Here is a 59,786-nt window from a genome sequence, read left to right as displayed (position 1 = left end):
AAAAGTGCCTACATTTCCCAAGTTACTAATCGCAACCCCTTACCTATGCATAGAACCTCATTATTTACTGCTAGGGGTCAGTGTTGGTCAGAGCAGCTGCCCGCAAAGTCAAAGTTATTTTGCCCACAAAACAGGGAGGAGGTGTGGTAGGGAAACAGGAGAATATACAACTCTTGTCCCTCAGTTCTAGGGATTCTTTGAGAACTTGGGTTTTCTATCTTCTACCTGACTTGAATTCAACCAACACTTATTAATCACTCACTAAAAGGCCTGCCTAGAGTACAAATAATGGGCACAATCTGCAGTGCCCCTGCAGCATTGCCTACTTCCCCTGAGGAAAAAGAGAAAGAAAAGGGGAAAACTAATGATAATGAGCATCCTTGCCATTCACTGAGAACCCCTTCTATACATAAATATTTACTCACTATATATAAGGCACTGTATTAGGCTGCTGGGGTTCAATGATGAAAAAAACATGCCTGCCTTCAAGCTTCTATGTGTACCAGTCAAAATAAATTATTGTTCAGGGCTGAGCATTTATAGACTGAATGTTCTTACCCCAATAGTAGAGAGCTTCCCTCTGTCTCTGTGTCTCTCTCTCTGTTTCTGTCTCTGTCTGTCTGTCTGTCTGTCTCTGTCTGTCTCTGTCTCTGTCTCTCTGTCTCTATCTCTGTCTGTCTCTCTCTCTGTCTCTGTCTCTCTGTCTCTGTCTCTCTGTCTCTCTGTCTCTGTCTCTCTCTCTCTCTCTCTCTCTCTCTCTCTCTCTCTCTCTCTCTCTCTCTTTCTTTCTCTCTCTCTCTCTGTTTCCTATGAGCTTCTAAGGAAAACCTCTATCTTGTGTGATGTCTAATGTTGTTTGTAGCTTCTGCTACCTTGGAAGATTTCTAAGGGGGAAAACACAGCCAGCCATAAAGCTTGTTGTATAAAAACCTACAGAAAAGGAATGTAGAATGCTGGGGAAGATGAACACTTGAAACACCTCTCCCAGCTTTCTGTGATCTGATGAGAAACTCTCCATCCTAGTAAGAGACTTACTTCCAACCCTGATCAGGTTGGGGTTCTAGAGATAAAAAAGACAAGCAAAGAAGGACACACTTTTTCTTGATTTGTAGAAATTTATGGCGTTATAAACTAATGAGAGATTACATTTGTAACTGAAATGTAATCTATTCATTGCAAATTTCCAAATTATGATTTGAAGATTTTTGTAAATGACAGAACATTTTAAGAGAAAATGAGAATATGGGATTGCCATCATGAATTCTTGGAAGTGAGAGAAGTGAAAGCAGTAGGATCTAGAATATGAGGTCCTGGCAGCTGATAACCTTTGAGAAAACTGAGATTTGGCTGATAACATTTGTGATTATAACTTCAAATGTAATTTGATTTTTCCCTCAGAGTAAAGTATACTGTGTCCCATTTATTTATCTATCTATCTATCCATTTATTTATTTATTTATTCTTTTGGTCCCATTTAAAGTAAGGTGTATTCTCCCATTAATTGTGAGGTTTGACCCTGTATAAGTAGACCAGATATTAATGGACAATAAACTTGATATTTGGCATTAAGGTGATATGCTTAGATACAGCATGAATAAGAATGAAAAGCATAATTACCCTATACAATCTTTTGAATGACAAATTGAAAGATGGATGAAGCAATTTAATGTGTAAGATGATTTAGATAATAAGCATTCAACTGAACTGATGTTATTTGGCTGGCAAAGTTTTATGCTATGTTTAAAAATCCATGACATTGTTTGTGTTATTGTTAGACTTCTCATTTTTCTTATATTATAATTTTGGGGAAATCATTGTATAAGAAATGCTGTAATTTGAAAATTAATATCCAGAAGTGTCACAATTGTATCACTGGAAAATTAATTCCTCTTTTTAGAGAGACTATTGTCATTATGGTTTTATAAAAAACTTTTAAGTATTTAATTGAATATATTTTGCTTAAAATGAATAATAGGAATTATTTAAGAGTTTGGGAAAGTACTGCAGACTTTGTAAATGTCTATGAAGTTCTTTTGAGAAGGCCAAGGTCTTTTGGCCTTTTTTCAGTCCCCTGGATCTTCAAACTCAGCAAGGTCATAAATCTTATTAACTCTGTGAGAAAAGCTGGTGAAGTTCTAAAGTAAAGAAATGGTTTGACTGAAAACTAGGTTGTCTCATAACTAAAGTAAAGGGACATACAAGCTTATTTTATAAAGAGTGATTTTTATCCAATGGATTGTTTGGCCATTCCTTGTGAAAATTATCAAAGTACACCTGGGATAATATGTATTATAGCCAACTTAGTATCAACAGATCCCAGATTTAAAGATTTCATTTTGGCCTTAGGGATTAATATTCAATACGTTCAGATATGGATATGTGTCAGATTTACATTGGTAAGTATGTTTTTCTGGGGTTTTGAGTGAACCATCATGTATTCGCTGCATTTGTGTAATCACAGAATAAAATTATTTTCTTAATTTCTAGTGATTTATTTCTGCTCCAAGATGAATTTGAACTAGAAAGGATGAACAAGATAAGGTTTGTATGTGTTTATTGTTAACTTCCATTGAGACAACATGAGAATAATAGCGAGTATCTAGCACTAAGATTTGAGAAAAACATCTCTTGGTTCTGTTAATTTGAAACTGAGTATTGATTTCAGTTCTGATTGTCTGAATTATCTATTACCCAACAATTCATTTTTTTAATTAAGTTTTCAACATTCATTTCCACAAAATTTTGAGTTCCCATTTTTCTTCTCATCTCTCTCCTGCCCGGACCCCCAAACACCTTGCATTCTGATTACTCCTTCCCTCAATGTACCCTCCCTTCTATCACTCCCCACCCTTCCCTTATCCCCATCTTCTCTCTTTTCTTGTAGGGCAAGATAAATTTCTATACCCCATTACCTGTATTTCTTATTTCTCGGTTATATGCAATAAAAATTCTCAACATTCATAGCTAATACTTTGAATTCCAACTTCTCTTCCTCCTTCCTTCCCTCCCCAACTCCACTGAGAAGGCAAGCAATTCAATACCAACTAAATAGGTGTCATTTTGCAAAAGACTTCCATGATAATCATGTTGTGTAATACTAACTGTATTGCCCTCTATCCTACTCTATCCCCCCTTATTTTTTTCCCCTCATTTGACCTTGTCCCTTCCTGAAAGTGTCTATTTCTAGTTACTCCCTTCTCCCATTTACCTTCCCTTCTATCATTCCCCTCATCCCACTTGTCTCCTCCTCCTCTACTTTCCTGTGGTGTAAGATAGATTTTCATATCAAATTTAATGAGCATGTTATTCCCTCCTTCAGCCATATGTGGAGACAGTAGCTTCACTTTTCCCCTCTCCCCTTCTCCCTTTTCTCCTCCATTGAACAAGATTTTTCTTATCTCTTTTATGAGTTATAGCCTGCCCCTTTCCATTTCTCCCTTTCTCCTCCCAGGATTTTCCTCCCTCACCCTTTAATTTTTATTTTATTTTATTTTTTTTTGGTGTGGATATCATCTCTTCTTATTCAACACAACCTGTACTCTCTGTCTATATATGTGTGTGTGTGTGTGTGTGTGTGTGTGTGTGTGTGTGTGCATGCGTGTATGTACAATCCCTCTACCTATCCAAATACCGAGAAAAAATTCAAGAGTTATAAATATCTTCTTTCCATGTAGTAATATGAACAGTTCAGCTTTAGAAAGTCTTTTATGATTTTTCTTTCCCCTTTACCTTTTCATGCTTCTCTTGATTCTTGCCTTGGAAAGTCAAATTTTCTATACAGTTCTGGTCTTTTCCTCAATATGAATACTTCAAAGTCCTCTATATCATTGAATGACCATTTATTCCCTTGAAGTATTTCAGATTGGCTGGGTAGGTGATTCTTGTTTTCAATCCCAGTTCCTTTGACCTCTGAAAAATCCCATTCCAAGTCCTTCGATCCCTTAATGTTGAAGCTGCCAGATCCTGTGTCATCCTGATTGAATTTCCACAATATTCAAATTGTTTCTTTCTAGCTGCTTGTAGTATTTTCTCCTTGATCTGGGAACTCTGAAATTTGATCACAATATTCCTAAGAGTTTCTCTGTTTGGGTCTCTTTCAGGAGGTGATGGGTGGATTCCTTCAATATTTATTTTGCCCTATGGTTCTAGAATATCAGAGCAATTTTCTTTGATAGTTTCATGGAAGATAATGTCTAGGCTCTTTTTTTGAGCATGGCTTTCAGGTAGTCCCATGATTTTAAAATTGTTTCTCCTGGATCTATTTTGCAGGTCAGTTGTTTTTCCAATGAGATGTTTCACATTATCTTCTATTTCTTCAGACTTTTGGTTTTCTTTTTTAACTGCTTGGTTTATCTCATAGTCATTCATTTCCCTGAAATCAATTCTCTCTTTCAATGAATTATTTTCTTCAGTGAGCTTTTGAATCTTCTCCTCCATTTGGCTAATTCTGCTTTTTAAAGCCTCCTTCTCCTCATTGGCTTTTTGGACCTCTTTTTGCAATTGAGTTACCTTCTTTCTAAAGGTGTTATTTTCCTCAGCATTTTTTTGGTTCTTCTTTAGTAAGCTGCTAACCCGTTTTTCAAGCTCTTCAATTGCCTGAGCTCACTTTAAGTTACCTTTGGAGGCCCTGGAGGCAGGGATCTTGAGATCCTCTGACAGTATGCCTTGTTCTTCCTCATCTGAAAGGATGGGGGAGACACCTGTTCACCAAGAAAGTAACCTTCTATGGTCTTATTTTTTTTCCCTGTTTTGGGTATTTTCCCATCCAGTTACTTGACTTCTGAGTTTTCTCTCCATACCCATCTCACCTCCAGTTCCACCAAGGCAGCAGTGGGGGCTGAGATTCAGATGAGCTGCTCCAAACCCTCAGAGGCTTTATGGGGGGAGCAGGGCCCCTATTTAATGTGAGATTAAGATCACCTGCTCAGGTAGGGGCAGGGATGCAACACAGTGCTCAGTTCCCTCAGGGGCTTTACTATGAGACCTTCAACAATAGACATGGGCTGCTGCCTGCCTTGGTAGCCCCTGTCCATCTGCTGCTGCCTCAACTGCTGTCACCTGAGGAGGCCACCCTGCTCCCTTCCCAGCCAGTCACAAAGACCCTCTCACTGACCTTTAGAGCCTGTGCGTTGAGGGATCTGTGCTACTGCTGGAGATTCTGCCTCTGAAGCCTGCTCGGATCTGCTCCTATTGGTGCCACGTAGCCAAGGCTGGGCTGGGCTCTGTTCTGCATCCAGGTGTGACAGACCTTTCCCCATCAGTTTTTCTACTCACTTTGGGCTGGAAATCTCCTCTACTCCATTCTTCTGTGGCTTCTCCTGCCCTTGAATTTGTTGAGAGTTCTTCTTTACAGGTGTTTTATGGGCCATGGGGTAAAAGCCAGTGTATGTGCATCTTTCTACTCTGCCATCTTGGATTCGCCCCCCAAACAGATTAATTTAATCAAAGTGATTTTCTTCTGCCATCTGACACATTAAAGGAAGGAGAGATCTGGTTGGATAATATGGGAGGAGACTGAATTTTGGAGTATAAAGAAATCAAAAGGAGAGCCACAGATGGGGTGGCCAAAGAGGGAGACTTTACATAGTTAACACATGGTATGAGTGCCTTGAACAACAGTTAGAAATGGGAAAAAAATGGACATTTTGCTGACAATGAGCTAAGTCAGGGAAGCTATTTGACCTCCCTTTTTGTCTTTCTCTTTGTCTCTGTCTTTGTGTCTCTCAGTCTCTTTCTGTCTCTATTGGTGTGCCTGTCTGTTCCTGTTCCTCTCTCTTCTGGCCTGCAGAAAATGAAGCTATTGGTCCTGACTTGCCATGAGTATATGTGGTTACATTTAATTTGAACCAGCACTGTAAGGGTCATGCAAAATGATCTTCACTAGGTCTCTGGCTATGAACTATGTCAGACTCTGATATATGCAAACTTCTAGCTCTCAAAAACAGAAATTTAAAAATATAACATTAGCAGAAAAGAGACAGCCTAGTTGTAATGGCTAGAGGGCTAGCCCAAGCAAACCTCAAAGACAGAAAGACCTGATTTTAAGCCCTGAATCTCACATACACAGGGTATATCACCCTGAGTAAGCCACTTAAGCTCTCAGTGACACAGGCAACTCTCGAAGACAAAGTTACAAAACAGGTGAAGATTTAAATTGGTAGAGGGAGTTGTTTTAAAAGAAGTTCCTCATATCAGTGAAATCACACGATGGGTCCAAGAAAAAATTTTTTAACTAGGTGGATATGCAGCTGATTGCATTATTTCATCAAATTATGTTTTTTAATATTATAATATTTGGTCAAATCAGAATTTTAAACCTGGAAAACACTTTTCAGATTATCTAGTCTTAAACCTTCATTTTACAGATAAGGAGACTGAGGCCTAAAATGGTTCAATGACTTGCCTCCAAAGTCAGTTAACTTCCCCAGGGTCACAAAGGTAGCCAATGCCTACACATCTTTACAGCCAATGTAGACAGACAATGAATTGGACCTCAAATTGAATGGGGGAAGAGAGGTAAACTGGATTGCATTTGGAAAGCTGTACAGTATTTTTAATAATCTCAAGCTTATCTCTAGCACTAAACTTTCTTTTGAGCACAAATAGTGTTCTGGTAACCGCAGAATCTATGAATCTTGGATCAGTACAACAATCACTGAACTCCAAACACCAAGAATCAATAGAAGGTAGGTGGTGGACATTTCTTCACCTCCCTGGCTTACTTTAAACTCAGTTCTTATCTCACCTTCTATAGGAGGTTCATCATCCCCCAGTGCCTGCTTACAGATAACTTTCCATTTGCAAGTGTCAATATCTTCTATGTGCATAGTTCTTTATTTGCATGTGGTCTCTCTCAGAATCCTGAATGGCAGAAACTATTTATTGTCTTTCTTTCTATTGACAGCACTTAGCACACAGTGAGCACCTAATAAATGCTTGCTAACTGAATAACCTCAGACACTTAGGAGCTGGGTGACCCTGGGTAACTCAATCCCTATTTGCTTCAGTTTCCTCATCTGGAAAAGGAAACAATAACAGTACCTACCTCCCAGGGTTGTTGTGAGGATCAGATGAAGTAATGTGTGTTCGTCCTTCATTGCTGAAGAAGACCATGCCATCAGAGAAATGGTGACATGACTTACACTTGACTTTGCTTTGAAGGAGGGAGGGCTGTATAGGTCACCAGCCTCACTTCTTCTCCAGAGCCATCTGAATCCAGTGACCAGATATTCATCAGGATGACTGCAGATGACCCAGGATGAGGCAACTGGGGTTAAGTGACTTGCCCAAGATCACAAAGCTAGTGAGTGTCAAGTGTCTGAGGTGAGATTTGAACTCAGGTCCTCCTGACTCCTGCACTGGTGCTCTACCCACTGCACCACCTAGCTACCCCAGATGTGACAATACAAAGTGCCTGGCACCATGCCTGACATAGTATCCTCTATATAAATGTCAGTTGTTGTTACTATCACTACTAGTACTATTTCTAGGTATAAGCACACTTCAGTCATAAGCTTTCCTTTTTGTGTCAGGCCAATTACTTCCTCAGAAGGGAAGGGGAGGACCAGGGAATTTCCAATGGTAGGGTCCAGAAGGGATAAATATTGTCAAGAAAATGCCTGACTAGTCAAGGAGGAAGGCTGGTCATGTGATGAAAGTAAGGGAAACCAGGGGAGCAGCTTGGCACTTACAAAATGTAAGTACATCTGTAGAATGGGTAGATTTTCTGTGCCGGATCTGTGCGAGAACATATGTGAGATTCCCACAGGATGAGGAACTATATATGGACTGTGAACAGTACTGAGAGAAGGAATGGTCCACTGATGAGATCACAGATCCAAAGAAGTTCTATTTCCAGGACGATTGCCTCCAAATGAGGAGGTGTGACTTCCTCAAGGAAGAACTCTTGGGTGTCATTTTAAACCTATCCCTAAAGATGTGAGCCTAATATTAGCACAGCAGATAGACTTGGAGTAAGGAAGATCTGAGTTCAAATCCTGCCTCAGACACCATCTATGGGATTCCAGAGAGGTTGTGGTAGATTTCTGTCCATTGTCAGAACACTCCAAGGTAAAAACAACTACTGGTTAGGCAGAGAAAATAGATCTAAATTTGTGTACCTAGAAAAATAAGGAAAACAGCAGAGGAGGGGAAGAGGGGAGGGGAGAGGTTGTTGTTATTGTGTTGGTCCTTTGTTTTTGAAAAAGACCATGATATCAGAAAAATGGTGACATGATTTGCACTTGACTTTGTTTTGAGTGAGGCCGGGCTGTGCAGGTCACCAGCCGCACTTTCTCCTTCTAAGTCGTCTGGATCCAGTAACCAGATATTCATCAGGATGACCAGAGATGGCCCTGCAGGGGAGAGGGGGAGAGGAGGGGAGCAGAGGAGGGGCCAATCTACTCCCTAATATATCGTTTGGTAAGTGTTCTTAAGTTCTTTCACCTTTATAAACTTTGTCTACCCTAACTCAATTGAAAAATGCCAAGTGACTAGACGGGCATCTCCTTGTCTTTTTACCTTAGTGTAGTGGAAAGACTCATTTTTTGAGTCAAGGTTTGTGTGCTGTTCTCCATTCTCCCCTTCTTAAAGCCTCAGTTTCCTCTTCTGTAAAAATAAAGGGGTTGAAGCAGATTACATTAGGCTGCCTTTGGTTCTAAATCCTAGTATTCTGTGAGCAACCTTTAAGTCTTGGTATCTACATTTTCCCAATGCAAGCTGTGTTTTTGCAGTCTCACCCAGGGGGTTCAAGCCAGATCCCTCCACCCAGCTCTCTGGGAGGCCCGGGCTTACAAGTCTGGGCCCCACCCCTCACTGCCTCTTTCCCGCACCTGCGCTAGACTCCGCTACTCCCTGGGCTCAGAGCCTTGGCCCCACCCTTGGCCCGCCCTCGTTTAGCTAGGGACTAGGAGCCCTGGCTGCTCACTCCTTGCCAAAGAGGAATTCCCAGAGACCAGAGACAGCGCCTCTGTGGACGCTCTGCTCCTCTTTCCATCCCGGGCGCTCAGCGTAAGCTACCTCCAAACCTTGCTGCTGTCCTGGGACGGTGCGCGTCATGAGCCCCGTGTCCCCCAGTGCCCCCCGGGCGCTGGTGCTTCTCGGACTCTTGTCACTGCGGCTGTTGTGCCTATCCGCAGAGCCGGGTGAGTGGAGGCTTGGGGCCACCCTGGCCACCGGGCAGAACCGCTTACTGTCCTTGGGCAAGGGAGAGAGGGTTGGAAGTGAGTTCGTCGTCATGGCAACCAAGAGGGACTTGGGGATAGAAGGCGTATAGAGTATTTAAAATGTGTGTGACAGTGGAGGTTTCCTTTGGACACTGTCTCTAAAGTATCTCGCCAGGGTGGCTAGGTTTTAGAGACGAGGGGTGGGCTAGGTTTTGATTAATAGAAACTCATTTCTATGGAATTTTGGAGTTGGCAAAGTGCTTTCCCCACATTAACCCTATGAGACAGGTAGTGCAATTATTATCACCTCCACTTTACAGATGGGGAAACTGAGGCTTAGAGAGGTTTAAGTGAATTGCCGACAGGCTCCTGACTCCAACACCCCGAGACACCAAGCTGCCTCAATGGGTTAATAAGGAAAACGCTTTTTGACGTAGTTCCAGATTGTTCTCCAGAATTCTTGGGCCACTTCACAACTGCACCAACAGTTCATTAATGTACCTGGCTATTTGCAACATTTTTCTCCTTGAGCTTGGAGCTCTGGACTTTGGTTATAATGTTTCTGGGTATTTTCATTTTCGGATCTCTTTCAGGAAGGGGTGCATTCTTGCCATTTCTATTTTACCCTCTGAATTGAGGGCAGGTTTTCCTAATAATTTCTTAAAATATGATGTTTAGGGTCTTTTTGTATCATGGCTTTTGGACAGTCGAATAATTTTTAAATTATCTTTCCTTGATCTATTTTCCAAGTCAGTTGCTTCTCTGATGAGATGTTTTACATTTTCTTCTATCTTTTCATTCTTTTGACTTTGTTTTATTGTTTCTTAAAGTCTCATTGAGCAAAAATCTGTTTTGCCTCTAGCCACTGATTGCTTTGATCTGCCCTCCCTCTTATCATCCCTTCCTTTGTCTTGGTCTCTTCCTCTCTTACTTCCCTGTTGGGTAAATAGATTTCTGTGCTCAACTGTTTGCAAGCATCCAGAAAGTAACCATTCAAATACTACAGAGACACAGTCATGATCAAAACATTTAGCAGCTCCCACAGTAAAGGAACAGATGGATGGACAGATAAATGGAATTTGTCTATAATATTCCTAGGAGTTTTCATTTTGGGGTCTCCTTCAAGAGGTGATAGGTGAATTCCTTCCATTTCTATTTAGGTATGTGTCTGCTGTGTTAGCCTCTCCTTGCTAGGTTGAGAAACTCTTGTCACCAAGTTGGCTACAGGATAATGCATTCCTTGGAAAATATTATTTATTTTTTTAATTACTTTTTTAAAAAATGCTACAATGATCCTCATTTATTTTTTTTTCTTCTTTTGGGGAAGGATCCCTATGACATGCCCTTTTCCTTCCCTAATTATGCACCCCCCCAAAGAAAAACAGCCTTCTAAGAAATAATCCTAATGAAACAAAGCAGACACAAATTGGTGGTCTTAAAATGTGTATCTCAATCTTTACCTCAAGTCCCCCAACTCTGTTTCAGGTAGTGGGTAACTTTTTACTATTGATTCTTTAGCATCACAAGTCACATGGGGCCCACAAAACTCCTGCCCAAGCTGGATTAAAATGTACTAGGAAAAATATTTAACAAAATAAATGAAAATGCAATAAAATATAGATAGTGTTAATTTGTGGTTATCTAAGCTAATATGCAACCCACAGCAAGGATCATTATGTCTGTTTAAGTGACCCCTTATTTGATTTGAGTTTGAAATCACTGCTCTTCAGTAGTGGTTGGCCATTGTCCTGATCAGAGTTCTTAAGTCTTTCCAGACTGTTTTTTCTTTACAAAACTCTTTACAAGTTATATAAACTGTTTTGGTTTTGCTTATTTCATTTAGCATCAGTCAATCAGTAAGTCAATATTAAGAATTTACTGTGTGCTAGACACCAAGCTAAGGCCTGGGTATACCAAAAATGTGGGAGTGAGCAAAAACACTCTGCTCTCAAGGAGGGAATAAGGGAGAGAAACCATGAAAATATCTAAATACATACATCAGTTCTATAGAGGGGGTATGAAGGTCAGCTGAAAGAAGAAAACATCACTTACATACAAGTCTTCCCATGTTTCTCTGAATACATCCCTTCTTTCATCATTTCATTATTTCTCATATCTTATGACTTTTTCAGCCATTCCCTTATTGGTGGGTGCCCTTTTCTTTTCAATTCTTTGCACAGCACAACAAAAAAAAGTGCTGCTATAAATATTTTTGTAAATATGGATCCCTTTTTCTCTTTATTTGATATCTTTTGGTATATACACATAATAGTGACATTACTGAATGAAAGAGCACGGTTTTTTTTCAAGGGATTTGAAAATTTCTTTCCAGAGTGGCTAGACCAATTAATTCAATAGCTCCATCAATACTGAAATAGTAGTATGCCTATCTTCTCATTGCCCCTCCAACAACTGTCATTTTTAATCATATTTGCCAATCTGAAAGGAGTAAAGTAAAATCTCAGAGTTATTTTAATTTGCATTTCTCCATCACTGGTTTAGTATTCTCTGTGTGTGTGTGTATTTTAAATATAACTTGATCATTTGATTTCTTTTTTTGAGAACTGCCTGATTATATCTTTCAACCTTATCTATAAGAAAATAGCTCTCATCTTATTTATATATTGTAATCACTTCCTTTTTCATCTTGGCTATCATACCTTTATCAGAGTAGCTTGCAACAAAGACTTTTTCTCTGTTAACTCTTTCCTTTTTCATTTGAAGTGCATTGGTTCTGTTTGAATCAAAACTTTTAAATTTTCTATAAGCTTTAATTGCTCATTTTCTTTTGTGATTTTCTCTATCCCATATTTGATAGTGAATTCTTCCCCTGTTCATAGTTGTAAAAGACATTTCTTTCCTTACTCTTAAAAGATGTATCCATGTGGTGCTTGTTGTGGTATATAATGTGAAAAGTTGATCTAAATCTAATTTCTGCTATAATACATTCCATTTTCCCATCATTTCTTCTCACATCATAAGCCCTTCCCCCATCTTTAAATTTAATATTATAGTACTACATTCCTATGCTCATGGATATTTTATAAGTACTCTGTTCTACTGATAGACTTTTAATTTAACTGATACCAAATGGTTTGAGTAATTGCTTATTTTTGTAGTTTCAGTTCTGGGACTATTAAACACCTTCCTACTTTTTTTTCATTATTCCTCTTCCAGTTCTTGACTTTTGTTACTTCAGATGAATTTTGCTATTGTTTTATTCTAGATAAACAGCAATTTTTTTGCAGTTTGATATAATACTATGTTAATAAATTAACTTTTTATTATATCATACTTATTATACACACATGAACTAATTATAGACAATATTTCTTCAATTATTGATTAAGTAACACTTTCTTAGTAATTTGTTTTCCAGTTTCTCAAATGCTGGATAATTGAGTTCCACTGTTTCTGATTCTCCCTTGTATAGTCACTTCCATTGATCTACTACCCTATTTTTTTTTTAACAAATTCCAGTTTTTATGTGTGTTTCACATGAGCAATCAGTTGTGGTGTTTTAGTTTCTTATTCAACCTGTCACTCTTTTTTTTGGTTCTATTGGATGGTTTAATCCTTTCACATTTAGAGTTGTGAGAGTTAGGTTTGTATTTTTCTCCATTTGTCTCTAAATTTTTTTTTTCAAATTATGATTTTTCCACCTCTTCCTCTATAAAGAGAGTACTTTGCCTCTTCAGTTATTTTTTAGCATAATCTGTTTTAAGGCAACCATATTTCTACATGGTTTCTTCCTGTCATACTCAAGCTTCCCTGCCCTTTCCTATTTGTTACCCCTTTCCCTAGTTGAAGAGTTTTGCTTGACTTGGTTCCTTCTTCTTTCTTCCTTTGACTTAGTTATCTAGTCTTTTTTCTCCCAGTTAAGTAGTCAAGAATTCCCCTTCTTTTTCTCCCCCTCAACATGTTTTTATTTGTTTTCAATTTTCATTTTCTGTGCCTTTTTCTCAAAAGGATTTTCTTTCCTTTTTCCCTCCATTATTCATCTTCCTTTTCTGTTTACCCTAGACATTTTCCCCATGATTCATGCCCCTTATACTGGTCAATTCTTTTTCCTTGTCTCCTCTTCCCTTTACGTACTCAACCATTCTGCAATTTACTGCCAGTAATAACACTGATTTCTATAGATGGGATGTTGTGAGGTTTACTCCATGATATTTCTGCTTGAACTTCTGCTTTCACTAGTGATTCCATGCATACTTTTAGAAAGAAATTTCATAATTCTCTCTCTGTTATCTTTTATTATACTATTGATTATGGTATTTATTTACAAATTCCTGCATTTCTGTTGTCTGGGGTATTTAAAAAGCAGATGGTTTGTTCAAGTCTAGGCAGGTAGGTGCCACACTCGATCAAACACTGGAATCAGGAAGACTTCAAATCTACCCTCAGATATTTATTAGCTTTGTGATCCTAGATAAGTCACTTAACCTCTGTTTCCCTAGTTTCCTCAACTCTCCAAAGGCTTGGTGAAAAAAGAGAATGTGTCTGACTTCAGAGATGGGCCTCTTCTAAACAGTTTCTATTTTATTGCCTTGTTGATCTTGCTCACCGGTTTTTTTTTTCCTGATGTGCCTCACTTATAAATACCAGTTCCTACAGGTAACAGCAAGGACAGAAGTATCACCTCATGGCAGAAATTTTCTATTAACCTTACTGTGCAGGCCATTATCCATGGCCTTTACCATATTCATTCTGCCTCTCTCTTCCTCAACTGTAAAATGAAGATAATAATAATACATATTTCTTAGGGTTGTTATAAGGATGAAATGAGATACTATTTGCAAAGTGTTTAGCACAGTGCCTGGCGAACAGTAGGCACTTAATAAATGCCTCTTTCCTTCCTTCCTTAATTGTAGGAATACTTTAAACATCCTCTTTGTATTGAATGTTCATTTTTTTTCACCAATGTTTAGTTTGTTTTTGCACTAATGTTTCAAGTTGGTCACCTTGGGTTTCATCTACAGCACCTTTGCTCTTTGGAATTCATTCTTCCATTCTCTCTTGAAGCTTGTTCTGGGTACAGAAGAGTCAGTTTTATGTTATTTGAATTTCTATTATATTGTCAGTCTTTCTCTTGGTAGCTTGCAGAATTTGTTGTTTGTCATTGTAATTTTTCAGTTCAACTAGTGTGTGTTTGCTGCATGGGAATATTTTTTCCTTGGAGGCAACTGGTAGAGTCCTTCAATTAGAACTTTATTTTCTGTTTTCAGAAGTTTCAGGTAGTTTTCTTGTATTCTTTCTGGCATTACAGTTTCCAGATGTTTTAACTCCTCACATTCTTCAAGGAGACCTATAATGCTTACTTTGACTCTATGCATCCTGTCTTTGATATCAACATGTTTTACTTGTATGGACAACATGTTTGCTTTTAATGTCATTCTTTTTGCTTCTCTTCTTCCAACTTATCCTTCACTCCAATGTATTTGTATTTTCAACCAGTTCTAATTTTTGTTCCTTTGGTGAGGTTTGCCACTATGGTTTCAAGTATTTCTATTCTACTGATTATTTCTGCTACGCAGGCCATAAATTCTCCTTCTACATTTCTTAGTTTCTCTTTTAAACGATTAAGGAACGTCTTGCTGTGTTTCTATGCTCTTTTGGTTCTCTGCAGAGTCCTTGTTCTCATTAGGGGTTGATTCATTTCCTTTGTCTTGCAATATTTATTCAAAGATGTCTGGAATCTTTTACCTAATCTGGATGCCGTATTCCCTTTGGTTATTAACATCTTCCCTATTGGCTTATCCACTATTGCTCAATGTCTTCAACTGAGTTTTCATCTACCTCACATCTCTGATCATTTCAATCTTTTCCCCTTTTATTCTCCTATTGCTTTCTTTCTGCCTCTTCCCCTTTTGCTTGTGATTTTCTTGGGGCCTGGACCTCAAAGTTGGCTCAGTCTCCTCCAAAACCAAAGAATTCGCATTTCAATGGCTTCAGTCTCTGCCCCAAGTCAGTCAGTCAATAAACATTTATTAAGTGTCAATCACTGTGCTACATCCTAGGGATGCAAATAAAGGCAAAAGAGAGTCTCCTTCCCTCAAGGAGCTTACAGTCTTATGGGGGAAACAACATGTAAAAAACTATGTAGAAACAAACCATCTACAAGCTAGACTCATTATCATTAAGAGTGCGAAGGCTATGAAGAACTAAAAAGGAAGGATTCCAAAAGGCTTCATGTCAAAGGTAGGGTTTTAGAGGGAACTTGAAGGAAATCAAGGAAGTCAGATGACTTTTAGAGGAACAGAACTGACCCCAGATGGATTCCAGTCCACTTTCCCTGAGGCTTAGTGGAGTATGTACAGTAGTACATACTACACATGCTGGAGCCTTGCCCCGGTGATCTCTGTTCCTTAGTTCTTCAGCTGAATTCTGTTCCAGGACAAAGCACTGCCATTCTGAAGTCCCAGTCAGAGCCATTTTCTAGGGCCCCAGCAGGTGGCAGAGGAGAGAATTTAATCCCATTGGAAGCCCATGGGTCATCTTAGCCTGGTCCTGCTAGAGCATGGCAACCAAGGAAGGAGAGAGTGCTGAGCCTTGTCTGCTGTTAGTTCATTGGATTTTTACCCCTTTGGGGTTCTAGGTGTCTTCTTCATCTATTCCATAGAATTCATACATTCGAGAGGTTTGAGAGATTGCAGGGATTGGAAAAAGTGTCTAGTCCTCTATCCTGTGGGTCACATAATCCAGAATTATCCTTTAAGCCTAATGTAGTTTTCCTACTTGTCTCTTTTAATCATGTCTATCTTTACTGTTGCCTTGAGATCATTATTCTTCTACCTGTTTTTTTTTTTAGTTCACCTGAAGCATAATAACTTTTTTTTTAGTCTTTTATTTTAACTGTGAGAACATTTATGTTTCAAGTAAGTTTTTTATAAACAACATATTATTGGGTTCTGCTTTCTAATCCATTCTTCTATTCTCTTCCTTTGTATGGGTGAGTTCTTTCTATTCACATTCATGGTTATGACTATTAATTATGAATTTCCTTCCAACTTATCCTCTTATACTTCCCCCATTTTTGTCCCTTGCTCCTCCCCCCCCCCCCCTTTTTTTTTAACAAGGGAGAGGACAGTAGTGAAAGAGGAGTATGGTAATGACCTATAATAGGAACAATCTGTTTTTGTTTATCACCCTTTCTCTCTTCCCCTTGGCCAAAGCCCTTTCTCTGGTCTTTACCTCTTCTTTTTTCCATTTTCGTCCATACATAGCCTCTGAAGCTAAAGGATTTTCTTTTTGCTTTTGACTCTTTCCTCTTCAATATTATCTTTCCTCTTAAAACCCCTCCTTTCTTTTCCCTGTTCCTGTCTATTTTCCTATTAAGTTCAATGTGTTTCTGTATTAAGCTCTTCAAGATGGTATTCACATGTATGTGTTCATGGCTCCTTTCTTTAGCTCAGATAAGTGAGGTTTGTGTGGTACCCACTTCTCCCACCCCTTCTGTGTCTGTATGTATAATCTTCTCCTTGCAATCTATTTGTGAGAAATAGAAAAGTTCACTCCCAAGATCACTCCCTTCCTCCTCTCTTCTTTCCTATTATATTCCCTGTCAGGTGTCTTATGCCAGACTACATAGCTTCTGAGGGTGTGTAGTCCTGGGATAGTTGAAGGAACTTATTCTTTGGATTTCTTGGTCACTGTTCAATCTGGTACTCTTTATATATTATAACTAGAATAAAAGTAGGAGAGTTGAATTTTTGTGTGACTTACCATACCACCATCTTAGCCAGACGTCATTATATCTTTGATGTAGTCAGACATCCAGTACTCCAATTCCATTAGGTATCTGTCAGAGTTAATAGAGGGAATGCTACTGACTTTGATACAATCTGTAATAGAACAGGGACTCTTAGGGACTTGCTTTAATGAATACATAAGAATTATTGATAATTAACATATCAATTGGATTTTTGTATAAGTTGTTTCTTAAGTGCTCAAAAGTTTGTTTTTTGCCCCCTCTATATATGTAAGAATAGGAGGAAAGCATTAAATATATCATCTATAATCTTTTTTTTTTCTATTCACTTGCTTGGTAAAATTTTACCACAAAAAGAGCAAAAGCAGACCTTCATCTAGCCAAATGATAACACATTCTAAATTTGGAAGATTCGAATTAATACAGTTAGTATTTGGACACTATTTAAGGCTCTGTAAGGATTAATTCATGGAATCCTGTTGACCCTGACAGAATCCATTGTAGCTTGATAATCTCTGATGGCTCATTTTAATAAATCTGTAAGAAAGTTTTATCAGTAGTATATCAATTTTATATATCAGTAGATATACAGACTAGAGCACTCCAACAAATTTTATCTTTTAAATAGCAATGTTTGCATTTTATAAACTACTTCTTCTTTTTTCATTTGATACAGAAAAAATTTCTACAAAGCACTTAATAATAATTATGCAGTTTCATTTTTATATGCTCTTTTGTTAAAATGGCAGAATTTTGGAGATGAGTTTCTTTAAATTTTGCATCAAAAGGGAAAAATCTAAGCCTTGAATAAACAGCACAATTCTCTTCCTGCATATAAGGTATTAGTGTCACCTAAGGGCCTAAAGAGGAAATGTTCTTGACTTTATGCGTATCTTTATAGGGAAATGTCCGGGTGAGAAAAGTCTAGAAATGGGATACTAATGTCCATTGAATACTGTCCATGTAAGTTGTATCCATGGCATGTATAAGTATATACATAACCAACTCGAGGAGCAGCTTGTATATGTGGCTAGATTCTTGCCCACCCCTTTGCAAGGGAGATTGATTCCTGCTTCCATAGAAACAAGAGAACGGGTGAGTTATTGAATCATTGCAACCAAATATGGAAATATCCCTCCAGGAACATCACATGAGGATCATCTATTCACCCTTGCTTTCTGCCAATAAATTCATTCTCCCACGTTGCTTCATAGTAGGGGTGGCTGTCAGCAAAATTTAGTCTCAATTCTGGTGTTCCAAGTTTATGAAGTAAGATGGGGCACCAAAAAGGGGATTACCTTTGAGTCAGGGCAGGCATAGCAGGTCCTCTGGACACTATCAGAGAAAAACCACAATGACGGTAAGTAGGAAGTAATGCTTCAATCTCACTTTTAAAAGGCACAGAGAGCCCTTCTGAAGCAAACAGCTCAGGAGGATAGATACGTAGAGAGTGTAAAGATGGAGATGTGACGGTAGAGGGAGGCAGGAACTGTGGGGAGGAAAATGGGGTGGAGAAAGGGCACAAAAAGACCCTTAAGTAACTTTGGATTAATATTGGGAGCACTGAGGGCAGCACGGACCCGTAGCAGCCAGGCGAGTGCTTGGGGGGCAGGAGTTCAGTTCCTATTTTTCTAGGATTTTGGAGGTGGGAGACCAAACAGACTCTTAGCCAAGCCACCTTTGTCTTAATTCATTAACATAACAACATTATCTCAGAGTTATCAGCAACACCTTAGGGTTAGTTCATTAACATGATGCTTTGCTGGTCTGTTGGGGTCTTCCATTAGGAAAGCATCTGAAGCTTACAGACCAAGGGCACTTAGCAATACTGGACTGAGGGGCCATTACATTTGGGCTCTGCTGGCTTCCCATCATTTAACACAGAGTGAGGATGTGGCCTCAGTTAACTTATTTAGGAGGTATTTGCTAATAGCTACTATGCTCCCCTACTGGAGGAGACGGTTTGTAATTGTTATGCTCGGTTAACTTTTGGGACACGTTGTAAATGGCATCTAAGATTCCCTTTGCAATTTTTCTACTTTTCTGACCTTATACTAGCTACTTATAACCTTAACTGCTATACTAACTTGGGGGAGAGAGATTAGGCAGAGGCACCAGAACAATATGTAATATCACCACAATGGGTCATGGGACTGACTGCTCTGTTTTCTCAGAAGGAAGAATTAGATCCTCTCTTCCCTCCCTCTAATATTACTGGTCTAGAACCATAGCTTGTTTTTTGTTTTTTGGTTTTTTTAAGATTGAAAAATTTGCTGTGCTGGCCACCACTTCTTTGAGAGGAAGAGAACCCAAGCTCATGCACACCAGTTTGATCCCTACTCCCCAAATGGTAGTTTCAGAAAAGATCATCACAAAATGTGAGAAGCAAGTAAATTCATTTGCACAAGCAGATGGCAAACAGGAATTAGAAAAATTCTACAGGTTAAAATGTTTAAGAAACTACATGAGTGAATAAGCACCATAAATGGAAGCTTGTATTCAGCTGAGGGGCTTGGGGGAGGGGGGAAAGAGACACAGAAACAGAGAGAGACAGACACACAGAGACAGAGTAAGACAGATACACAGAAAGACAGAAACACACACAGAAACAAACACAGAAACAGAGACACAGAGACACAAAGAGATAGAGAAACACAGAGAGACAGAAACAAAGAGACAGACTGAGAGAGAGAGATTCTCATCCCACCTAAGGGGACATTCCTTGAAGTCTTCAGGAAAGTAAGGTTGAAATTAGGGACATGTGGAAGTGCTGTCTTTGCCTACATGCCTTCCAAAGCCTGCCTCTCTCCAAATGTCTTGAGTCAGTCTCCAAGAGACTCTGGAACCGTACATATCCTCTCAAAGCTGGAATGAGGAAAGTCTCTGAAATTTTCAAACCAACTTCAGCACAAAGCAACAAGTCATCATGCTCTCCAGAATGGTTGGATCAGCTCACAGCTCCACCAACAATGAATTACTATTCCAACTCTTCCACATCCTCCCCCACATTTATTATCTTCCTGTTCTGTCATGTTAGCCAATCTGATAGGTGTCATGTGGTACCTCAGAGTTGTTTTGATTGGCATCTCTCTAATCAATAATGATTTAGAACATTTTTTCATATGACTACAGATATCTTTAATTTCTTCCTTGGAAAACTTCCTGTTCATATCCTTTGGCCATTTCTCAGTTGGGGAATGATTTGTATTCTTGTACATTTGACTCAGTTCTCTATATATTTCAGAAATGAGACCTTTATCACAGACACTAGATGCAAAAATTCTTTTCCAGTTTTCTGCTTTCCTCCTAATCTTGGTTGCATTGGCTTTCGTTCTACGGAAACTTTTCAGTTTAATGCAATCAAAATTATTCTTCTTGTACTTTACATTGCTTTCTATCTCTTCTTTAGTCAAAAATTCTTCCCTTCTCCATAAATCTGATAAATACACTATTCCTTGCTCCAACAATTTGTCCATAGTATCAATCTTTATACCTAGATTATGTACCCATTTGGACTTTATTCTTATGTACAGTGTCAGGCATTTGTCTCTACCTAGTTTCAGTCATACTGTTATCCAGGTCTCCTAGCAATTTTTGTCAAACAGTGAGTTCTTATCCCAGAAGCTGGAGTCCTTGGGTTTATCACAAACTGAAGTATATCCAGAGGAAGTCAAGAAGGATGAAAGGGAACTGGAAAGCATACCATTTGGGAATTGATTAAAGATTGGGAGTCATTCATTATACTGGAAAAGAAAAGATTTCAGGGATTGCTTTCAAGCATTTGAAGAAATGTTTGTTACATGGAAGAACTGGGCTTATTTCTCTTGGCAGAAACAGGAACACTAGGTGGAATTTTCTGAAAGGGAGATTTTGGCTGGCTATAAAGAAAAACTTCCTAACAATTTAAATGTCCAAAACTGGGATGAACTATTTTATTCTCCATCCTTGAGGGTCTTCAGATCAATTATTATCTTCTATCTTAGCATTAACTTCTGTAATTCCATTAGCATAATGTTTTGTAATTCATCTCTCTCTATGCCTCCTAAACTCAATGTCATTCCTCACACCTTCAGTTCCTCTACCCCTCTGCATTTTCTCAGGCATTACCCTTGTTCTGACTTGGCTTTCTTTGCTCTCCAACCTTCACTCTATAGTTGACAATTCAGCTCTACATTCCTCTGCTCTTGAATCATTTCACCATTCACCCCTTGCCTTTCCTTCCTTTCCAAACTTCAGCCCCAAGATATTCCCATTGTTTGACTCCTCCACATATCATGCAGTAGCTGAACAGAGCCAGGAAAGTCACTCATGCTGACTAGATCAATTGTAGACTCATGTCATCCAGTTTCAACTGGGCTCATGCTGTAGCCAGGCTTTAATTCCCTGTCTCTCTCTCTCTAAGGAAACCTGTCTCAATCTTTTTTCTTCAAGCTCCTACTTCTACTTTTTCTCAGCTGAGGGCCATGCCTCTTTACTGGGAAAATTAAGAATATTGAGTATGAGCTCTCTCTTCTTCCTCTTTCAATTCAAAACCCCTTTCCATAATCCTCAGCTCCATCTTCCTCCACCCCAGTCTTTGTGATGCAGGTTTCCTTTATTCTATTTCCTCTTATTTTCTCCAGAAGAACACAACCTCAACATCCTTGCCTACCCCAATCTCTAATCTTCAGCCTTTCCTAATCTACCAGTTCCTGTCCTCATGCCTTAAAACTGAAAGTGTCTCCTTCATCCCTTAAATTCCTATCATTCTATATCTTTCCTCCACTCCTCAACCCTCTAGGAGAGTTTGTCTACACTTTCTGCCCTCTCTTCCTTTCCTTCCCTTCACAACACTTTTTCAATCTAGTTTCTGCCTACAGTGGTCAACTGAAATTGCTCTCTCCAAAGTTACCTTTGATTTCTTAATAAACAAATCTGATTGTCTCTTTTCAGTCTTCATCCTTATTGACCCATCTGTTGCATTTGGGACAGCTGGCCAACCTCTCCTCTTGCATTGTTTCTCTTCTCCAGGCTAACTTGGAGGAGGGAGATTAGTCAGAGGCACCAGAACAATATATAATATCACCACAATGGGCCATGGGACTGACTGCTCTGTTTTCTCAGAAGGAAGAATTAGATCCTCTCTTCCCTCCCTCTAATATCACTGGTCTAGAAGCATAGTTTGTCCTTTTTTATTTTAAGATTGAAAAATTTGCTGTGCTGGCCACCACGTCTTTGAGAGGAAGAGGACCCAAGCTTATGAACACCAGTTTGATCCCTACTCCCCAAATGGTAGTTTCAGAAAAGATCATCACAAAATGTGAAAAGCAAGTCAATTCATTTATACAAGCAGATGACAAATAGAAATCAGAAAAATTCTACAGGTTCCATAAATGGAAGCTCTTACTCAGCTGAGGGGTCTTGGGGGAGGAGGGAGAGAGACACAGACACAGAGAGAGACAGAGACAGAGTAAGACAGAGATACACAGAAAGACAGAAACACACACAGAGACAAATGCAGGAACAGAGATGCAGAGACAGAGACACAAAGAGATAGAGAAACAGAGAGACAGAAACAGAGAGACAGACTGAGAGAGAGAGAGATTCTGATCTTACCTAAGGAGAAATTCCTTGAAGTCTTCAGGAAAGTAAGGTTGAAATTAGGGACATGTGGAAGTGCTGTCTTTGCCTACATGCCTTCTAAAGCCTGCCTCTCTCCAAATATCTTGAGTCAGTCTCCAAGAGACTCTGGAAATGCACATGTCCTCTCAAAACTGGAATAAGGAAAGTCTCTGAAATTTCAAACCAACTTCAGCACAGAGCAACAAGTCATCATTGCTCCCCCACCAATTTTGGGTCTTATGCAAAATGCTTCAGGCTTGACTGGAATCTCAGGTTACACAAATAACTAGAATAAATATGATTTTCTTTATAATACCTACAAAGAGGCAGATGAAATCAAAGATATCAAATTTGGCTAATGAATAAAATTATTTTAGCTCAGTCACACATTTAATATAGCACTTTATTACTAAGATTTCCAATAGGAAAATGAAAACAATTAGATATATTTGCCTTAGATGGAATCCTCCAGCAAGTCAAAGGCAGACTTGGAGAAGAATCCAAATGGCATAGCACTTCATTTCCCTGCCTTTAGTCTCTTTGAGATGTAGGTGGTGGTTTTTGTTTATTCTTGTTTTTGTTTTTTGTTAAGTGGAAACCTGATCCCCAACCCTTGAAATATCTTTACAATTTCATTACTTTCTAATTTAAATCTAGTTGCCTTCTTAATTTCAACAAATCTTTTTCTCAGAGATATGTTGCCCATCACCAGAGATTGATGGAAAAAACCTATGCTTCAACAATGACTGCCAATATACAGCCGGGAATTATTTTACATTTCATTGTAAAAGTTCCCATAGACAGAGTATATGCCAACAAGAAGGCACATGGAGACCTGAAATATCCAAGTGTCAAAATAAAGAAGAATTTGGTAACCACAACTGATTTCTAAGTCATAAGGCATTGCTAGCTTATTCACATTTTTTAGATTTTATTAATTTCCTCATGGTCAAGGTGATGATGGAACAGTTTTTCTACACAGGAAAAAAGGGAAAGCTTCTTGATGAGGAAAAAAGTTTGTTTAACACAGAACACTTGGAGTATCACATTAAGTTTGGGGCACCATGTATTAGGAAAGATATTTTTATTTTTTAAATTAATTTTATTTATTTTCAGTTTTCTATAATCATTACCATATAACTTAGATTGTTTTTCCCCTCCCTCCCCACTCCCTTCCCTCTACCTCCCAGAGATGGCATACAATTTATATAGGTTCTACACATACATTCCTTTAAATACATTTGCACTATAGTCAAGTTGTGTAGAAGAATTAAAATGAATGGGAGAAGTTATATAACAAACCAAAACGTAATACAAAAGAAAATGATCTCCTATATTCTGCGATAGAATTCCATAGTTCTTTCTCTGGATGTGGAAGGCATTTTGCCTTAAAAGACCATTGGGAATTTTTTAAGTCCTTGCATTACAACGAAGTTCCAAGTCTACCAGAAAAAACTCTCTGCACTGCAGTTGTTGCTGTGTACAAAGTTCTCCTGGTTCTGCTCCTTTCACTCAGCATCAGATCATATGCTCCTTTCTAGGCCTCTCTGAAGTCTTCCTGTTCATCATTTCTTATAGTGCAATAGTATTCCATTACATTCATATACCATAATTTATTCAGCTATTCCCCAATTGATGGGCATTCCCTTGATTTCCAGTTTTTGGCCACCACGAAGAGTGCTGCTATAAATGTTTTTGTACACATGGGACTCTTTCCCATTTTTATGATCTCTTGGGGATACAGTCCTAGAAACGATATTGCTGGGTCAAAGGGTATGAATATTTTTGTAGCCTTTGGGGCATAGTTCCAAATTGCTCTCCAGAATGGTGGGATCAGCTCATAGCTCCACCAACAATGAATTAATATCCCAATTCTCCCACATCCTCTCCAACATTTATGATCTTCCTGTTCTGTCATGTTAGCCAATCTGATAGGTATGACGTGGTACCTCAGAGTTGTTTTGATTTGCATCTCTCTCATCAATTGTGATTTAGAGCATTTTTTCATACTACTAGAGATATCTTTAATTTCTTCCTCTGAAAACTGCGTGTTCATATCCTTTGATCATTTATCAATTGAGGAATGATTTGCATTCTTGTACATTTGACTCAGTTCTCTATATATTTAAGAAATGAGGCCTTTATCACAGATACTAGATGCAAAAATTCTTTCCCAGTTTTCTGCTTCCCTCCTAATCTTGGTTGCATTGGGTTTGGTTGTGCAAAAACTTTTCAGTTTAATGTAATCAAAATTATCTATCTTGCACTTCACATTGCTTTCTATCTCTTCTTTAGTCAAAAATTCTTCCCTTCCCCATAAATCTGATAAATACACTATTCCTTGCTCCACCAATATGTCCATAGTATCAGTCTTTATACCTAGATATGTACCCATTTGTACTTTATTCTTGTGTACAGTGTCAGGCGTTGGTCTCTGCCTAGTTTCTGCCATACTGTTATCCAGTTTTCCCAGCAATTTTTGTCAAACAGTGAGTTCTCATCCCAGAAGCTGGCATCCTTGGGTTTATCAAACAGTAGATTGCTATATTCATTGCCTGCTGTGTCTTGAGTACTTAGCATATTCCCCTTGTCTACCCTTCCATTTCTTAGCCAGTACCAAGTGATTTTGATAATTGCTGCTTTATAATACAATTTGAGATCTGATAGAGCTAGGCCACCTTCCCTTGCATTTCTTTTCATTAGTCCCCTTGATATTCTGGACCTTTTGTTCTTCCACATGAATTTTGATATTATTTTTTCCAGTTCTAGGAAATAATAGGAAGGACAATTTTAAACTGAAGTATATCCAGAGGAAGTCAAGAAGGTTGCAAGGGAACTAAAAAGCATACCATTTGGAAATTGATTAAAGATTGGGAGTCATTCATTATACTGGAAAAGAAAAGATTTCAGGGATTGCTTTCAAGTATTTGAAGACATGTTTGTTACATGGAAGAACTGGGCTTATTCCTCTTGGCAGAAACAGGAACACTAGGTGGAATTTTCTGAAAGGGAGATTTTGGCTGGCTAGCTATAAAGAAAAACTTCCTAACAATTTAAATGCCCAAAACTGGGATGAACTACTTTGTTCTCCATCACTGAAGGTCTTCAGATCAATTGCTATCTTCCATTTTAGCATAACCTTCTGTAATTCATTAGCATAACCTTTTGTAATTCTATCTCTGTGCCTCCTAAACTCAGTGTCATCCTTCACACCTTCAATCCCTCTGCCTCTCTACATTTTCTCAGGCATTGCCCTTGTTCTGACTTGACTTTCCTTCCTCTCCAACCTTCACTCTATAGTTGGCAATTCAAAGCTACAGTCCTTTGCTCTTGAATCACTTGACCGTTCATCCTATTGCCATTTGTTCCTGGCCAAACGTCAGCCTCAAGTTATTCCCATTGTTTCACTCCTCCACATATCATGTGCTAGCTGAACAGAGGTAGGAAAGTCACTCCTATTGACTAGATAAATTATAAACTCATGTCATTCTATTTCAACTGGGCTCATGCTATAGCCAGGCTTTGATTCCCTGTCTCTCTCTGTAAGGAAACCTGTCTCAATCTTTTTTCTTCAAGCTTCTACTTCTACTTTTTCTCAGCTGAGAGGCTTGCCTCTTTACTGAGAACATTAAGAATATTCAGGGTGAGCTCTCTCTTCTTCCTTTTTCAATTCAAAACCTCTTTACATATTACTCAACTCTATCTTCCTCTACCCCCAGTCCTTGACAATAACATAGCCTTTCTTCTTGCCAAGTCAACTCTGATACAAGTTTCCTTGATTCTATTTCCTCTTCTTTTCTCCAGAAGAACACAACCTCAACCTTCCTGCCCACCCCAATCTCTAATCTTCAGCCTTTCCTACTCTACTGGTTCCTGTCCTCATGCCTTAAAAATGAAGATGTCTCCTTTATCCTTTAAATCCCTATCATTCTATATCTTTCCTCCACTTCTCAACCCTCTAGGAGAGGTTGTCTACACTTACTGCCCTCTCGTCCCTTCCTTTCACTTCACGACCCTTTTTCAATCTAGTTTCTGCCTACATTAGTCAACTGAAATTGCTCTCTCCAAAGTTACCATTGATTTCTTAATAAACAAATCTGATTGTCTCTTTTCAGTCTTCATCCTTACTGACCTATCTGCTGCATTTGGGACAGCTGGCCAACCTCTTCTCCTGCATACTTTCTCTTCTGTAGGCTTTCCTGAGCTACTTTCTCCCTTTGGCTCCCTACCTACCTGACCACTTTCTTATAATAGCATATAAGAGCTTATAATAAATGAGTATACTTGTGCAAAACTCATTCCCTGTCGTTCATTTCAAATCCCAGAGACATTTCAAACTTTACATATTCAAAACAGAACTTGTTATCTTGCCACCAGACTCACCCCCTTCTGAATGTCCCTATTTCTATTGAAGGTTTTTCCAGCCTCCCAGGTTAGTAACAGAAAGGAAGAAAATAATGAATTATTAAGCACCTATTATGTGTGACACTCTACATTAGATGATTTACAAATATTATCTCATTTGATCCTCATAACAATTGGGGGGGGGGCAGATGGATGCTATTATTAAGTCTCTTTTATCATTGAGGAAACTGAGACAGATAGAGGTTCAGTGCCTTGTCCCAGTCACACAGAAAGTAAGAGTCTGAGGCTCCATTTGGACTGAGGTCTTCCTGATGCCAGGCCTAGTACTCTATTGACTGTGCTCTGTAGTTTCATATCATTGTGTATGCCTCACTCTCCCTCAAGGAGCACATCCAGTCAGCTGCCAAATCTTGTTATTTCCACTTTCACAGCATTTTTTACACCTATCACTTTTCTCCATTCACCTACTTTATATTTACACAGCTCACTTCAGCCTTTCATTGTCCCTCCTACAGATGCTGGCAATTACTTCTTAATTGGTACTGTGCTAGGCATCAGGATTTAAAATACAAAAGCTCCACAGTCCCTGCCCTCAAGGAGCTAGCTCACATTCTATTAGGGAAGGCAACAGCCACCTGTGTGTAGGTAGATATGAGGATATGAGATGTATGTTAACGTATATAAATACATGTCTATAAAAAAAATGGAAGCTAAGCTTAAAGGAGGGTCATATTATCTAGGAAGTGGCAGAGGTAGAATTCAAACTCAGATCTTCTGACCTTCCTGTCTGTTATTCTGCTACTAATTTGACTGAATCATAGACAAGTCAATGAAAATGCTCCTAGATTGCTGAGGGTTTTAAACCTCTTTGACTTCCAATACCTTTATGACTTAGGGACCTCTTTCCCACAGAACCAAGGAAGAAATCTTTAACATTTCACTTGGTATTAAAGATGCTACAATTATCAAAGTCCTAACATTAAAATCCCTCATTAAAGGCTATGTAATGGTTTCCTCCCATACCACCACCCCACCCATACACATATAGTCTTTTTCAAGTGGGCATGTAAACCATTGGTTTGCCTGAACATTTTTTCCCAAGAGCTCCATTCCAAAGAATTAAAGTAAAAATGCATTCTTGTAGGGTAGGAATGCATGCTTAGAGTATTCAAATTTACTCAAAGTCTTCTTACATATTTGTTCTTAGATTCAATATTAATGTCTACCAAGGATAAGTGCTATGTTACATCACAGTCCTATGCTTGATACTACTTGTGTGACTGTGGAAAAGTCATTGACCTTCTCTGGCCTTCAATTTCCTCATCTGTAACAAGGGAGAAATAGGATAGGTGGCCTAAAGAGCCTCTACAGTCCCTTGCTGCTCTAGAAATATGGTCCTATCATTTATCACTCAGCATCAAAGAATGACATTTTGAAAGCTGGAAAGGAGCAGAGCCGCATCCAATCTATCCCATTCACAAAAGGAATCCCATTACAAAATAGCTGACAAGTGGTCATCCAGCCTCACATGAAGACCTCTCAGGAGGAGAATCCCACCACATTTTGAGGCATCTAATTCTACCCTTGGAGAACTTGAATTGCTGGGAAGATTTTCCTGACACCAAGCCTAAATTTGTCCATCAGTAACTCCCACCCTTTACTCCAGTTCTACCTTTAGGGGCCAAGCAGAACATATCTAACCCTTATTCTAAATAATAATGTTAAGATTCCAGGCCTTTTAACCTTAGGCATCCTAAATTCCTGTGCCTTGCTGGAAAGTAGAAAGGTTTTTAAAAGTTTAAAAGGTTTTAAAAGTTCTGTAAAAGGAATGGGGTGAGAGAAGAAGGAAGACTGTATTTTTCTCACATCAAGCTCTCTTCAAACTTGCAAGTATTTATGATGGGATTATTATGTGTAAGGTAAGAGGCACTGTGGCTTGGTGCAGGGTTTTTTGATGCTTGTAGTTTTGTAAATGCCTTGCAACAATAGCAAAAATGTATTTCACACTCACAGGTTAATTTAATATACCAGTATATTTAATTTAATTTTAATGTACTATATTTATTATATAATATTGTATTCATTAATGTACCAATTTAACATACTCAAATACACTTTCAATATATTTAAACATACTTTTAATGTACTTAATTTAATATACTTAGAGCACCACTGAAAAATTTTTAGTTCAAATCCCTTGGACTACTGTCAAAAACTCCCAAGGAGTTTACAGACCACTAAATGGGAATTACTGGCATTGTGAATAGACCCAGAAGGTCCTGGGTTAAAGTCCCACCCATGGTACGTATTAGTAGTATGACCACAGGCAAGTTATTTAATCTCCTGGAATGCCAGGAAACCAAGACCTTAAGTTACAGATGAGCTGTTGATGGGTAGAGGGAATTTCTACAACAGAACTTCCACCAGGGTAAGACAGGTTGCTTACTCCCCTCCCACCTCTCCACCAATATTCAGGGTATTGTAGTATTGCAGCAGTAATAATATGCAGCCCTGCCTTCCAAGAGTTTATATTACACTGGGAGGATACATGTAAACCAAGGAAGAACAGAATACTGGCACCTCAGCAATCCAGAAAGACTTCCCTAATCAAACCTCATCCTTCTGCAGCCTTAATCTGGGAATGATGTAGGAGGATGCCACTGCAATGGGGAGTCAAGCCAAGCGATCCTATTGGAGACCTTGCTGAAAGGAAAGGATCAAGACCTTTCCTAGATCCTCTGGTTCTTATTCTTGTCAGTGATAAGTAGAAAAGTCCATAAGTTTTCTTAACTGACATCATTCTCAGTCTTCCTCTTCTCACTTTCATGTCATCCTAGACTGCAGATCACCTAAGACCATTGCAAATGGGAACTATAAAATAAGTAATGGACTTTTTGAGGTTGGTGTGGAATATTCATGCCATGATGGATATGTCCTGATTGGAGAGGCAAAAATTACCTGCGGGTATTCAGGATGGTCACATGCTTTCCCTCACTGTCAAGGTAATTCCAGCCTTATTTAATAAAAAGAAGGAACCAAGAAGGATCTTGTAACAGAGTTTCTTCACCTGTGTGTGATTACATTTAGCACTTTACCTCTCACAGTGTCTTTTGGGGATGTGACAGGATTGGCAAAGGTATTGGCAGGAGCAGATGGAGTAAGGGAGCTCCTGATTTAATATCAAATTTCTAAGAAGTATCAGATATTTGCCTGAAAGTCATATGTGGGGTCACTACTGTATGATATGATATATAATATCATGTGCAATGCATGTTACTTTTTTGGGATTCATCCTTTATTAGGTAGTAAAAGACAATAAATGTTTGCAGGTTAAATTTAACAGTGGCCATCTGAGCCAAAACCATTCCTCAAAGTAGAGTCAAGAGAGATTCAGATGCTGCAGAGGGTTTGCACATAATATATGTTACATGATATATTACATATAAATATAAAACTATGTGTGTCTTCATAAAGACACATATCTCTTTATTTGTTTTTGTTGTAATCAGAGAACCCTATCTAGTAGGTAGGTTAGTTCCCATTTAATGAGAGGAAAATGAGAGAAAGGAAGGGGAAATGAGCTGCCAAAGGTTCTTTAGAATTCAAGCTGATGAGGGGAGATGAAATAGAAAAACCACTAGACTTCAAGAATACTTTAGGCATATTTCTTTTCACTTTCATTATTTCACCTTATGATTCCTTCCATCTGAGAAATATAAACTACTCAATGAGGGTGTTTTTGTTTTAGTTCTTTGTCCAAAACCAGAGATATCAAATGGAAAAATGTCTTCAGAGAAGATTTGGTACCACAGCAATGAAAATGCCGAAGTCCATTGTTCCCCTGGCTATTATCGGGTTGGCCCTCAAGTGATCACTTGCTCAGAGAACAGATCTTGGATCCCACAGGTGCCCAAGTGTGAATGGGTAAGTAATGCCTATGTGGTTAACTTCTTCCTCATATTACCCCCTCCATGAAATATAGGAAAATGGGCAAGGTCGTAAGGTGTGAAATGCCCACAGGAGAAGTAGTAATATAATGCCCATAGGAAGGAAAGCACATGAATCATAACTAAAAAATTATATACCTGTAGATGTTAATTTTTGAGATGTTTGAAGTCACAGGAATTACTTCTTTCCTCTTTGAAGCATCTTGCTGAGTTGGGAGTAGATAAAGGTGTTTTCTACGTGGTAGCTAGAAAGTCTCTCCCAGGGCACACTAGTACTTCAGCACAACCAGCCCATGGAGTAACAAAAGCCTTTAGAATACCCTAAACTAAGACTACATCTATTCTTCTGACTCCTTTTGTCTTGTATTACCTCAGAGTCTATAGTCCAGACAACGACCCATCTTGGGGGGTTCAGAAAATTCCTTGTTAATGCTGATAAATTTCTGGTTATAAACTTATGTCCCCAAAACTCATTTCAGAGATTCTGGAAGACCACCCTCTTAGGAGCTATTTAGGAGTAGTGGCAAAAGATCAACCTGCTCTAAAAATCCTTTCTTATTACCATGCAAATATAGTTGTGGCAAGAATAAAAGCTTGAATACCAACTACCTCTAGGCTTATACCCCTTAAAAATCAATGAAAGAGAGAAAAGGCCCATACATACAAAAATATTAGTGGCAGCTTTTTGTATTTTCCCCAAACTGGAATCAAGGGGTTAACCTCCTATTAGGGAATGGATTAAACAAGTTATGGTATATGAAGACAATGAAATTTTATTCTTCCTGTAAAAAAATGACAAAAGAGGGAGATTCAGAGGAAATTGGGAAGACCTCTATGAACAGGTGCCTAGTGAAGTGAGCTGAACTAAGAAAACAATTTTACAATGACAACATTATAAATAAAAATAACTTGAAAGGCTTTAGAATGCTTATCAGTGCAATGGAAAACCCCAATTTCAGAGGACTGAAAATGAAGCATAATGATCTATCTCCTGCCAAAGGGGTCATAAAATTAAAATGCATAATGAGGCATACATTTGGAGCCATAGTGGAAATATGTTTTGCTAGACTATGCATATTTTTTACAAGACTTTTCTTATTCTTTTTAATTGTTAGGTTGGGGAGGAGGAGGGGAGCGAGAGAATAAATACTAGTAAAAAACAAAACTTTAAAAATCAAACAAAAGCTAGGTGAAGCTAGTTAAATCTGAATTCCTGGTTTAATCATGCTGGTAATTTTTGTAGCTATGTATCTGCCAGCTCAAATCTCAGCATTCCTCTTACAATATACAAAATGGAAAATTCAGAATCTCAGAAAGTATCATCCAGCTTGTCCCAGCTCCCCATGTACTTCTCTGCAAGAGGTGACATGGCTTCAGTTTGGGTTGTACAGCTACTTGTACCAATTTCCCTTCTCTCCCCTTGCTCTCGTCCTTAGATCCAGCTTGCATTCTTGCCAGTGTCTTCTTCCAGTTACAGTTATCCATTGCTGTGTCTTGGTTCAATCCTCAAAAGAAATGCTACTCAGATCCCAAGTAACTTCTCCTCCTTCCTGTTCTTCAGGACAGGAAAAATCTTGGCACAGACCTTAAAATAAGCTCACGCTTTCCCCCAAATGAAACCCTTTCTGAAACCATCTCTTTGTTTCCATTTTTTAGAAATTCCCTGAAGGCTGTGAGAAAGTTTCAGCAGGCTACAAGCTTATGCAGTGCTTCCCAAATTCCGAGGATATGAAAATGGCTCTGGAGATACATAAACTGACCCTGGAGATTGAGACGTTGGAACTAGAGATAAAGAAAAAAAGAGATGCTAACCAGAGCCATAACCACCATCATAATCCCCACAAAATGGAAAAAGATCCACAAACCCACATTCATGACTGAAGCTGTTCTGTAGGTCCTCATTCATGGCAATAAATGGCTGTACTGGGAGAGTTTGCTAATGTGTTTTATGCTGTTGAAAATCAGAAATTGATGATAATTTGATTTGCAGTAGTCCAGTCTCCTAGACTGAGCAGCATAGCTGGCTACTATAAATAAAACTATTAGAATATCACATTGCATTTGTTGTCATTAAACTCTCTTCTATTATAGGATGGGAAGACCCTCCTCAAATCTGTAGAGAATAAAGCCCACTCTTCAAAGTTGTTTAGCGGGAGTGGTGTGACATAGTATAGAATGTTGGCTGGGAGACCAGGAAGATCTGGATTCACATCCTTCCTCAGACACATACTGGCTGTGTGACCCTGGGCTAGTCTCATTTGGGTTGATTACGTTGGTAAAAACCACAAGTCCAGCCCCTATCCCTCAGGGGTTCTGAGGCTCAAGAAGTGACATGATATACTGGCTTATAACCAGCTCTTGTCCACCCCATACTAAGGATGAGGTAGGCTAGAGAAAGTCACTTATAATTTCACTCTACTGCTAAATACTGCTTTAGGCTTCCAATGTAGGTAAACCATGTGATTCTTTCCAGGCTTTCCTCAAAAGAACTCTTGAATGGAGGAGTTGACCACAAGAAATACTAGTAAGAACAAGATGAAAAAAGGGAGGGTGTATGAAAAGGGTAAGGAAATTTACTTGGTAACTTTGTTGTATATTTTACAAGGAATAGCAAATTTTTCACAGTGTATTTACAGTTTTTATTTTAATTGTACTCTGTTATGGAAATCCTTGTTTTATTCCAGAAATTTAAAAAAATTAATTTTAAAATTAAATTTAAAAAAACTTTTGAAAGAACAACAAAGGTTTGATGATCATGCTTCCATCCTTGCAGGAAATATGAAAAGTGAGTAGGATTGTGCAGCACGCTGCAGAGAATGCTTGATGTTTGTCCTTTCTGCCATTGTCATGTAATTTTTGTTTTTGGTCCAAATGCAATTCTGCCAAAAAAAGACAAAGGGGCTTGAAGACCCTCTCCCCCCTTTACTCACTAGAATCCAATCCTTAACAAAGAAGGACTTCATGTAAAAATAAAGAGAAACAATTCCAAGAATTAGAGAGGAATCCTGATGTGTCAGGAGGCTGGCAGGTGGAAGAGTCTCATCTGGAGGTGAGAAGGGAGAAGAGCCACTTAATATTTGGAGCTAAGAATATAAAATCAGTATGAGGCTCTTCTTGAAGAAAAAGCAGGAGGAAGCAGCTGCCTGCCCTCCAATCAACCAATAAGCATTTATTAAGCACCTACTATGTACCAGATGATACAAAGACAACATTGACCCAAGCCCTGACCTCAAGGAGTTTCCATGATATTGGGGAAAACAACTTGTACATATGGACCTAGTGCAGTGTCTGGAATATAGTAGGAGATTAATAAATGCTTATTGACTGAACAGTTTGGGGTGACAGGCACTCTAAGGGACTATACGTATAATAACCTAGAAAGGTAGGCTTATTGTGAAAGGCTTTGATGGGGTGATTTCACAGGCACCTTCAGGTGAAAGAAGAGATAAGTAGTGGTGATTAGTGACTTCCAGGTGAGTGCTATGGAGGCAACCACTGAAATGGAAGGGCAGGGCATTTATGTAGTGCCTACTATGTGCCAGGAACTGTGTTAAACAATCTTTACAAATATTTCATTTTATGTTCACAAGAACCCTGCATGGTAACCTGGAAAGGTTAAGTGACTTGCCCAGAGTGAAGCAGATAATATTTGAGACCAGATCTGAGCTTAGATCCTCCTGACTCCAGGCCCAGCACCCTGCCTATTGTGTTACCAACTCAATAATAAGCAAAAATAAGCCACCAGCTGTGTACCTAAACATTTTTCTAGAACATGACAAAGATTCTCGAGGTCTTGCCTAACTGAGTGCCTATCTACTTCTAGCTACTCAGATTGTAAGAGATGATACTCTTGGAAAGAATCCAGAAAGCATTACTAAGGACTATGAAGTCTTAGACAAGCAACTGAAGACCTTAGGGGGAAAGGTGATGTTTTCATTCCTGCTGACCAATGGAAAGGACATCAGAAAACAAAGACAGATTTGGGAAGTGAGCAAATGATGGAGAAAATGATGCTAGAGAAAGAGATTTGATTGATATAAGAAGATAGAAAATATATACAAGACCATTTGGAAGGGTAGACACTGTTGATAGAAATCTGGATCTGGAGTCAAAAAGACCCGGTAGGTGTGTGCCCTGGGCAACTTACTTAACCTATGTCTTCCTCAGTTTTCTCATCTATAAAATAATGATATTAATAGTTAGTTCTCAGGGTTATTAGGAGGACAAAATGAGATAATATTTTAAAAGCATTTTGCCAGAATCTTCCTTAAATTCTCATGACATTTCAAAGTTATTAACGGAATATATAGACTATCAGTTATTCATTCATTGCTCTTACTATGTGACCATCTTTTATCAAGCAGATATTTCCTTGCTGACATCCCTTACACATTTCTCCTGTTTGTAATTCCTTGTGTGGAATATGCTGGAGACTTTTCACACCTACTGTGTGCCTCTCTGCTCCTCTTAGGGCAATATTTATTTTCCATTCTTCAGCAGCTATGGTGTTATATGACTTCAAACTGTGTAGCATCACCAGACAGTGATGGGGGGAAGGGGGAAATATGCTATTGCTTCAGGGAGAAGATTGGTATTATTGAAAGAATTTTGTAACTTTCCAAAGGTAATCCAACTCACTGTCCTTCCTTTATTCCATTCGAAGATCAGCTTACTGGCCATTTACAGTGCCTGCGCAAGAGCTATATACTGATGGGTGAGTCCTGTAGGTTGTCCTATACATCCAACCACCTAGGAGGGCCAGGCACTTCATGTAGTAGGAACATATTCTACACCTGTTATTCACACTAGGGGGCATGTTATGGCAAAGCATATACTCCTTTACATTCCTAAATGGAGTAGTACAGCATGGTATTGTTTTTCTGCTTTGCTTTTTTCTGGGGTTTCTCAGGGGAATGAAAACAGTGTAACCATGGAATAATGTGGACACTTAATCAAGACAATTCCTGGGATAATTCAGGCAGACATACTTGTGTTTAAAGCCTGACCAGGAAATTAATTTAATTCTTGCAAAGATTTTGATTTTAATTATTATTATTTTTTTTTTTTTACAGAGAATCAGTGTGATATAATGGATAGGGAGCCAGGAGTCCTCTAAACCAGAAGGACTTGAGTTCAAATCCTACTTCTGATATATACTGACTGTTTGACCCTGAGCAAAGAAGTCATCCCTCAGCATTTGCTAAGAGAGTAACTTGGAGAGAAAGTGCCAATTCAAATGGGTTTAGAGTAGGTGCTACCAAACTATGGCCCCTGTGTGAAAGACAGCACTGAGCTCGGAATGTTTTTTATATTTTAAAATAAAGATAGCTCCCAGGGTCATATAAAAGAGAGGTCTGGTTTTATTTAGGCACTGATCCCTGGCATAAAGAATTTTTCCGCTCCAGAGTTTCCCACTGGTCCAATCCCTATGTCCTGTGTATTTTTGCTATGTACAAACACACACACACACACACACACACACACACACACAGAACTCACCTAACAAAAGTGAGGATTTTTTTTTGGTTTGGGGGCAGGGGTTAGGTTAGGGGAGTAAAATAATGGTTTCTTTCTGGGTTTATTTTGTGGAACTATCTTTTTAAAGTCCTATGATAATTATAAAAGAAAAAGTGCCTACATTTCCCAAGTTACTACCAGCAATCTCTTCCATATGCATAGAGCCTCATTATTTAGTGCTAGGGGTCAGAGTAGGTCAGAGCAGCTGCCCACAAAGTCACAGTTGTTTTGCCCACAAAACAGGGAGGAGGTGTGGTAGGGAAACAGGAGAATCTACAACTCTTGTCCCTCAGTTCTAGGGATACCAGTCCTTTGAGAACTTAGGTTTTTTATCTTCTACTTAACTTGAATTCAACCAACACTTATTAATCCCTCACTAATAGGCCTGCCTGGAGTACAAATGATGGGCACCATCTGCAGTGCCCCTGCAGCATTGCCTACTTCCCCTGAGGAAAAAGAGAAAGGAAAAGGGAGAACTAATGACAATGAGCATCCTTGCCATTCACTGAGAACCCTTTCTGTGCATAATTATTTACTCACTATATATAAGGTACTCACTGTATCAGGCTGCTGGGGTTCAATGATGAAAGAAACATGCCTGCCTTCAAGTTTCTATGTGTTCCAGTCAAAATAATTTATTGTTCAGGGCTGAGCATTTATAGACTGAAAGCTCTTACCCCAACAGTAGAGAACCTCTCTGTCTCTCTGTCTATCTCTGTGTCTCTGTGTCGGTCTGTTGGTCTCTCTGTCTATCTGTCTGTCTCTGTCTCTTTCTCTCTGTCTGTCTGTCTCTGTCTCTCTCCTATGAGCTTCTAAGGAAAACCTCCATCTTGTGTCATGTCTAATGTTTGTAGCTTCTGCTACCTTAGAAGATTTCTAAGGGGGAAAACACAGTCAGCCACAAAGATGGCTGTGTAAAAACCTACAGAAAAGGAGTGTAGAATGCTGGGGAAGATGAACACTTGAAACAGTTCTCCCAGTTTTCTATAATCTGATGACAAACTCTCGATCCCAGTAAGAGGGACTTACTTCCACTTCAGACTTTCAGTAAGAGAAAGGTTTCAGGAAGCAGAAAAAAACTGTAAGATACTTCCTCTCTGTTAATTCAGCTCTAGTCAGGTTGGGACTCTAGAGATAAAAAACAGACAAGCACAGAAAGACAAACTTTTTTTTGGTTTCTAGAAATTTATGGCATTATAAACTAATGAGAGGTTACATTTGTAACTGAAGTGTAATATCTTTGTTGTAAATTTCCAAATTATGATTTGAAGATTTTTGTAACTACTAGAACATTTTAAGAGAATATGAGACTATGGGATTGCCATCATGAGTTCTTGGAAGTGAGCTAAGTGAAAGCAGTAGGATCTAGAATACGAGGTCCTGGCAACTGATAACCCTTGAGAAAATTGAGATTTGGTCAATAACACTTGTGATGATGAATTCAAATATGATTTCATTTTTCCCTCAAAATAAATTATAATGTGGTCCTATTTGTTTATTTAGTCCCATTTAAAGTAAGATATGTTCTCCTATTAATTGTGATGTTTGTCCCTGTATAAGTAGATCAGATCTTAATGGAAAATAAGTTTGGTACTTGGCATTAAGGTGATATGCTTAGATACAGCATGAATAAGAATGAAAAGTGTAATCAGCCTATATGGTCTTTTGAATGACAAATTGAAAGATGGATTAAGTAATTTAATGTGTAAGATGATTTGGATAAGCACTCAACTCAATTGATGTTATTTGAGTGGCAAAAAATTTTATACTATGTTTAAAAATCTATAATATTGTTTGTGTTAATGTAGACTTCTCATTTTTCTTATATTATAAGTTTTAGGGAAATCATTGTATAAGAAATGCGGTAATATGAAAATTGATATCCAGAGGTGTCACAATTGTATCACTGGAAAATTAATTCCTCCTTTTAGAAAGACTATTGTCATTATGGTTTTAAAAAAAAGTTTCAAGTATTTAATTGAATATATTTTGCTTAAAATGGCTAATAAGAATTATTTAAGAGGTTGGGAAAGCACTGCAGACTTTGTAAATGTCTATAAAATTCTTTTGGGAAGGCCAAAGTCTTGTGGCCTTTTTTTCAGTCCACTGGATCTTCAACCTTAGCAAGGTCATAAATCTTATTAACTCTGTGAGAGAAGTTGCTGAAAGAATGTTGTGAAGTTCTAAAATAATGAAGTGGATTAATTGAAAATTCGGTTCTCACATAGCTAAAGTAAAGGGACTTACAAGTTTGTTTTATAAAGAGTGATTTTCATCTAATGGATTGTTTGGCCACTGCTTGTGAAAATTACCAAAGTGCATCCAGGATAATATGTATTATAGCCAACTTAGTATTAACAGATCCCAGATTTAAAGATTACGTTTTGGCCTTAGGGATTAATATTCAGTACCTTCAGATATGGATATGTGTCAGATTTACATTGACCAGTGTGTTTTTCTGGGTTTTGAGTATTCACTGCATTTGTGTAATCACAGAATAGAATTATTTTCTTGATTTCTAGTGATTTATTTCTGCTCCAAGATGAATTTGAACTAAAAAGGATGAATAAGATAAGGTTTGTATGTGTTTATTTCTAGTATCTAGCACTAAAATCTGAGAAAAAAAAATCTCTTGGCACTGTTAATTTGAAACTGAGTATTGATTTCAGCTATGATTGTCTGAATTATTTTTAAGCCAATAATCCATTATTTTAAGGAAAATTCTACGTGCTGCTCAAAGGGAGTATGATTTGAGACCTGCTATAAGTGGATGTGGGTGCCTAGGAAGGATGAGATGATGAAATTGCAAATGTGATGGTGGAATCCTCTTCACACAGTATCTTCTTCATGTTATTTCCTTCTAAAAAGGACATTTTCTCACCTGGTTAATTATGGGCCTGATTCAAAATTATTGATTATTTCAAAATAGACTATGACTCTTACCTAGACTCAAACTTAGAGGAAGTTTTATCCTATTATGCTTATGTTAGGTCAGTTTGTATCCTTTAAGGGACAGTCTTGATATTGTTGCAACCACATCCTTCCTTTTTCCTTTTGTAGCAAATTTCTCTAACAAGGGCAGGGGAAATGCAAAAGTTCATAAATACGATGAATCCTGTTGTTGCAGTACTCAGCATCTCTGAGTTACCTTAATAGGATGCAAGTATGGAAGATCGTACTGTTTTTGATTTTACTATTCTGAATTTTTGGTCACTAATGGCTACATATTCATGCATAAGATCAGGTCCTTAATGTGTCTCATTTTTTCTAGGGGGATAGGAAAATTAGGCCACAAAATGTGATGGAACAAAGATGTATTGAGGAGTATATGTCACTCTGAGAAAAGCAACATGTTAGATTGTTTTCTCTAAGAACGCACACAGATACAGATATATATGCATGTACATACATATATATTTGAATGTATGTATGTGTGTGTATTCAAATGTTTCTATGAAGAACAATCACAAAAGAACAAGTATGAGTTTTTTCCATAAATCTTAAAATGGTTTGCACCATCTGAACTAGTTACTGGAAAAACTAATTTAAGAATACCCCTCCACTTCTGCCTTGGGAATGAGGAGTATTCCAGAATATCCAAGGGAACATGTTTTCAAGGATTAAACAGTTACATGGGACAGACAACTAAGACCCAAGATGAAATAAATTGATGAAACATGTTTTAATCTATAACCTACAGAGTCTGTTGAGCTAGATTTGTTTCCTTAGGGGGCATTTCCTTAGGAGATTATGACTCTGTGTAACTAACTTTGTTCAACTTTATGACACTGAAGGAATGGGATTACGTCTTTTTTTTTTTTAATTTGTGTGATATTTATTACCAGACATACTCTTTCAATGTTTGGAAAATCTCCCTGTATTGCCTAGTACCATTTTTTTCTGGTGTAACTCTAAGTCTCCTGACTTCCAGCCTCTGATGCTCAGTTTTATCCCTCTGATTATGAGATGCTTGGAAAAGATCCGTCCTTAAAGAAAATTCTATTAAGCTCTTGATAAGATGAAGCATGAAGGAAATGCCTTCATGGAATCTGATTATTTTAAACCTTAACCTAGCTATCAGCTGGTGTAATTGTGTTTCTACTAGTATAGAAATATTGGACTTTAAACCCAAAAGGGGGAAAAATTGTAGGAAAACTTTATTGCATTCTTGGACCCAGCTCTGCCTTTCTAAGAAACCAAAGCTGAGGGGCCTGGAACCAATCTGTTGTGCAATGGGCATGTATTGCTTAATAAATCAATATGCTTGGAAGCATGAATCTTTGTTTCCTTAGTCATTTCATCTTTCACCCACCACACTGGGAAATATGACTCCGGCTCATATTAGTACTTCCTTTTGCATCAGAAAGAGCATTCTTATTCTCTCTGCTTCTGTCTGTCTGTCTGTCCCTCTCTTTGTCTCTGTCTCTTTCCACTCAACCAACTTAGTTTTCCTTCAGTGCAGGGGAAGGTATGAAGTATTCAAATAACCTGGGCTTATTTCCAAAAGCACCTAGAAAATGGAAAGAGAAAGGGCAGATTCTTCTTGTAACTGACTGCACACCAGGGAGAGAATTTTATATAATTCCTGCCGCATTTGCATTGACATTTTTCTGTGCAAAATCTTTATGTTACCACAATCCTTGAGATACCAGCTGGGACAGCAAGAATGTTGTGCCTGCATCTTGTTCCTTTAATTTATCTTGGTTTGTTAAAGCTACATTTGGTGGAGGATTAATTTATTTGGAACAGTGAATCTGTGATGATGAGACTTTTCAGATAAAATGCAGTCTGCATTTCTAATATGGCTGACTTTCTACCTTCCTTCCCCTCTGCCTACTCACCCTACGGGCTTATTTAAGGGTTCTAACCATAAACATTTCACTGGAATGATGAAAAATACTTTTTCCTATCACTCTGGATTAATATTGCTGCAGCTCAGGGAACAGCTGCATGAGTTTCAGGCTGTGAGAGCTAGGTTACAGCAATGAGCTATAGTCACCTCACTCTTGCCTACTACTGTTGCATTCCTGCCCATATTTTAAAAGCAGGACACTTTTCCCCACAGCTTTCTTTTTTTTTTGTAATTTTAAATTATTTTATTTGTTTTCAGTTTTCTACAATCACTTCCATATATCTCAGATTTTTTCCCTCCATCCCCCTCCTTCCTCCTTCTCTCCCCACTCCCTCCCCGAGAAGGTATGCAATCTTATATAGGTTCTACACATACATTCCTATTAAATATATTTTCACTTTAGTCATGTTGCATAGAAGAATCAAAATGAATGGGAGAAACCATAACATAAAACAAAATAAAACATAACATGAGAAAATGGTCTGCTTCATTCTGTGATCCAATTCCATACTTCTTTCTCTGGATGTGGAAGGCATCTTGCCTCAAGAGTCCATTGGGAATTTTTTAGGTCCTTGCATTGCTGTGAAGAACTGTCTACCAGAAAAATTCCTTGCACAACGTGGTTGTTACTATGTACAAAATTCTCCTGGTTCTGCTCCTTTCACTCAGCATCAGTTCATATAAGTCCTTCTAGGTCTCTCTGAAGTCTTCCTGTTCATCATTTCTCATAGCACAATAGTATTCCATTACATTCATATACCACAACTTGTTCAGCCATTACCCAATTGATGGGCATCCCCTTAATTTCCATTTCTTGGCCACCACAAAGAGAGCTACTATGAATATTTTTGTACATGTGGGACCCTTTCCCATTTTTATGATTTCTTGGGGATACAGCCATAGAAATGATATTGCTAGGTCAAAGGGTAAGCACATTTTTGTAGCCCTTTGGGCATAGTTCCAAATTGTTCTCCAGAATGGTTGGATCAGCTCACAGCTCCACCAACAATGAATTAGTGTTCCAACTCTTCCACATCTTCTCTAACATTTACCATCTTCCTGTTTTGCCATATTAGCCAATCTAATACATGTGATCACACAGCTCTTTTTTGATCACTTTCAGTTTGTATTCAAAACATAGCCTGCTTACAGTTTCACTACAGATCAGGAAGAGTATAGGGGAGGAAGGATATTCATAGTAAAAAAAATTAGGAGGAACTACTTGTACTTTTGATTAGACAGTTAAGTTTCTCAGCAGGAAGAAAGGAGATTATTAACAGCTTCAATTCTTGGTTTGCATATAATTTGTGTGTGTATACATATATGTGTGTGTGTCTCTATATGTACATGTGTGTATGTATGTATAGCTGTATAAGTATAGGGGTGTGTGTGTGTGTGTGTGTGTGATCTTTCCTGATAGAATCTAAGCTCCTTGAGGCCAGGGATTTTTTTTTATTTTTACCTTTGTGTCTTCAGCATTTAACACAGTACATGACATCTAATTGCAGTGAACATATAAAAACTTGTCATTTGTTTGATTGATTAGCAATGCATGAGTATCTATGTCACAAGCATGAAGCAATAATCACAGTGTTGGGAATACAGCAAACTATGCTAGTCACTAAGAGCATATATTTAATACACTTTCACAATTATGAGTCATTTGGGATTGGGAAGAGAATGTATTGGTTGAAATGTTTAGGAAAAGCTTAAATGAAAATTTAAACCATCAGTGAGTTTTGAGTTCTTGCAGATCTGGCTGGCATCATCATCATCATTATTACAATAATAATGTTTTTACAGTGCTTTAAGGTATACAGAGTACTTTACAAATATTACCTCATTTTTTCCCCTCAAAAAAGCTCTGGGAGGTCAGTCCTATTATTATCACATTTTACAAATGAGGAAACTGAGAAAGATAGAAGTTAACTGATTTGCTCCAGGTCATATAGCTAGTAAGAGTCTCAGGTAGATTTGAATCGATTAGTAACTATGAAGAGAAAGGAGTAAACTCAGGTTCAGAAACATAAAGAAGAAGTAATTGAGGGACCATCAGAGCCCTGACTCAATTTATCTGTAGGATAAATATCTAATGTCCCAGACTGGAAGACCATTGGAGTCTTTGCTTCTGTTGTGAGGGTCTCTAACATAAAGATGCAACTAAGACAACTCCCAGACAGGGTTTCCTTTTAAAATACTGGGAAGTAAAGGTTGAGATGGGAACTTCCATTTAGGGGAATATAGCCTACCAAGTATCACAACAGTAGTGGGATTGAAAGAAGTCACCTACCACAATCACTTCAGTTTAAGATAGTATGGGTCCAGGCAAGGACCCAAGATGTAGGTCTGGAGCTCTCAAATATGCCCCAAAGTTCATGGGGTCTGAATTTCTGATAGTTCCCATTTTTAAAGTCACTAAACATTCTCAGAAAGTCTCACAAATATTAATTAATTGCCATAGTTGCAAATTTCTAGAAACTGGAAGACTAATCATCTAGACACCAAGGAGATACTGAGCATAGCCATGCTACACAAATATACTGGAGGGAGGAAAATATGAACAGAAGACAGACAAAAACACTAAACAAGCAAGCATTTCTTGCCACATCCCCAAGGATTACCTGGATCTGACTCACTTTCCCTGAACAACTTAATCTACAGAAAGTTTCCATGATGGTGGACAGTATAATAAATGCCAGTGACAATGGTCATTTCTCCTCCTTAAATGATGTCACAATATAGTTGAGCTGCTCTTAGAGCTATATTTATCTAGTTATAGAATGTAATCAGCAGTTACACATTCGACAGGTACCTCTAGGCATGATATTGACATGAACTGCTGATCCTTTCTAGGGATATGGGGTATTTCTATCTCTCAACTACAGATGAAGAAATGGAGAGTGATGAAAGCTGGTACAAGAGAGGGTAGTTATAATAGAACGTGAACTATTGGGAGAGGGGTTGATGTGCTTTGAGCCCATTATCCTGGCATGATGTACACCTTACATGGAACAGGTGGGTCTTGGAGTAGTTGATATGGATTAGGCAATATCATTTCATCATTGAATGGAGTCCCAGCCATCATGGGACTTTACCAAGGTTGGACCTCCTAGTCATACATAAGACGTCTTTAAGTCTTCTGTCTCATCTATAATCACCATTCATCAGACGAATAGAAAGGATTCCTCATGAGTACCTAGAATTTCAAGTCTTTCTTTAACTCAGAACAGTTTGGTCAGTTGCTGCTATATTGTAATGATGATTGTTTCATAGACATTCTATCCAGTGCACCCCTATAGAGATAAATTTGCATATTAATTCTGTGAAAGATATAGGTCCTATAAGTATATGGGTAGGTAGGTGGGACAGTGGATAGAGCACTGGGCCTGGAGTCAAGAAATACCTGAATTCAAATCTGACCTCAGACATTGCCTAGCTGTATGACCCTGGGAAAGTCACTTAACCTCTGTCTGCCCCAGTTTTCTCATCTGTAAATTATAACTCACCCCAAGTCTTTGGGAGGAGCAAATAAGATAATAAATTGTAAGATGCTTGGGATGCTTGGCTCACAGTAAGCACTATATAACTGTTAGCTATTATTGTTGTTGTTGATACATGTGTGCACACATATATACACATATACATATGTATAGTAAATAGTAAAATTTTCTGTATAGTAAAATATGTAGAGTATTATATATACAACAAATAATATAAGAAATACAATATATGTATGGATGTGTGTATGGACACATATGTGTGTATATATGTAATATATATATGTAATATCTAGTCTTCCCAATCACTAGCAGGGTCATTTTTAAAAAATTTGTCATAATTATAGAATATGAGCTATGTCCCTACATTGATTGCTAAGGTCTAAACAAAATAACCATTTGTAAATTTTACCTGGTTAGACCTCTTCAGGATAATTGAGTGATCAAGAAAAAAATAGCTTGAATGATGACTGCAGAATGTTAAAAGTAGAAGCACAGTTGATGGCCTGAGCCTTCCTTGAGCACACTGAAGAAACAGCACTCAGTACCAAAGAGAAGCAGTGGCAGGACTGCTTGATTATAGACGAAACAAGTCAGGAACAAATAACGCCTTCATCATTCTTCCCAGAAGGACACAGGGCATTACCCTGTGACAATATCCTACCTCAGGAAATAAGGCTTGAAGAATGAGTAAACAGAAGAAAACACTAGGAAGGAAGAGTCACAGATATCTAAGATATCAGCCCAAAAAGAAGCAAAAAGTCCACAACACCTGGAAGCAAATTTAATGCAAAACTGTTGCTTTGCTACATGCTCTAAGTTCCTGGAAGAAATGAAGTAATACTTTTGAAATGATATTATAAATCAAATGAGAAAAATAGAGGAAAGAACAAGAAAAGAAATGAAAACTACAGAGGAAAGTATTAGGAGAAAGAAACTGGGAGAAAGTATTTAAAGAGCTAAGCTCAAAAAGTGCAGTCTTTACCCAGGCACCAGATTCTATGATAGACTGCATCAAATAGAAATCAATGAGATAAGAAATGTTAGAAAAAAAATCAAAAGACTGAAAAATTCTCATAATATAGAAGAGGCCTAGAAAGCTGTTCAAGGAGAGATAACATAAGAATCACTGGTCTACCAGAAAATTACAACCAAAAAATCCTAGATATCATATTTCAAGAAATCATGAGTGAAAACTACTTAGACCTCTTAGAACCAGAGCACAAAGTAAAAAACAAAGAATCCACCAGTTATTCCTAAAGGAGATGCCCACACAAAAGCTCCCAGCAACATCATAGTCAAAATCTAGACCTCCCAAGCCAAAACAAAACAAAGTACTGCAAGGAACCGGAGAAAAAAAGTTTAAGTACCAAGGAGCCACAGTTAAGATCACACAAAATACAGCAGCTGCCACTATAGAGAGGAGAACTTAGAACACACTATTCTAGAAGGCAGAAAAAAATGGAACAAATGGGAACAATTGGGGAACAAAATGGACCTTAAATGAACTAGAGAATTTCTAAGCATTCCTTATGAACAGAACAGACCTGAATAGATACTTTGAAATGCAAACACAAAAGTAAAGAGAAATATTTGAAATTCAGCAATTGGATTTAACTATACCATTTTGAAGTGTTTACATTATAATAGATGGAGAAGAAATAAGTGGCCCCTCAGAACCCCAATGTCCTCAAGTTATGGAAAGTAAATAAGACAGTGTCTTTTTTATATTTTGATGATCTTTGATAGAAAAGGTAATGAAAAAGAGAGCAGAAAGGGGTGACACTCACTGAATCAGGGCTCATGAGAAGACTTTAGTCATGGAGGAAAGGGGAAAATGAGGTATACATGAACCTCACTTTCATCTGAACTGGATAAAGGAAAAATGAACACACCAAGTGTTTGGTGTAAAAATATGTTCATCTCAACAAGGATGTAGGATTAAGAAAGAGAGTGGTTTCATAAGAAAAGCAAACCCCAGTTTTATAGGATAGTAGGGAACAAAAGGAATGATGAAAGAATAAAAACCTGTGATTGGGAACTGGATGAAAGGGAAAGAAAAGGATCAGTGCAGCCAAAGTAGAATCCATCAGTTAGATGTAAGGATTAACTGAGTTAAGGAAGCAAATCACTCCCACTCCACTTGAGGTGTCCATGCTATGTTCTGATACCTCAGCCAGGTGAAAATACTTCTTTATTCAGTCAAGCAATTATAGGCGTTAGACTAAGTGTGGAAAAAATCCTTGATCAATTTAAAGTCTTTGAAAACCACTGGGTTCTCAACTGCTCTCTCACACTCACTCCACATATCTAATCTGTTATCAAGTCTTTTCATTTCTGTCTTCACTACATCCCTTGTCATTAGATCCTCTTTTCTCCATTCATACAGCTACCACTCTAGCAAAGTCTCATCACTTCACACCTAGATTATTGCAACAGCCAGCTGGTTGGTCAGCATGGATCTGACTGCATTACCCCCTGCTCAATAAATTCCAGTACAGTCCTTATTATCTACAGGATCAAATAGAACATATTTTCCCTTCAGCATTTAAAGCCCTTAGTGACTTGTCTCCTTCCTACTTTTTCCAGTTTCCTTATGCTTTTCTCCCCTCCACATATTCTATGATCCAATGACATTGGCATTCTTGGCATTCTTGATGTTCCTTGCACAGGACAATTCATCTCCCAACCCTATGCCTTTTCACTGACTGTCCTCAACACTTGGAATGCTTTCCCTTCTTTCCCCACTTCCTTCAAGGTTCAGTTTAATTACCACCTTCTACAAATGCAAGAAGCCTTTTTGCCCTTCTTCCCCTGCTGCTACTCACTTTCCTGTCAACCCATGCTAGTGCCTTCTCTCTGAGACTGCCATCCATCTTTTGTTGCTTCTGTTCGGTCATTTTCAGTCATGTCCTACTTTCCATTTCCCTATTTGGGGTTTTCTTGGCAAAGATACTGAAGTGGTTTGCCATTTCCTTCTCCAGTTCATTTTATAGATGAGACGCTGAGGCAAACAGGGTTCAGTGACTTGCCCAGGGTCATATGGCTAGTAAGCTGTATTTGAACTCAGATGAGTCTTCTAGACTCCAGGCCCAGCCCTTACGCATCATGGAGCCACCTAACTGCCAGATTTTCATCTATTCTGTTTATATCTTATATGGTCATAGTTGTTTGCATGTTGTCTTCCATCAGATATGAGCAACTTGAGGCTAGGAGCTATATTTTTGTCTTTCTTTGTATTTCTAGTGCTTAGCAGATAGGTTGTGTTTAACAAAGGCACATTTGGCTGATACTGCACAAGAGGTAATTTAAGTTTGGTGGTGCAAGGATTCAGTCACACCCTGTGGGGCTTGTATGAAGCAGGAAGTTAGTTTGGAATTGACTATTTGATTAGTTAACAACTTAATGATGTAAGTCCCCAGTCAAGCCCCTGAGAAAGAATAGCTTTGGATGGAGGGAGGGTATCTCTCCTTTGACCAGAGGAATCCTTTATGAAATTCAGGGGATCAGAGGATTCAGACTTCTCTCAGCATCCTAGCAGCATCCCCGAGACAGCAGTGGCTGGTAGTAGTCAAAGGTCAGGAACAAACTAGACACACTAAAAAAGGCAGCTTTAGGACTGCACAGGGTGCCTAGCAGAAAAGCTACATATCATGCCTGAGATACTCATGAATATTTGACAAGGGAGAACAAATGGCTTCCAGAAGCTCTGGATTACCCTCTTTGCTATATGTGCAATTTAGGCTAGAGTCCACTTTCCCCTGGATTCTGTATGTAATTATGGGAGATTTTGCAACAGATTTGGGGGAAGGGGGTGTTTGGTATCAATTGTCCTTACTATATCACCTTAATAAATACTCTTTCTAAAAGCTAATTAGGTCTGGTTGACTAATTGATATCAATTGATGATCATGTACAGAAGCATACCAGTGAACTATAGTGAACTATAATTAGGAAAATATTCCTCAACCTCTCAGGACTGCCCCTAATGCCCTGAGAGAACAAGTAAAATACTCAATTAACTACCTGCCTTGTCAGTGTGAGTGGAGGTCTGGCAGAGTAAGTCTGGGGTCTTCATGTGGCATACATAGATCTATTTAGCATACTCTTCTCTCCACTTGACCTTTCTGTGCCTTCATTTACTTATCTGTAGAATAAGGAAGGTGGACTTTGACTTCTAATGTCTCAAATCAATATCTTTTGGAGGCAAAGAGTAGAAAGACAATAAAAGAATTGGAGGGAATACACATGAACGCATTAGGTGGATTCATCCATAAAACACGAGGATATGGCAGAATGGACTAGAAAGCATAATCTAATGATATGCTGTTTATAATGAACACACTTGAAATAGAAAAAAGTTAAGGTCTTCTATTGCATCCTGGGTCATCTCTGACCCAAACGGCTCTAGAGGAAAAAGTAAGGCTGGTGACTTTGCACATCCCTCTCTCACTCAAATCAAAGTCACTTGCAAGTCATGTTATCATCTCCCTGATGTCATGGTCCTCTTCAGGAACAAAGGACAAACCACAACCACAAAAACAGATCCAAATAATTAGAGGGATATTAATTGCTCATGGTTAGGACATGTCAGGATAATAAATATGACAATAACAGCTAAATTAACTTACTTATTCAGTAACCATATCACTCAAATTACTAAAGGATTACTATATAGAACTAAAAAAAATAAAAAATTCAACTGGAGGTACAAAAGGTCAAGAATCTCAAAGAGAATAATGGGAAAAATGGAAAGGAAGGGGAGCCAGCACTAGATTTCAAACTATATTACAAAGTAGTATTCATCAAAATATTTGGTATTGGTTAAAAAAACAAAAGTCAATCAGTGGAACAGATTTGGTATATGCCTGTGAACATAATAACTTAATGTTACAATTTTTTATGTAACAAATGTTACAAACAAATGTTATAAATAACAATTACTGTAGTAGAAAGTGTTCAATATTTGACAAAAAAAACTACTGGGAAAAATTAGGTTTAGATCAACATCTCAAACCATATACTGTACCTCAAGACAAGATCCAAATAGTTACATAACTTAAATATAAAATATTTCATAAGAGGCAAATTGGAGAGCAAGGAAGGAAACACAACTAAAGACATGGAAGGACTTCATACCAAACAAATAACAAAGGAGATTACAGATAATAAAATGGACATCAGTTACCTAAAATTAAAAAGGGTTTGCACAAATGAATGCAGTTAAAATGAAAGGAGAATGGTTAACTGGTAAAGAAATTCTTTGAAGCAAATTTCTCTATAAAAGTCTGTTATTCAATACTTAAAAGGAATTTATTGAAATATATGAAAACAAGATCTCTTCCCACCATAGATAAATGGTAAAAGAAAATGAATAGGCAGTTCTCAATGAAAGTAATAAAAGTACAAATGGCTATATCCAAAAAATGTTCCAAATCACTAATAATTAGAAAAATGCAAATTGAAACAACTCTGAGATTCTGTATCATACCCATCAGATTAGCATAGTTGACCAAAAAGGAGAATGACAATTGTTGCAGGGGTTTTGGGAAAACAGGCACACTGAAGCACTGTTGATATAGTTCTGAACTGGTCCAACTTTGCTGGAAAACAATTTGGAACTATGACTCCAAGTCATTAAACTGCACATCCTTTGACCCAGTAGTACTACAAGTAGGCCTATACTCAAAAAATATTAGAGAGAAGAAAGAAACCCAGGAAGGAATGTTTGTATTATCTCTTCTTGTTATAACAAAAAACTGGAAACTATAAGGGTGCCCATCAATTGAGGAATGGCTGAAAATACTCTGGTATAAACAGTATAGTGTAATATTATTGTGCCATAAGAAATGATAATGGGGCTGGTTTCAGAAAAACCTGGGAAAACCAAAATGAACTGATGTATAATGAAGTGAGCAGAATCCAAAGAACAATTTCTACAGTAAAAACTACATTTTAAAGAAAAACAATTTTGAAAAACTTGACAGAAATATAGACAGCCAGTAATGAATCATGCTACCCACCTGACAAAGAGACAATGTACTCAAGGTGCAAAATGAAGCATACCTTTTTGGACATAGTCAAACTGTGAATTTGTATCTTGACCATGCATATTTGTTACAAAACTTCTTTCACATAAAAATAGAGTGTGGAGGAAAATTCAAGAGAGGGAAACTAGAAATAATGTTGCCAAAAAAGGAAAGCAAGGAAGAAAGGAAGGAAGAAGGAAGGAAGAAAGAAACAAAGAGAGAGAGAGAGAGAAAGAAAGAAAGGAAAAGAAAGAAAGAAAAGAAAGGAAGGAAGGAAGAAAAAGAAAGGAAGGAAGGAAGGAAGAAAGAAAAAGAAAGGAAGAAAGGAAGAAAGAAAGGAAGGAAGGAAGGAAGGAAGGAAGGAAGGAAGGAAGGAAGGAAGGAAGAAAAAGAAAGAAAGAAAAAGGGATTGTTGAGGCATTTTTTTTTTAATGCACAGAAAAGAATCGAAGTTGGGGGGACGGGGAACATAAGGAAACAGATAAATTGCTTTGAAAATTATGTATGCTGAATTTATTATATACTTAAACGGAAAAGAAAGCTATACATAAGAGAGATGTGTGATTTCATATATACTCCTCTTTTTCTGTTCTATTTTGAATGTGGACATGTTTGTTTTATTTGGTATTTGTTAAATCCAGTGTTTTTTCAAAAACACTGCTTGTTCGTATAGATCTTAGATGATTTAGAGGCAGTTCATGGTACCTAGATTGCTTGAGAGTAGAACTTCTTAACCTTAAGTCTATAGATCCTCAGATGGGGAAAGATTTCAAGGGGTCTGAAACTAAGTAGATGGAAAAAATCACATATTTGTTTTAATATGACTGGTTTTCTTTCTGATGCTTTGCATTTTGTTTTATGCACTTAAAACTTTTTTAAAAGAAAGGATCTATACCCTTCACCAGATTGCCAAAGGGGTTCATGACACACACAAAAAAGTTAAAACTCCCTGCTCTAGAGCAAGTTGAAACTGAAAGAAACAAATAATCTTAGAATTAGGTGGGGTTGAATGGAAGATTGCTTTTTGGTCAGCGTTTGGACGCTGACTATCTGGTTATGCCCTTTGGATTAGCTAATGCGATTGTTGCACCATCTGATAAATGATGTTCAAGATGACATTCTTAATCAGTATGTCATGGTGTATTTGAATTCTATTTTGTTTTTTTCTCTCAAGGCAAGTAAAAATATTTTGAAATGCTTAAAAGAATGTTAACATAGTTGCTTAATCATGGCTTGTACAAGGTCAACATTTTGTCTCTCCAGATTTAAGTAATTTCTTTAGCATTTATACTGGATCAAGAGAATAATGAATGAAAGAATCAACTAATCATTCAACAAATGTGAATTACATATACCAGGCCCTATGCTAGATATGTAATGGGGATACAACTGGGGATACAAAGGTAAAAATGAAATAATCTCTGCCTCCACTGAGCTTACCTGCTAAAAGAGGAGACAACAGGTACATGTATAATTAATTGTATACAAAATAGATATAATAATTTGAAGGTAAGGGGCATCAGTAACTGAGGGGATCAAGGAAATCCATATAAAGGAGGTGTCACTTGAATTGAGCTTTGAAGGTATTTAAGGATTTTAAGAGGTAAAGATGGTAGGGTTACATTCCAGGTATGGGGATGGGAGGGAGGAGTAGAAAGGCTGTTTAAAGTTACAGATGCAAGAACTGGAATGTTATCTATTTGGAACAGAAAGTGGGTCAGTTTGGCTCAATCTTTAGAGTACCTGAAGGACAGAAATGTACAATAAGTCTAGAAAATTAGGTTGGATCTAGATTATTAAGGGTTTTAAATATCAAACAGAAGAATTTATATTTGATCCTAGAGAAATACTAGGGAACTACTGGAGTACATTGAGTAGGAAAGTGACATGGTTAAATCTGTGATTTAGGAAAGATCACTTGTAACTGAATGGAGGATGGATAGGAGAAAAGAGGAATGTAAGATAAGGAGACCAATAGGGAGGCCATTACAACAGTGTAAGTGAGAGGTGATGTGGGCCTGACCTAGCATGTATGAGTAGAAAGGAGGGAATCCAACAAATGCACACACCATACAAGACTAAGCTCCACCAGCAAGAGTTAATTCCCTGAAATATTATTCTAGAAATGGTAAGGATTTTTAAAATTATTTTTTAACATTTTTTTAAATTTTAAGTCCCACATTCTCTCTCCCTCTGGCCCCTTCCTACCCATTGAGGAGACAAATAATATGATATCAATTATACATGTGAAACCATGCAAAACGTATTTCCATAATATCTATGTTGCAAAAAAGGCAAGGAAAAGAAAGAATTTGAAAAAATTGTACTTCAGTCTGCACCCAGAATTCATAAATTCTCTCTCTGACCTATTTGGGAGCACATCCTATGAGGTCACCAGAACATCCCATTAGTCAGATAATTTAAAAGAAGGTGCTATTATGGATGAAGTATCACACTTAAGAATCAGAAAAACTCAAGTTCAAATCCCATCTCAGACATTTGCTAGCTGTGTGAACCTGGGTAAGTCACTTAAGTGCCTTAGGTTTCAGTTCCTGCATCTGCATTATGAGATATTTGAGCTTGATGATTCCCAACATTCCTTCCAGCCCTCTTATTTAGGATCTGATGATTTGAAGGAGGCAAGGCCCAATTAATTAATCCCTTGATATTATTGGTAGATAGTGTAGAAATAGGATGTCCAATGCTCTATCTAAGGCTACCAAGAACTGCCAGTGCATGGAGAGGACCCAGCAGAAGTCATAGAGTCCTCTGAAGCCATTGGTAACATATCTACAAGCACATGAAGGTGGGCATGTGGACAGGTGCTATGTCCCCCCCAGTAGTGAACCCTCACATGCCCTGTTGGAACTGGGAAAAATGCATAAGTGGACACCGAGAAGAAGAAGGCAGGAATGAGAGGGGAAGGAGAAAGAGGAGTGGCATAAATAAATAACAAAGTCGACATTATTGAAGTCTAGTAACCCAATCTCACTAGATCATACTCATCTCCTGGCACACACTTTCTACTTCCCTCAACCTTACCATCTCCACCACATTTTAGACAATGGTTCTTCCAACCCATTCATCTCTTGGCATCTGAACTTGGTGACCTATGATCATCATCATATTCACAATAATAGCTAACACTTATATGACGTCTACTATGTGCCAGGCACTGTGCTAAGAGGCACTTTACAATTATTATGCCATTTGATCCTCTCAATAACCCTGGGAGGTAGGTGCTATTATTATCCCCATTTTACAGATGAAAGCACTGAGGGAGAGAGGCTACACAACTTGCTCAAATTCACGTGGTTGGTAAGAGTCTAAGGCTGGATTTGAACCCAAGCCTTTTTTACCCCAGGCCCAGTGTTCTTTCCACTATGCCATCCAGTTGTCCCCATATGAGTTAGCATTACCACATTTGGAAGACTACTCATGCACTTTTCCTTAGTTCATACTTAATATCACAGCCCTCCCTCACTCAAAACAAAGCCAAGTGCAAGTCATATCATCATTTCTCTGATGGCATGGTCTTGTTCGGCAATGAAGGACAAACACAACAACAGCAACAACTTAACATCAATATGAATCTTCCAGAGTTTCCAGAGCAATAACAGGAATAATCTATTTCTTTTGTGGGTGGGATACAGAGAAAAGTTTGAAGAGAGAAAAATTTTAAATTGCCAACAGAAGCAGTGACACTATCTGATCTGTGGGAGGAGTTATGGCCCAGAAGACTATATCTGAGATTTAGTCCAAAATGTCCATGTCCTCTTGGTGGTTAAAGATGTTTCATTACATGTGCTCAAGAAAGCCCAAACACTTTTCCCCCAGACTGGGAAAAGGATACATAGAAAGGGGATACTATCGACACAGTAACACATGAAGTTGTGGATTTGGAATTAAGTGAAATGCATAATTAGTAATTACACCATCATTACTAATATATTATCATCTGAATATTTAAGGAGCAGGAAGTACATTACTATTGGTATATGACTGGCCAGCCACAGTCACAGTCAGTCTGCTCACTTTGGACAGAAGTGACAATCTGCAGAATAAGAATCAGACCCAAATAAGCCTAAGTGACTGAGGAAGGGCATTTCTGCATGGTTTGGGTTTTCTGGGTCATTTGCACTTAAAGTGGCATTTTCCAGTGCCGTAATAAATATTCTGCCTCACTTCTTCCTCCCATGGCCATCTTGTGGGCTGGGACCACACTTAGAAGGGCAGCAGTCTGACATGAAGGGCAAATCTAAGAATGATGAGGCTATTAATTTCTGGAGCTTGAACATAACAGATGATTAATAGCTGAATTGCTCTAAAAATACTGGAAGAGGTGGAGGATTTTTTTTAGTTTATTTTAAGAGGGAGAAGTTTCTAGACACAAGTTTGGCCATCTAGCAATACAGAATTAAAAAAATTTTAGAGTCGGAAATATTAACTCAATTCAGTCATCACTTGTTAATGGCCTACTAAGTGCAAGACAGATAGATTTAGAAAGGTGAAAAAGAACTCTGAACAAGCTGAATTTCTGACATAGTGATTGTTGAGAGACTCTTTCCTATTATCCTAAATTCATATTTGAAAGGCCCAATACCTGGATGCCTGGCTGATATCTCAAATTTAAAATGTCACAAAATAAATTCATTATCTTGCTCCTAAAATTCACCCTTCACCATAACTTCTTTAGCTCCATTGATGGTATCTTCATACCCTGAGATTCAAATATGTAGAGGAGTTTCTCCTTCTCCATCACCCCCCATTTTGAATAGTTGCTAAGCCCTAGGGCAGAGCCAAGATGGCAGAATAGAATTAGGGACTTAATTGAGCTCTCCTTCCAAACCCCTCAAAATACCTGTAAAAAATGACTTTGAACAAATTCTAGAGCAGCAGAAGTCACAAAATGACAGAGTGAAACAGATTTCCAGCCCAAGACAATCTGGAAGGCTGACAGGAAGGGTCTATTGCACCAGGATCGGAGCAGAGCACACAAGACTGGAGCAGGCCTCAGGGCACTGAATCACTGGCTGCTATAGGGCTTTCCAGACTTCTCAACCCACAAACGCCAAAGACAACTTCAAAGGTCAGTAAGAAAGCTCTTTCACTTGGGTAAGAGGGGAGTATAGTCTGGTCCTAGCCCTGGCCCAAGGGTGCTGGCAGCCAGTGCAGTGGCAGCAGCATCCACTTTTGAAGCCCTCAATCTAAAGACCCTGGGGGAATAGAGCAGTGATTTGGATCTTAGCCCTGAGCACCAGTGCAGATCCCTCAACCCACAGGTGCTAAAGGTCAGTGAGAAGGTTTTTTTAGCTGGCTGAGAAGGGTGCAGGATGTCCCCAAAGCTCAAGCCTCTTCCGGTGGCAGCAGCAGAGGCAGCAGCAGACAGAGTTCTCAAGGCAGTCAGCAGCCTGCATCCACTGTTAAAGGCCTCATTGTAAAACTCCTGGAGGAATTGAGCCCTGTGTGGCAGCCCTGCCCCCACCTCAGCAGCTGATCTTAATCTCACACTGAATGATGGCCCTGCCCCTGCCTAAAGCCTCTGGGGGAATGGAACAGCTCATCTGAATCTCAGCCCCCAGTGCTGGCTTGGCTGAACTGGAAGAGAGGTGGTTGAGGAGAGGAAGCTCTACTACTCGCAGATTCTGGGCACAAAAGTTTTTGGTTGCTTCCAGACCAGTGTACAGGCTTGATTATGCCACTTTGAAGGAACTGAGACCTTACAGATCCCCAGAGTATACCCTACTCTTGACAAAGGACCCAAAAGTCAAGTAACTGGTTGGGAAAATGCCCAAAAAAAGGGAAAAAAATAAGACTATAGAAGGTTACTTTCTTGGTGAACAGATATCTTCTTCCATCCTGGATGAGGGAGAACAATGCTTACCATCAGAGGAAGACATAAAAGTCAAGGCTTCTGTATCCCAAACATCCAAAATAAATATTCAATGGGCTCAGGCCATAGAAGAGCTCAAAAGGGATTTAGAAAATCAAGTAAGAGAGGTGGAGGAAAAATTGGGAAGAGAAATGAGAGAGATGCAAGAAAATCATGAAAAGCAAGTCAACAACTTGCTAAAGGAGACCCAAAAAATGCTGAAGAAAACAGCACATTTAAAAATAGGCTAACTCAATTGGCAAAAGAGGTTCAAAAAGCCAATGAGGAGAAGAATGTTTTAAAAAACAGAATTAGCCAAATGGAAAAGGAGGTTCAAAAGCTCACTGAAGAAAATTGTGCTTTAAAAATTAGAATGGAACAAATGGAGGCTAATGACTTTATGAGAAACCAAGAAATCACAAAACAAAACCCAAAGAATGAAAAAATGGAAGATGATGTGAAATATCTCATTGGAAAAACAACTGACCTGGAAAATAGATCCAGGAGAGACAATTTAAAAATTATGGGACTACCTGAAAACCATGATCAAAAAAGAGCCTAGACATCATCTTTCATGAAATTATCAAGGAAAACTGCCCCGATATTCTAGAACCAGGGGGCAAAATAAATATTGAAAGAATCCACTGATCGCCTCCTGAAAGAGATCCAAAAAGAGAAACTCCTAGGAACATTGTAGCCAAATTCCAGAGTTTCCAAGTTAAGAAGAAAATATTGCAAGCAGCTAGAAAGAAACAATTTGAGTATTGTGGAAATACAATCAGGAAAACAAAAGATCTAGCAGCTTCTACATTAAGGGATCGAAGGGCATGGAATAAGATAATCCAGAAGACAAAGGAACTAGGATTTTAACCAAGAATCCCCTACCCAGAAAAACTGAGTATAATACTTCAGGAGAAAAAATGGTCTTTCAGTGAAATAGAGGACTTTCAAGCATTCTTGATGAAAAGACCAGAGCTGAAAAGAAAATTTGACTTTCAAACACAAGAATCAAGAGAAGCATGAAAAGGTAAACAGGAAAGAGAAATCATAAGGGATTTATTAAAGTGGAATTGTTTACATTCCTACCTGGAAAGACAATATTTGTAACTCTTGAAACTTTTTTCAGTATCTGGGTAGTTGGAGGGATTATACACACACACACACACACACACACACACACGCACACACACAGAGGCAGAGAGAGAGCAAGCACAGGGTGAATTGAATAGGAAGGGATCATATCTAAAAAAATAAAATTAAGGGATGAGAGAAGAATATATTGGAAAGAGAAAAGAAGAAATAGAATGGGGCAAATTATCTCTCATAAAAGAGGCAAGAAAAAGACTTTTCAATGGAGGGAAAAAGAGGGGAGGTGAAAGGGAAAATGTGAAGCTTACTCTCATCACATTTGGCTCAAGGAAGGAATAAAATGCACACTCATTTTGGTATGAAAGCCTATCTTACAATATAGGAAAGTGGGGGTGAAGGGGATAATCAGAGTGGGGGGGATGATGGAAAGGAGGGCAATAGGAAGAGGGAACAATTAGAAGTAAACACTCCTGGGGAGGAACAAGGTCAAAAGAGGGAACAGAAGAAATGGGGGGCAAACATGACTATTATGGAAGTCATTTGCAAAACTACACATATATAGCCTATATTGAATTGCTTGTCTTCTCAATGGGGATGGGTGGGGAGAGAGGAAGGAAGAGAAGTTGGAACTCAAAGTTTTAGGAACAACTGTTGAATATTGTTCTTGCATACAACTGGGAAATAAGAAATACAGGTAATGGGGTATAGAAATTTATCCTGCCCTACAGGACAATAGATAAGATGGGGATAAGGGAAGAGAGGGATGTTAGAGGGTAGGGCAGATTGGTGATAGGGGTAATTAGAATGTTTGGTGTTTTGGGGTGGGGGGAGGAGAGAGATGGGGAGAAAATTTGGAACTCAAAATTTTGTGGAAATGAATGTTGAAAACTTAAAATGAATAAATAAAATTTAAAAAATAGACTAATCCAAATGACAAAAGAGGTCCAAAAAGCCATGAGAAAAAAAATGCTTTAAAAAGCAGAATTGGTCAAAGGGAAAAGGAAGTTCAAAAGCTCACTGAAGAAAATAGTTCTTTAAAAATTAGAATGGAGTTGATGGAAGCTAATGACTTTATGAGAAACCAAGAGATTATAAAATAAAATCAAAAGAATGAAAAAACAGAAGACAATGTGAAATATCTCATTGGAAAGACAACTGCCCTGGAAAATAGATCCAGGAGAGATAATTTAAAAATTATTGTTCTACCTGAAAACCATGATCATAAAAAGAGCCTAGACATCATCTTCCAAGAAATTATCAATGAAAACTGCCCTGATATTCTCAAATCAGAGGGTAAAATAGAAATGGAAAGAATTAGCCAATCACCTCCTGAAAGAGATCCCAAAAGGAAAACTCCTAGGAATATTGTAGCCAGATTCCAGAGTTGTCAGGTCAAGGAGAAAATATCACAAGCAGCCAAAAAGAAACAATTCAAGTATTGTGGAAATACAATCAGGATAACACAGGATTTAGCAGCTTCTACACTAAAGGATCAAAGGACTTGGAATATGATATTCCAGAGGTCAAAGGAGATAGGATTAAAACCAAGAATCACCTATCCAGCAAAACTGAGTATAATACTCAAGGGAAAAAATGGAATTTCAGTGAAATAGAGGACTTCCAAACATTCTTGTTGAAAAGACCATAGCTGAACAGAAAATTTGACTTTCAAATGCAAGAATCAAGAAAAACATGAAAAGGTAAACAGAAAAGAGAAGCCTTAACGAACTCATTAAAGTTGAACTGTTTACATTCCTACACGGAAAGATGTTGTTTGTAACTCATGAAACCTTTTTCAGTATTAGGGTATTTAGTATTTAGGGTAGTTAGAGGGAATATATATGTAGGCATGTATGGATGTATATGTATATTATATATGTGTAGGTATGTATATGTACATGGGTGTATGTGTGTATATATACACACACACAAACACACACACAGAGGGCACAGGGTGAGCTGAATAGGAAGGGAGAATACCTTAAAAAAATAAAATTTACTGTTAAATGGAACATACTAGGAGGAAGAGCAAGGGAAAGGTAGAATGCAGCAAATTATCTCACATAAAAGAGGGAAGAAAGAGCTTTTACAATGGAAGGGAAAAATGGGGAGATGAAAAGAAATAAGTGAACCTTACTCTCA

The 59,786-nt window shown here is 38.2% G+C and overlaps 1 protein-coding gene across 2 annotated transcripts; it reads left to right on the top strand.

Moving 5' to 3' along the window:
- Positions 1–8,821: 8,821 nt before the first annotated feature.
- On the top strand, positions 8,822–32,841 carry LOC140529374 (apolipoprotein R-like). Of its 2 annotated transcripts, XM_072647983.1 has the most exons (4): positions 8,822–9,143; positions 29,679–29,843; positions 30,590–30,765; positions 32,445–32,841. In XM_072647983.1, exons 1-4 carry the CDS (start codon positions 9,056–9,058, stop codon positions 32,667–32,669), a joined length of 654 nt encoding a protein of 217 aa, XP_072504084.1. In that variant the 5' UTR covers positions 8,822–9,055; the 3' UTR covers positions 32,670–32,841. The 2 variants fall into 2 exon arrangements, with proteins under 2 accessions (XP_072504084.1, XP_072504085.1); XM_072647984.1 differs by lacking the exon at positions 29,679–29,843.
- The last annotated feature ends 26,945 nt before the right edge of the window (positions 32,842–59,786 follow it).

The sequence above is a fragment of the Notamacropus eugenii genome, chromosome 2 (genome assembly GCF_028372415.1).
Source record: "Notamacropus eugenii isolate mMacEug1 chromosome 2, mMacEug1.pri_v2, whole genome shotgun sequence".
NCBI lineage: Eukaryota > Metazoa > Chordata > Mammalia > Diprotodontia > Macropodidae > Notamacropus > Notamacropus eugenii.
Note: the sequence above shows the minus strand (reverse complement) of the source record. Positions and strands in the feature narration are given on the sequence as shown.

What these genes read in the sequence shown, in the direction of transcription:
- LOC140529374 (XM_072647983.1), top strand. Translation starts at nt 9,056, where the DNA reads ATGAGCCCCGTGTCCCCCAGTGCCCCCCGGGCGCTGGTGCTTCTCGGA. An exon ending in GTGCCTATCCGCAGAGCCGG is followed by an intron (nt 9,144 to 29,678) that starts GTGAGTGGAGGC and finishes ATGTCATCCTAG; the next exon opens with ACTGCAGATCACCTAAGACC. An exon ending in AGGTGCCCAAGTGTGAATGG is followed by an intron (nt 30,766 to 32,444) that starts GTAAGTAATGCC and finishes TCCATTTTTTAG; the next exon opens with AAATTCCCTGAAGGCTGTGA.